The following is a 72,089-nucleotide window of genomic DNA, read 5'->3' as shown; positions in this document are numbered from 1 at the left end:
AAAAAAAAATTACTAATGGCGCACCGTGGATGTGGTGCGCCATTAGTATTTGCACACTAATGGCGCACCAACACATGGTGCGCCATTAGTATTTAGTAATGGCGCACCACATGTACAGTGCGCCATTAGTGTCCATATTGGCTATAGCTGTTTTTGTAGTAGTGAGCGTCCCTGTTCCAAAGATATTAAGTGTGATTACGATAATAGAGGACTACTGATGAAACAATAAACACACAAATAGAAGCTGGTCACCTTTGCAGTCTCTCTTAAGACTAACTAGTTGGAGAAGATTAGGCTCAGAGTTGGATGAGAAGGATAGAGCAAAACCAATCTCCCTTTGTGCAGTCGCACTGAAATGTAGAGACGTTGCCCGTGTGACATTTTAGTACAATTGAACAAAACACTCTTAAGAAAAAAGTGATTTGTGCAGTTCACCAAAAGGTCGCAATAGCAACGAGTAGAAAGGAAACAATTACTGGCCAATAACAATTGATGACACATGCGACGACAAAAAAGAAGCATATTCCTTGTCCTAAGGGAAGATAACAACACGGTTGTGTTTGTCTAAAACGGTGTGAGGACGAGAATGCAATATGGAAAGTACGCCGGACGAGCTACGTTTTGGGAAAATAACTATGGAAGATCCACATGCAGCGACGTGGGAAGACGGGCAGTGGAGCAAGGCCGGAGGGGATACCTGGAGGTCGTCGGGATGTAACTAGGTGAGCGGCTGCGGGCGGAGTCTGCGAGCAGGTGGCGTAGGCCCTGCCGCGTCGGAGCTTGGTCAGAGAGAACGGCGTGTACCGCAGATCGGGACGTGCTGCCTCGGCGCCGTCAAACAGAGAAACGATGCACTTCCTCCCTTTCCCCCGGCGGACTGGATGCGGCCGGATCAGTGACCAACGGTGAGAGAGAGAGAGAGAGGCCACCGCACTCCCATTCCCCCGGCGGACGGGATGCAGCCGGATCAGTGACCAACGGTGAGAGAGAGAGGCCACCGCACTCCCTTTCCCCCGGCGGACGGGATGCGGCCGGATTAGTGACCAACGGTGAGAGAGAGAGAGGCCACCACAGCCTTGTGTGAGATACTCTGAAGAGCGACAAACCAGGCAGGCAGGCTCCATTATATATAGTGAGCGGACTACCTTTTTCTCCATAAAATCGTTTTATATTCTGTGTACGTGCCATTGAGCGCTATAACTTTATTTAAAAATAACGCGGCAATGCGTCAAGTCGAACTTCGTTGCGTGCACGCGTGGTACACGACCTCCCTAGGTAAACAACCGCTACAGGCGTTCAAATTAGCACGTGGGTTGCCATTTCGTAAAGAAATGAGCTCCACCATGTACCCGCGCGGGTGTGGCTGGGCACGAAGCGTGAGTACGTGCACGGTGCACCTATTCTCTTCTTGTATACGTACACCACCTACGTGGGGTTGTGTGAGAGAGATACAAACCTAGAGAGATATAGTGTGTGGGTTCTTGAGAGTTTTTGGGCGGGGGGGGGGGGGTCAATCAAAAAATGTAACATATGCAATGTGTGTGAAATAGAGTCCTGGATATAACATATATATAGAGGGGGCGATCCACGAGAAGAGAGTGGAGGTATCATCGGCCTGAGGTGTCCATAGAATCGTAGAGAGGGATGATGTGTGTGTGTGCGCGCGCGGTCGATAAAGAGTGCCATCGAATTTGTGTGTGCCCACGTCAAAAGATATAGAGTAGCTGGCCTACTGGAACGTGAGATGGGACATGTGCAGTTTGTCTCCGTGGCATGGATACCTACCTGCAGCGCTCGACTATCGGTGTGTTGTGGGGGAAGAGGGAGGCCCAATTAACTATAGAGGTACAATGGCTGGTATATGTGTGGAGGAGGAGAGAGGCCTACCTCATGTATTAAGGAGATCGATCTGCCTCATGTATTAAGGGAGATCGATCGGCATCCATGCATATGTGCAGGAGAGGAATAAGGTTGGGAGAGAGACAGAGCTAGAGTGTTGGAGGGGGTGGTAGTGGAGTTGCTTGTAACAAATGGTGGGATAGGCTTGCTAGACAAACGGAGGGCACGCCCGCAATATCAATAAGAGAGGAGATGGCTGCTTGTTGTCTGTGCACGTGCGTGTGAGAGATGGGTCAGAAGGCATGCACTAATGATGAGAGGGGACGATGTGTCTATGGTAAGCAGACGTAACTACATAGGAAGATCAATCGCCCTTTGTTAGAGAAAGGAGAGACATAACTTGTGAGGTACGTCGATCGATGGGGGGTAGTTAAAGTCAATCTAGGTATATGTTGGGAGATCGATCGGTATACATGCATGTGTGTGTTAGAAGCAAATGAGGCACGAGGAGAAGGATAGAGAGAGAGGGATGCATGTAGGAGGTGGTACGAGAGGCATACTATATCGAGGGGGGAGGAGTGTGCGAGTACGAGAACGATGAAAAGAGTGGTGGGAGTGAGGCCTGGACGGTGACAAGAGAAGAGGGGAAGCTTGTGTTTGTGCTAGGCACACCTGGCTAGAGAGGCATATCGATCGATGTGTGCCGTAAAGAAGGAGCTGGGGGCCTACACACACCCTGGGTGAACGACCTAAAGTGAAAAGACAAATTTGCGCGATGGAGCTAGAGAATGCTGAGGGAGGGTGAGAGGGATGCGGGCATGTGCATGCACAAGAGAAAGTTAGCGCTAGCTACAATGATAAGAGGGTTGTGTGGGTGTAAAAGATGGATAGAGATCACATATACTTCATTATAAAAAGCGAATTTGGATATTTGAAGAATTTCTCATAGTGTTTCAAACCGACGCATGTGTGAATATATATAACGGTGATACACATGGTGTGGTTATGAACATGTTATACTACATTTAATATATTTTATCTCTACTCTTATAAAAAACGGAGTTGTTGATGATGGTGTGCCTGCCATCCTGCATTATAGGCCGTCCGATTTATATCTGGTGGATAGCAAGGAAACTATGATGGTTGAAGTTGGCAACAATCATGATTGTAGATTCTTATTGAAATAGAGAAACGATTTCAAATTTAGTTCGAATTGCAGCGGTAGTATAGACATTTGGAATGCACTAAAATGTTGGTATGAGTAGGTTACATGCATTATACAGCAAGCGAAAAAATTTAATCGGACATAACATGGATTCATACTCCCTCCTTCCATCTATATAGGGCGTAATGAGATTTTTAAGACCGCCTTTGACTATTGACAAGATTAATAGTACATGACATGCACAATGTGAAAATTATATCATTGAAAGAACCTTTCACAGACGAGTTTAACGGTGTGCTTTGTGTAAGTTGCATGTCACATATCATTGCTCTAATATTGTGTCAAAGTTAGCATCAAAAAACGCATTAGGCACTATATAGATGGAAGGAGGGAGTAGCTTTGAATAGCATTTGTATAGTAAAACGGGGCAAGACTCTCTCCTTGTCTGGTGTGAATAGTTTTATTTTTTTCGTTTTCTTTTTGGTTGAGGGAAGTGCGAATTGATTTGGTACGTACAAGTACAATATTACTACACGTTAGGCTTGTCCCTAAAATTCAACCCGCGTCTTGTTATATCCCGAAAATTCAGATATCGTGCTCCCAAAACTGGCGCCTTCACAACCCACGCCTTGCTATCCCGAAATTACAACGCGCGCGAAAACTCCCTCCAGCTGCCAAATCCCGACAGCGAAATGCCCCTTCTAACCCTGAGCCGACAGGGCCGCTAGTTCAAATCGGTGGGGGGTACTTTTGTAACACACCCTACATTTTGGACAAGCGCGTCCCTAAGTCATGCTTCACCCCCTCCCTTCGCCCCCTTTTCGCCACTCGAAGTGCCAGGCCGCCATAACCTCTCCGCTCCAGCCGCGAAACCCCACCCTCCTCTGTCCGCCACGTCACCGCTGCCCAGCCGGAGCCTCTTCCCCGACGACGTCGTCCACCGCAACAGCTTGATGTCCCTCGTCCACCTCCCCGGCTGAGGATCCGTCGTCCATCTCTCCGTCCCGCCGGTTCATCCGCCCCGTCCTCCACCTCTAGGGAGCTGCTCCGACGATCGCCTCGTCTATCGCGGCTGCTCCATCCCCACAGCGCCGCCTTAACCTGCTCCACCGGAATCGCAGCATCCTCACCGACTACTCGGACGAAGCCGAGGCCTACTCGGCGCCACCAAAGAGGTTGTACACTCATCGCATCGCACCATCTCCTTAACTCGACCTCCCGGCGCCGACGGTGCTCCATCCCGCACCCCCATGGAGCGGCTACCTTGAAGCCGGCGTTGCGGGCGACATCTCCACGGGGGCTCTCCCCCAGTGCGAGGCCCCTTCGGCGGCGGCGTCCATACCAGTCGGATCTGCTGCTGCTGCTCCAGCTCTCGCTCGCTCGCTCGCGCTGCTGCTGCTGCTCCGGCTCTCGCTCGATCGCTCGCTCGCCCAGCTGCTGCTGCTGCTGCTCTCCCCCTCGCTCGTGCTGCTGCTCTGCTCCGATTAAGCCACACTTCAGTCGATTGAATCGACTTTTGGGTCAGTCGATTTTTAGGGGTTGGGGGGGGGGGGGCTCGCCGGAGTTAAGGAAGAACCACCCGCAGCGGGGACGGGGGCTCGCCGGAGAAGTACCCCACTATCTATCTTAGGGTTCAGGGCAGGGGGCCTAGAGGGCTGGCCGGGGCGGCGGTGGCGAGTTGTTTCGGGGCGGCGCTGGGGCCGGCGGTTCGGCCTGTCGTGGCTGGCGGCTCAGGGGGGTGCAGGTTGAAGATGAACTGCAGGCCCTCCCTAAACTACATGTCAAGTGCCTCTCTGCTACCATTGTGTTTAGTTTCGACAGTAGCATTCAGATTCCACAGTAAATTTCAGTTTCGACAGTTAAGTTCAGAGTCAACAGTTTTTACCTCATCTGTTGTAGTCAGGTGGTTTTTGGTGATGTTAATTTTACATCCATTTTACATCATCTATTGGAGATGCTATTAGAATCCCACTTGAGATTGATGATGTCTGTCTTGTGCTGCTTCAGCCTTGACGTCTTACGGCTCACCGGAGCTGCTCCAACGACAGAACGATCCATCACAACAGAGCAGTGCCCTGGACGCCGTCTACAGATTCCTCAGATCTTCCTCCACACCTCCGACAGCCACCTCTGCCTCAACTGCTTCAGCGACCAACCCAATGATGCTGAGGTCGACACGGCTACGGCAAAGAGGTTGTACTCTTGTTGCATCACTTATTACTATACATTCACGTCGATCCATTAGAGCTATTTTGGTTCAACGGAAAAATGTCGATCCACTGGTTGTTACCATCACTCTAAATTTCTGCATGTTCTCCTTACATAATCTCACCATATTTTTTTCGTATGCATGTCAGATATTGTACACAGTCATGCTGAACATGTAGAGAAAAAGAGAAGAGTTTTGCGCGGCAATACAATGTCATGCAGACATCGCTCCATGGTGGGTTCAATGGCAAACCCTCCCCACCCCTCTCCAGATTGTAATCCAGAGGAAGATATCTGTTCTGAGGCGGATTCAGATGCCGCTGACCACTCCTATTTACCCCCAAGGTGTTTGCTCTACCTTCGCATGATGATGTTAGTCATATCATGCATATGTTGCCTTGCAGTGCCTACTTTTGACATCATATATGTCTTCTGCTTAGTTTAGACATGTTCTGTAATGCCAGCTGTTTAGTTTCTATATCATATATGGGAATTATGCAGTCTCATGTCTTTTAGCCAGCCATAATATATGTGAAATGTGCAATGCCATCCTGTTTAACCAGGCATCATATATTTGAATGATATCTTGCCCATCCTTTTCTTCATTACATTTACATTTGTCGACAATGTTTGTACATTAAACTACTCTTCCTATGAATCAGCCATTTGGGTGGGAGATGGAAAAATCTGGAGTGAAAACAAGGCCTTCATTGCAGACAGTGCTACATGTCGAAGCAGATATCTTGTTGGGTCCCGATAGCTCCTCAGTGATGGATTCAGCGTCAGATGACCAGTCCTATTCCCCCACTGAGGTGTATGCTCTAACTTGGCACAGTTATACTGCTCATATCATGCATACGGTGTCTTGCATTGCATAGTTTAGACATCATATACACAATATTCAACACCATGTTCTTAGTTCAGACATCATATCGAATGCCCTCTGTTAGCATATAAATCACATATGTGAATTAAATGATGCGATCCTGATTACTTAGATAACATGTAGGTGAATTATGTCATGCGATCCTGTTTAGTTATTCATCATATCTTTGAATTATGTTATGCTATGCTATCCAGTTTAGATAGACATCATATATGTGAAATTATGTCATGCTATCCATTTTAGTTAAACAATATACATGTCAACTATTTCATGCCCTCTTTTTTCCACACTATCTATTGCATCTGTCTCTCATACAATGTCTGTACATTCAACTATGTTTCCTGTTTATCAGCCATTTGAATTGGAGCGGGTGATGCCAGTATCTAGCGGACTAAAAACACGGTCTTCAAATAAAACAGTGCTACCTCTTGGTGGAGATAGCACCCCAGTTGTACATGCACAAGAACCAGCCCTACCACACATAACCCAAACTCTCGCAGATTGTACCCCTACTGCGATGGACAGAGAACCAGCTTCACCCAATCTAACCCCAACCCCAGCCGATAGTAACCAGTTCCTGTTGACACAGCACCATCTCCACCACAGAGCTCCCAAACAAGAGCAGTTAGTAAGGCAGCTCCAGTGCCCAAAGGGCCAGTACTATCACGGCGAACCCCAACTCCACCAGTTAGTACGCCTATTCCTGTGGAGGAAGCACAACCAGCTAGTCGTAGTTTAGCATCTATCGCATTTAATGTTGTTAAATCGTATGTGCGTATCTTCCCATCTTGGAAATATTATACTGAAGATGAAGGAAAATGCCAGTTGCAGGTGTTTGTCCAGGAGTTATGTGTAAGTAATGTTATTCATGGCAATTACTTTGCTTCGTCCCATACATCCTACCTCCATGATGGTTATAATACAGCAAATTTTCCCATTTTTCTCTATAGAGAAGGACCGATTTGGAAACTCAGGATGAGGTAACCTGTGCTAATACCTCTGCTATCTTCAAGAATGTTTGGTGGCAGTATCGGAATTACCTGAAGAAAACGTACTTCACCGGTAAAGAAACGCATCAAATTCCCTTACGTTCTCCTGAGACACATTTACTGGACGATGACTGGGAACTCCTTATTCTGTACTGGTCCCGAACAAAGAATGTGGTAAGGTCTATGAGCTCATTTTCTATTTTTTTAGTATTATATTCTTGCGTCTTACTGTACTCTGTTCATGTAGAACAAGTACCTAAACCTGAAGAACAAATGTTCTAATTTAAGATTCCATTGCTATCATAGTTCAAAAAAGCGCTAGGCGTTAATTGTGCGTTTTGCCACCGCCTTGCGCTTTACTGACCAAAGCACATGCTTATGCGCAGTTATGCATAGATTATGCGTAGTTATGCGCAATGCGTTTTGCCAACGCCTAGAGCCTAGGTGCGCTTAAGCGCGCCTTTTTTAACTGATTGCTTTGCTCTTGTATCACTGTATTTACTCATACAAACTTATTTTTAAATTGAAGGATCCAATCAAAACACCAATGGCACAGCAGGTATGTCCACGCATGTTTCTTTAACAGGTTTGGTCTGATCAATATCTCTGTTGATTTCAATTTCAATTGTGTATACAGTTGACTTTCATATCATGCACATTACTAGCATCACAACAGAGCCAATAGTGTTGTTGTACATGTAGACCCGTGGTACCCATCTGAAATCTTGTTGTGCCGTGTAGTTTCCCACGCTTTGTATTCTTTCACTGCTGCTTTGTCTTGAACTGATATGATTTGAACCGTGTCTCTATTTTGATTTGGCAAGACAATGCAGTGACCATAGGACATAGATATATGTTTGTTTGATGCTTTTATTATGTACTAGTACTTGGCAATAGAAGACTTGGTAGTTTAATCATGTCCACCTTACTAATGAACTGGTTCACCGAAATGAGTTTCATATACTAGTACATGCTAAACTTGTTATGTGTCTGCTTGCTTCTTCTTTTAGAATGCTGACAGAATATTGGGGAAGAGTGCCTTATTAAGCAATGGTAAAGGAAGTAATGCAGATAAGGTTCAGGATAGTGACACATCCTTGTTGGTCTCCAACAAAGATGATAAAACAGCTAAGGAAGACTATCTTGAAGACAGCGAGACAACCCCAAAGTCCTGTCTTGGTTTAGTGTCTGAGTTACTGGCCACTACCGCTTGCACAAGCAATTCAAACTCACTGTCTGAATCAGTTCGGTTTCTTGAGTCTCAACTACAAGCTGAAAGACATCGATCAGCTGTGCTGCGACAAGAAGCGAAAGGACTGCGGAAGTCCCTGGAGCATTCAAATGCATACTTTCTGGTGCAACAGCAAGCGTTGGAGGATTTTAGCGCCAAACAGGACAAAGCTAATCAGCTTGCTAAGCTTATTGCCAGCATGGTGGATACCCAGGATAACGTTTCTTGAGCTCTTCTGAAGTTGTTTCAGTTATGCTCTTGTTTTGCTGCCGCGTTTATTTGCACTGGTGGCCAATTTTGACGGCCAGTGTATGTAATGTGCTGCTTTGTTCCCTATATTTGCACTGGTGGCGAACTTTGATGCCCAGTGGATGTAATATAGGCTAGCGTTAATTGCTTGCTTATTTATTTCCTTATTTTCTTGTTTAGTTGTTTGCTTGTAGTCACTGCAGTTCTTTTTCTATTTTTTCTAGTGGCCAGAATAGCCTATTTTTGGTAACTAGGCCAAAATAATCGTGGCAACACACGGACTGTTGTAACCATGGGCCTCCTGCAGGCCGTATGATCCATGGGCCTTCGTCCGGCCGTAGGATCCATCGGCCTTCTATACGGGCCTTAGGGTCCATGGGCCTTCTATGGGTCGTAGGGTCCATGGGCCTTCTATGGGTCTACGATCCATGGGCCTTCTACGGGCCGTACTATCCATGGGCCTCATACGGGCCGTAGGATCCATGGGCCTTCTACGGGGCGTATCATCATTTCGCCAATCATGGGCCGTACTATTCGTTGACCATAACGGACCGTTAATAGGTTGTATTTGATAACTCTATGAAAACAGCCCAACGGGTTTTTTTGACATGAAAACGGCCCAACGTATTAACGGTCCGCAAACGGGACGACTGTAACGACGGGCTGAATTTGGCCCACAAGCAGAAAATGACAGTAACAGGTCGTATGTAACCGAATGCTGCAAATGAGCCCAAGAATCAATGGGCCCTGAGAAGGCCGAAAGATAACTTGGGCTGGAAACGGCCCAATGGAATAACGGGCCGTTAATGGGTATAAAGTGATACACTGTTCATTACGGGCCAGTTTCACCACGGGCCATTAATGGGCCAAGAGTTACAAAGGTCCTCATATGGGCCGAAAGAAGTCATGGGCCACACATGGGCCAGAAGTTAAAACGGGCTGAATCATATTGGACGGCCCATATGACGCTACTGGGCCTAATTCGGATAGGGCGTAACTGGCCCTGGGTTAGCGGGTTGTAAATGGGCTATATGCGAACAGGCCGTTAACAGGCTTTCCGTGGGCCGGCCCGCCACCTTTTGACCAAGTTAAACGGGCCAGCCTTTTCACAGGAATGGGCCTCTGTTGGGCCGTGCCATGTGTCGCTGTATCATAGGCGCCTTCGGTCCAATGAGCGGATGACATCTGTCCCAACGGTGAGCCGACACGTGTTTCCTCTAGCCAATGATGATTTTACACGTGGAAAATCCCCATTGGTCGGGGCTGTTAACGGGTTATCGGATCCAAAACCTGACCACATAGCTTAACGGCGTTCCGTTACGGTGGATGCCACGTGTCGGTCACCCTTGACGAAAGCACTTCTGTGACGCGCGATTTATCGTCATGGAAGTGGACACTTCCGTGATGATAATTTTGGTAATGTCATGGAACACTTCTACGACAGCACAGGTATGACTATCTTGATTCTGTCATAAATTTGTCATGGATGTACATGCATGACAAAAAACGCGACCTACTGTGACAAACACGTATCATCACGGAAGTGTATTTTTTTGCAGTGGGTATTCCTTTTCTGCAAAACTCTAAAATAGGCAAAAAAGACAGAAACTGGCACTAGGCCTCCGGTTAATAGTTTAGTCCAAGAAATAATATAAAAGAGCATATTAAAGCCCATTAAACATCCAAAATAGATAATATAATAGCAGGGAACAATAAAAAATTATAGATATGTTGGAGACGTATCACCGCACGGCAAATGCTACTACAACAAAGGGTACGGGTTGATAAGCTAGAAAAGGTAAGATTTGCTGATAGAATGTTGCATCACATTTCATGGACGGGATCCTTCTAGTTGGAAGAGCACAGAGCCATGGTGCGCTCTCTGATGGGTTGTTTTACCTTGGAAGAACCTTCGTGGGTGCCCTCTCCTCGTGATCGTGGTCAGATGAGATCTGACTTGGCAATTGAGGATCCCAAGCCGCCGCCGTAGAACCTGTCCTTCAGAAATGACAAAATGGGCTCGATGGCATATAAAGCTCGCAAATCCTTAACCGCTTGGTGGAGGAGATCAGCGGCAGGGCCGTCGAAGAGATCGACGGTGGTTGAACCAGAGGGGTTGGGGATGGACCACTTAACCTGTGACATGGCCCGCGTTAAGACATCGGTGTGGACGAGCTTGATGTCGTAGCCAGCTTTCCCGAGATACAGTAATACGCTAGCCCGCTGACATGAAGACTTCGGCATGGCAACATAGTCAATGTCTTCGCCGGCTTCCGGGGCAACGTGTTGCTCCGGGATTGACAGGTCGAGGCGAACGGCGGCCACCTCGCCAACGTCCGCCGGAGAGGCCATGATAAACCTCTTCTTGACCGAACGCTCGTCGGGCTCCCCGGGATACGTGGTCGAGCTTAGGCTGTGACATTCTGGAGCAGGGGATGTGGATCTGGCGGGGAGGGACACCGCAGACCTCATCTAAAAATTTAGGGGAGTGGGGCGATGGTATGGGAATCGCTGGGTAACCTGAACTTTATTATCTAACCAGCTAGGAGGAACGGGCAGACCGGCAGGGGTTGGCGGCGGCGCCAACGGCGGCCGTGAGCTAGGGTTCGAGGGGGGAGGGGGCGGGTGGGGGACTATGGAGGGGGTGGTGTTTGAGGATACGCCGCGGCTATTGAAAATTTTGGTAATGGTGGGTGGAGATGGTGATGGACGAGGGAGGGTGACCGTTCAAATGCCTCGGCTACTGCAATTTTACTATAAGGTCGGTGCTGGAGGAGTGTGGGCAACCGTTGAAGCACGACGGCTACTAAAATTTGGGTAAAGGAATTGATGCGGGGCGGGAGTGCCCTAGATCGCGCATGGTCCAATAACAATATGCGTGTATGACAATAAAGAAAAGTGGTGCGGATCTGTCGGAGTAAATGGCCACGGGTAGCCAAACCGACTCCCCCTGGCTCGTCGAAAAATTACCAGGCCATTCAAGCCTTCAAGCATACAAAGCATAGGGACGCCTTCCCCAGCCGGCCATCCCCTAGGCCGACTCCCAGAAGGCGACCCAATCTCAGAAACCTCCCCCAAGAAAGATACGAGATAGCCGACTCCAGGGATCCGGCCCCAAGAGGACCGACTCCCAGAAGCCGGCCATGGAGAAAGCCGACTCCCGGAAGCCAGCCATGAAGAAAGTCGGCTCCCAGAAGCCGGCCAATACTGCACCCACAAAGACTGCACCCACAAAGACTGTACCCACATAACGGTGATAGGATGGGGCGCGGCCACAGTACAGCCCACTACCCCCGAATCCTGGAACAGGTATGGCCACAGGGCGCCGTACGGGCCAGCCATCCCCCATCCGGCGCGGCACTGTAGCCATGTTGGCCTCGATGTCACCCACGACAGGTGCCAGTACGGCCCGTGGGCGGCGGGCCCCTTTGCCAGAGAGACATCTGAAGACGGCCCGGCCTCCTCTAGTCGGCCAGGGATGTGGCCGGCTCCCAATAGCCGGCAACCTCCCTCCCTCGAGGCATGCACCCCATTGAGGAGACAAGACGAGGTAAGGCTACAGTGAGAGCTCGCAAGGCGGCAACACTGTAGCCACGCTTACCTCGACAAAGCCCTCGTCATCAGAGGCGAGGCAACAGTAGCCAGCCGCCGACAAAGCCCCCAAGCGGTGGGGCCGGCGTGCTGGCCAAGAAGCCGGCAGCCGGCGGGACCCACCAGTCGGTGGGCCCCAATGATCGGCGGAGAAGCCGGCGAGCATAGACACTGACGGCTGGGACCCGCGCCCAGCCGGATTACCATTGTACCCCTGGGGGGTAGGCCTATATAAACCCCCGGGACACCCATGCAAAGGGTTGATCCCATAGAGTTTTCACACACCATATAGAGAGAAGAGGAGAGCTAGCCCTCCCCTTCTTCTTCCTCTAGCCAGACAGCTCAAGGAGCACTTGTAGCTACTTGTATTGATCTAGTGATCATGCGGAGACCCCGCAGAGGAGGACTAGGGGTGTTATATCCACGGAGAGACCCGAACCTGGGTAAGATTCGCCGGCGTGCATGTCTTCGCCTCATCCCGTTTCCAGGCACCGACGACGTCTTACTGGCTCCCACAATGATAAGCCACCCGTTGGCATATGTCGCACCTACCACCCGACATTTGGCGCCCACTGTGGGGCCAGGTGCACCGTCATCCGGAGACCTGTTCTGGACGGGAACCCTCTTTCTCCCCCGCGAGCGCAGCCAGCCTGCTGCACCCGATGGCGCTTGCCCCGACGGGCTGCAAGGCGTTGACGATGCCTGCGCAGCGAGCTGCCTCGCCGATCTTCTTGGCGAGACTCGCATCTCCGACGAGCCCGCGTCCGATGCGGGCACGGACTACCCCGAGAGTCGCCTCGTCAGCCTCCTCGACCAACTTCACGTCTCCAGCGAGCTTGCTGTAGACTTGGAGTCGGTCGGCTCCACCGACCCGATGCTTGTCGACTCCGACACGGCATCGCTCGACGCCTACCCCACCGACGTGGTAGTCTTCAACGACCCTCTCCCTCGAGCTGACAGCGGCGGCAGCATTGTCACTGAGGTGCTGGTCATCAGCCACGTCGCCGACTCGGGCGAGAACGCCCACGACGCCCTACAAGCGGCGATGCATGGCTTGTCCGTCCCCATCCCGGCCGACGCCGACGTCGGGACCCTGGAGGCACGCCGCCTGGCCCTCATCGCGGAGGGCTAGAAGATAGCCTGCATGAGACGCCTCACCAAGGCCCACCAGCGCGAAGTCAACCGCGCCGCCTTCGGTACGCCGCCTCAGGGCGGGCCGAGCCGAGCCGGCTTCGTCAAAAAGCGCGGCGCGGCCATCGCCAGCATGCTGGGGGCAGACCGCCCCGTCTACGCCACCTCGCTCGAAAATCTGCGAGCCGCTCAGGCGGCCGCTGAAGAGCTAAATGGGCTGGGGCCTGATGAGCTCCCCTACATGACAAGGCGCATCCAGTAGCTGATCGACGCGGCCGTAGAACGGCATGAAGCTGGCGCCCGCGCTGAGAGTCCTCCCCCACGCCGAGAGCACGCTGCGACATCCCGGTCGCCGAGTGCGAGCGGCGCCCGCACAAGAAAAGACAAGGAGCCGGCTGCTAGCCGCAGCCAGACTGGGATCACCATCGAGCGCGACGCGGAAGGCCGCCCTCGAGTAGTGGAATGCCAAGGCAATCCGCCTCCTCCCCCGCCTCGAGGGGGGAGATATCCCACCCTGCCGCCTGTCACGCATCCGACTCTTGGTGGTCGACTAGGCCATCCCGAAGGAGTCGGCGAGAACGACGCCTGCCACTAGATCGAGCGCCTAGCTCGATCCCTGGCGCTAGAAGAAGAAGATGATGTCGGCCGGCCATGCTTTGGCCCCCGCATCCACGACGAGCCCTTCCCCAAAGGGCTCTCGCTCCCTAGAGACACGCCCAAGTACAACGGCTCTGTGAAGCCGAAAGATTGGCTCATCGACTACTCCACCGCTGTCAGCATAGCGAACGGCAATAGGCGCGTAGCCGTGAAGTACATCCCTCTCATGCTGCAAGGCAGAGCACGCACCTGGCTCAACAGCCTCAAGCCCTACAGCGTCAACAGCTGGCTGGACTTCATGGAAGACTTCGTCCGCAACTTCACCAGCACGTACAAGCGGCCTCCCAAGCCCCGCCAGCTCTCCCTGTGCGTCCAAGGGACCAACGAGTCGACCCGTGACTACCTCACGCGGTGGGCCGAGCTCCGCAACTCCTGCGAGGGGGTGCACGAGGTTCAAGCCATCGAATACTTCACCGTCGGGTGCCGAGAGGGCACCCTCCTCAAGCACCGACTCCTCTGCGACGAGCCAGCTACCCTCGACGAGCTGCTGGTTATTGCAGACAAGTACGCCATAGCCGACTCCTCGATGAAGACCGAGCTCCGAGTGGACGCCTCTGGGAAGGTGCTCGCTCCGGCTCCTAAGACACCGGCTGGCGACTCCAATCGGCGCCCCTACCAAAACGGCCACAAGCTCAAGGCCCCAATGCCGCCTTCCACCAGTCGGCAGGTGGCCACCAGTGGCGTAGCCAGCCCAATACACCAGGGTGGTCCATTAATAAAAATATTAACATAAGTTATTTATTTTTTAAAAAAATATTTATTTTACTACATTATATACAAGCTATGGGGAAATTCCAGGGTGGTCCATGGACCACCCTGGCCACCCCCTAGCTACGCCACTGGTGGCCACAGTCGACGATGAACAGCCCGAAGAACGGCCCGCTCCCAAGAAGAAGGGCGGCAGGCCAGCTTGGCAGCCGGCCTTCTCCTACGAGCAGACTCTCGATGCCCCCTGCAAGTTCCACAGCGGCGCAAAGCCGTCCAACCACACAACCCGAAAGTGCCACTGGCTCACACGGATCTCCAAGGGCGAGGGGCTGGTGCCGCCTCCGCCTCCCGGCCCACCGCCTCCAGCCCCCCAGCAGCCGGCTGCTCGACCAACAGTCGGAGCCATTCAAGATGAGTTCCCTGATGAGCACGCCGCCTACGTCGTCTTCACGAGCCAAGTCGAAGACAAGCGCAGCTGGCGCCGACAACACCAAGAGGTCAACGCAGTCGCCTCCAGCAACCCCGAGTTCATGCATTGGTCCGAAAGACCTATCAACTGGAGCCAGGCCGATCACCCAGAGGTGATGCCGTCCCCTGGCTCCTACGCATTGGTGTTGGTGTTGGGGAACGTAGTAATTAAAAAAAAATCCTACGCACACGCAAGATCATGGTGATGCATAGCAACGAGAGGGGAGAGTGTTGTCCACGTACCCTCGTAGACCGACAGCGGAAGCGTTATCACAACGCGGTTGATGTAGTCGTACGTCTTCACGATCCGACCGATCAAGTACCGAATGTACGACACCTCCAAGTTCTACACACGTTCAGCTCGATGACGTCCCTCGAACTCCGATCCAGCCGAGTGTTGAGGGAGATTTTCGTCAGCACGATGGCGTGGTGACGATGATGATGTTCCACCAACGCAGGGCTTCGCCTAAGCTCCGCAACGGTATTATCGAGGTGTAATATGGTGGAGGGGGGCACCGCACACGGCTAAAATATCGTATATCAAGTGTGTAGAGAGGTGCCCCCCTGCCCCCGTATATAAAGGAGCAAGGGGGAGGCCGGCTGCCTATGGGCACGCCTAGTAGGAGTAGGACTCCCCTTTCCTAGTCCTACTAGGAAAAGAAGGGGGAAGGAAAGAGAGGGAGAGGGAGAGGGAAAGGGGGCTGCGCCCCCTCTCCTAGTCCAACTAGGACTCCTCCTAGGAGGGGGCGCGCCACCTCCTGGCTGCTGCCCTCTCTCTCCCCTCAAGGCCCACTAAGGCCCAATACTTCCCCGGGGGTGCCGGTAACCCTCCGGCACTCCGGTTTAATCCGAAACTTCTCCGGAACACTTCCGGTGTCCGAATATAGTCGTCCAATATATCAATCTTTATGTCTCAACCATTTCGAGACTCCTCGTCATGTCTGTGATCACATCCGGGACTCCGAACAACCTTCGGTACATCAAAACATATAAACTCATAATATAACTGTCATCGTAACTTTAAGCGTGCGGACCCTTCGGGTTCGAGAACTATGTAGACATGACCGAGACACCTCTCCGGTCAATAACCAATAGCGGGACCGGATGCCCATATTGGCTCCCACATATTCTACGAAGATCTTTATCGGTCAGACCGCATAACAACATACGTTGTTCCCTTTGTCATCGGTATGTTACTTGCCCGAGATTCGATCGTCGGTATCTCGATACCTAGTTCAATCTCGTTACCGGCAAGTCTCTTTACTCGTTCCGTAATACATCATCCCGCAACTAACTCATTAGTCACAATGCTTGCAAGGCTTATAGTGATGTGCATTACCGAGTGGGCCCAGAGATACCTCTCCGACAATCGGAGTGACAAATCCTAATCTCGAAATACGCCAACCCAACAAGTACCTTTGGAGACACCTGTAGAGCACCTTTATAATCACCCATTTACGTTGTGACGTTTGGTAGCACACAAAGTGTTCCTCCGGTAAACGGGAGTTGCATAATCTCATAGTTATAGGAACATGTATAAGTCATGAAGAAAGCAATAGCAACATACTAAACGATCGGGTGCTAAGCTAACGGATTGGGTCATGTCAATCACGTCATTCTCCTAATGAGGTGATCCCGTTAATCAAATGACAACTCATGTCTATGGCTAGGAAACATAACCATCTTTGATTAACGAGCTAGTCAAGTAGAGGCATACTAGTGACACTCTGTTTGTCTATGTATTCACACATGTATTATGTTTCCGGTTAATACAATTCTAGCATGAATAATAAACATTTATCATGATATAAGGAAATAAATAATACTTTATTATTGCCTCTAGGGCATATTTCCTTCAGTCTCCCACTTGCACTAGAGTCAATAATCTAGATTACACAGTAATGATTCTCACACCCATGGAGTCTTGGTGCTGATCATGTTTTGCTCGTGGAAGAGGCTTAGTCAGCGGGTCTGCAACATTCAGATCCGTATGTATCTTGCAAATTTCTATGTCTCCCACCTGGACTAAATCCCGGATGGAATTGAAGCGTCTTCTGATGTGCTTGGTCCTCTTGTGAAATCTGGATTCCTTTGCTAAGGCAATTGCACCAGTATTGTCACAAAAGATTTTCATTGGTCCCGATGTACTAGGTATGACACCTAGATCGGATATGAACTCCTTCATCCAGACTCCTTCATTTGCTGCTTCCGAAGCAGCTATGTATTCCGCTTCACACGTAGATCCCGCCACGACACTTTGCTTAGAACTGCACCAACTGACAGCTCCACCGTTCAATGTAAATACGTATCCGGTTTGCGATTTCGAATCGTCCGGATCAGTGTCAAAGCTTGCATCAACGTAACCTCTTACGATGAGCTCTTTGTCACCTCCATAAACGAGAAACATATCCTTAGTCCTTTTCAGGTATTTCAGGATGTTCTTGACCGCTGTCCAGTGATCCACTCCTGGATTACTTTGGTACCTCCCTGCTAAACTTATAGCAAGGGACACATCAGGTCTGGTACACAGCATTGCATACATGATAGAGCCTATGGCTGAAGCATAGGGAACATCTTTCATCTTCTCTCTATCTTCTGCAGTGGTCGGGCATTGAGTCTTACTCAATCTCACACCTTGTAGTACAGGCAAGAACCCTTTCTTTGCTTGATCCATTTTGAACTTCTTCAAAACTTTGTCAAGGTATGTGCTTTGTGAAAGTCCAATTAAGCGTCTTGATCTATCTCTATAGATCTTTATGCCTAATATATATGCAGCTTCACCGAGGTCTTTCATTGAAAAACTCTTATTCAAGTATCCCTTTATGCTATCCATAAATTCTATATCATTTCCAATCAGTAATATGTCATCCACATATAATATCAGAAATGCTATCGAGCTCCCACTCACTTTCTTGTAAATACAGGCTTCTCCAAAAGTCTGTATAAAACCAAATGCTTTGATCACACTATCAAAGCGTTTATTCCAACTCCGAGAGGTTTGCATCAGTCCATAAATGGATCGCTGGAGCTTGCACACTTTGCTAGCTCCCTTTGGATCGACAAAACCTTCCGGTTGCATCATATACAACTCTTCTTCCAGAAATCCATTCAGGAATGCAGTTTTGACATCTATTTGCCAAATTTCATAATCATAAAATGCGGCAATTGCTAACATGATTCGGACAGACTTAAGCATCGCTACGGGTGAGAAGGTCTCATCGTAGTCAATCCCTTGAACTTGTCGAAAACCTTTCGCAACAAGTCGAGCTTTATAGACAGTAACATTACCATCAGCGTCAGTCTTCTTCTTGAAGATCCATTTGTTTTCAATGGCTTGCCGACCATCGGGCAAGTCAACCAAAGTCCATACTTTGTTCTCATACATGGATCCCATCTCGGATTTCATGGCTTCAAGCCATTTTGCGGAATCTGGGCTCACCATCGCTTCTTCATAGTTCGTAGGTTCGCCATGGTCTACTAACATAACCTCCAGAACAGGATTACCGTACCACTCTGGTGCGGATCTTGATCTAGTTGACCTACGAAGTTCAGTAATAACTTGATCTGAAGTTTCATGATCATTATCATTAACTTCCTCACTAATTGGTGTAGGTGTCGCAGAAACTGATTTCTGCGATGATCTACTTTCCAATAAGGGAGCAGGTACAGTTACCTCATCAAGTTCTACTTTCCTCCCACTCACATCTTTCGAGAGAAACTCCTTCTCTAGAAAGGATCCATTCTTAGCAACGAATATCTTGCCTTCGGATCTGTGATAGAAGGTGTACCCAACAGTCTCCTTTGGGTATCCTATGAAGACACATTTCTTCGATTTAGGTTCGAGCTTATCAGGTTGAAGTTCCTTCACATAAGCATCGCAACCCCAAACTTTAAGATACGATAACTTCGGTTTCTTGCCAAACCATAGTTCAAAAGGCGTCGTCTCAACGGATTTCGATGGTGTCCTATTTAGAGTGAATGCAGCCATCTCTAAAGCATAACCCCAAAACGATAGCGGTAAATCAGTAAGAGACATCATAGATCGCACCATATCTAATAAAGTACCGATTACGACGTTCGGACACACCATTACGCTGTGGTGTTCCGGGTGGCGTGAGTTGCGAAACTATTCCGCATTGTTTCAAATGTAGGCCAAACTCGTAACTCAAATATTCTCCTCCACGATCAGATCGTAGGAATTTTATTTTCTTGTTACGATGATTTTCAACTTCACTCTGAAATTCTTTGAACTTTTCAAATGTTTCAGACTTATGTTTCATTAAGTAGATATACCCATATCTGCTCAAATCATCCGTGAAGGTGAGAAAATAACGATATCCGCCACGAGCCTCAATATTCATCGGACCACATACATCTGTATGTATGATTTCCAACAAATCTGTTGCTCTCTCCATAGTTCCGGAGAACGGTGTTTTGGTCATCTTGCCCATGACGCACGGTTCGCAAGTACCAAGTGATTCAAAATCAAGTGATTCCAAAATTCCATCAGTATGGAGTTTCTTCATGCGCTTTACACCGATATGACCCAAACGGCAGTGCCACAAATAAGTTGCACTGTCATTATTAACTCTGCATCTTCTGGCTTCGACATTATGAATATGTGTATCACTACTATCGAGATTCATTAAAAATAGACCACTCTTGAAGGGTGCATTACCATAAAAGATATTATTCATATAAATAGAACAACCATTATTCTCTGATTTAAATGAATAACCGTCTCGCATTAAACAAGATCCAGATATAGTGTTCATGCTCAACGCTGGCACCAAATAACAATTATTTAGGTCTAAAACTAATCCCGAAGGTAGATGTAGAGGTAGCGTGCCGACGGCGATCACATCGACTTTGGAACCATTTCCCACGCGCATCGTCACCTCATCCTTAGCCAATCTTCGCTTAATCCGTAGCCCCTGTTTCGAGTTGCAAATATTAGCAACAAAATCAGTATCAAATACCCAGGTGCTACTGCGAGTATTAGTAAGGTACACATCAATAACATGTATATCACATATACCTTTGTTAACCTTGGCATCCTTCTTATCCACCAAATACTTGGGGCAGTTCCGCTTCCAGTGACCAGTGTGCTTACAGTAGAAGCACTCAGTTTCAGGCTTAGGTCCAGATTTGGATTTCTTCTCCTGAACAGCAACTTGCTTGCTGTCCTTCTTGAAGTTCCTTTTCTTCTTCCCTTTGCCCTTTTTCTTGAAACTAGTGGTTTTACTGACCATCAACACTTGATGCTCCTTTTTGATTTCTACCTCTGCTGCCTTTAGCATTGCGAAGAGCTCGGGAATTGTCTTATCCATCCCTTGCATGTTATAGTTCATCACGAAGCTCTTGTAGCTTGGTGGCAGTGATTGAAGAATTCTGTCAATGACGCAATCATCCGAAGTTGAACTCCCAGTTGAATCAAGTGATTATTATACCCAGACATTCTGAGTATATGCTCACTGACAGAACTATTCTCTTCCATCTTGCAGCTATAGAACTTATTGGAGACTTCATATCTCTCAATCCGGGCATTTGCTTGAAATATTAACTTCAACTCCTGGAACATCTCATATGCTCCATGACGTTCAAAACGTCGTTGAAGGCCCGGTTCTAAGCCGTAAAGCATGGCACACTGAACTATTGAGTAGTCATCAGCTTTGCTCTGCCAGACGTTCATAACTTCTGGCGTAGCTCTTGCAGGAGGCCTGGCACCTAGCTGTGCTTCCAGGACGTAATTCTTCTGTGCAGCAATGAGGATAATCCTCAAGTTACGGACCCAGTCCGTGTAATTGCTACCATCATCTTTCAACTTAGCTTTCTCAAGGAACGCATTAAAATTCAACGGAACAACAGCACGGGCCATTTATCTACAATTAACATAGACAAGCAAGATACTATCAGGTACTAAGTTCATGATAAATTTAAGTTCAATTAATCATATTACTTAAGAACTCCCACTTAGATAGATATCCCTCTAATCATCTAAGTGATTACGTGATCCAAATCAACTAAACCATGTCCGATCATCACGTGAGATGGAGTAGTTTCAATGGTGAACATCACTATGTTGATCATATCTACTATATGATTCACGCTCGACCTTTCGGTCTCTGTGTTCCGAGGCCATATCTGCATATGCTAGGCTCGTCAAGTTTAACCTGAGTATTCCGCGTGTGCAACTGTTTTGCACCCGTTGTATTTGAACGTAGAGCCTATCACACCCGATCATCACGTGGTGTCTTAGCACAAAGAAATTTCGCAACGGTGCATACTCAGGGAGAACACTTTTATCTTGAAATTTTAGTGAGAGATCATCTTATAATGCTACCGTCAATCAAAGCAAGATAAGATGCATAAAGGATTAACATCACATGCAATCAATATAAGTGATATGATATGGCCATCATCATCTTGTGCTTGTGATCTCCATCTCCGAAGCACCGTGCTTGTGATCTCCATCTTCGAAGCACCGTTATGATCACCATCGTTACCGGCGCACCGTGTTCGTGATCTCCATCTCTGAAGCACCGTGTTCGTGATCTCCATCTCTGAAGCACCGTGTTCGTGATCTCCATCTCCGAAGCACCGTCATGATCACCATCATCACCGGCGCAACACCTTGATCTCCATCGTAGTATCGTTGTCGTCTCGCCAACTCATTGCTTTTACGACTATCGCTACCGCTTAGTGATAAAGTAGAACTATTACATGGCGATTGCATCTCATACAATAAAGCGACAACCATATGGCTCCTGCCAGTTGCCGATAACTCGGTTACAATACATGATCATCTCATACAACAAATTATATTACCTCATGTCTTGACCATATCACATCACAACATGCCCTGCAAAAACAAGTTAGACATCCTCTACTTTGTTGTTGCAAGTTTTACGTGGCTGCTATGGGCTTAGCAAGAACCGTTCTTACCTACGCATCAAAACCACAACGATAGTTTGTCAAGTTGGTGCTGTTTTGACCTTCGCAAGGACCGGGCGTAGCCACACTCGTTTCAACTAAAGTGAGAGAGACAGACACCCGCCAGTCACCTTTAAGCAGCGAGTGCTCCGAACGGTGAAACCAGTCTCGCGTAAGCGTACGCGTAATGTCGGTCCGGGCCGCTTCATCTCACAATACCGCTGAACCAAAGTATGACATGCTGGTAAGCAGTATGACTTATATCGTCCACAACTCACTTGTGTTCTACTCGTGCATAGCATCAACGCATAAAACCAGGCTCGGATGCCACTGTTGGGGAACATAGTAATTTCAAAAAAAATCCTACGCACATGCAAGATCATGGTGATGCATAGCAACGAGAGGGGAGAGTGTTGTCCACGTACCCTCGTAGACCGACAGCAGAAGCGTTATCACAACGCGGTTGATGTAGTCGTACGTCTTCACGATCCGACCGATCAAGTACCGAACGTACGGCACCTCCAAGTTCTACACACGTTCAGCTCGATGACGTCCCTCGAACTCCGATCCAGCCGAGTGTTGAGGGAGAGTTTCGTCAGCACGACGGCGTGGTGACGATGATGATGTTCCACCGACGCAGGGCTTCGCCTAAGCTCCGCAAAGGTATTATCGAGGTGTAATATGGTGGAGGGGGCACCGCATACGGCTAAAATATCATATATCAAGTGTGTAGAGAGGTGCCCCCTGCCCCTGTATATAAAGGAGCAAGGGGGAGGCCGGCTGCCTATGGGCGCGCCAAGGAGAGGGGGGGAGTCCTCCTCCTAGTAGGAGTAGGACTCCCCTTTCCTAGTCCTACTAGGAAAAGAAGGGGGGAAGGAAAGAGAGGGAGAGGGAGAGGGAAAGGGGGCTGCGCCCCCCTCTCCTAGTCCAACTAGGACTCCTCCTGGGAGGGGGCGTGCCACCTCCTGGCTGCTGCCCTCTCTCTCCCCTCAAGGCCCACTAAGGCCCAATACTTCCCCGGGGGGTTCCGGTAAACCTCCGGCACTCCGGTTTAATCCGAAACTTCTCCGGAACACTTCCGATGTCCGAATATAGTCGTCCAATATATCAATCTTTATGTCTCGACCATTTCGAGACTCCTCGTCATGTCCGTGATCACATCCGGGACTCCGAACAACCTTCGGTACATCAAAACATATAAACTCATAATATAACTATCATCGTAACTTTAAGCGTGTGGACCCTTCGGGTTCGAGAACTATGTAGACATGACCGAAACACCTCTCCAGTCAATAACCAATAGCGGGACCTAGATGCCCATATTGTCTCCCACATATTCTAGAAGATCTTTATCGGTCAGACCGCATAACAACATACGTTATTCCCTTTGTCATCGGTATGTTACTAGCCCGAGATTCGATCATCGGTATCTCGATACCTAGTTCAATCTAGTTACTGGCAAGTCTCTTTACTCGTTCCGTAATACATCATCCCGCAACTAACTCATTAGTCACAATGCTTGCAAGGCTTATGGTGATGTGCATTACCGAGTGGGCCCAGAGATACCTCTCCGACAATCGGAGTGACAAATCCTAATCTCGAAATACGCCAACCCAACAAGTACCTTTGGAGACACCTGTAGAGCACCTTTATAATCACCCATTTACGTTGTGAGGTTTGGTAGCACACAAAGTGTTCCTCCGGTAAACGGGAGTTGCATAATCTCATACTTATAGGAACATGTATAAGTCATGAAGAAAGCAATAGCAACATACTAAACGATCGGGTGCTAAGCTAACGGATTGGGCCATGTCAATCACGTCATTCTCCTAATGAGGTGATCCAGTTAATCAAATGACAACTCATGTCTATGGCTAGGAAACATAACCATCTTTGATTAACGAGCTAGTCAAGTAGAGGCATACTAGTGACACTCTGTTTGTCTATGTATTCACACATGTATTATGTTTCCGGTTAATACAATTCTAGCATGAATAATAAACATTTATCATGATATACGGAAATAAATAATACTTTATTATTGCCTCTAGGGCATATTTCCTTCAGTTGGATGTCACCCTCGCAACGGAGAGGCGGGCTGCCCAATTCTCCTGCGTTCTGATTGATGGCGGAAGCAGTATCAACATACTGTACCGCGACACCATGGAGAAGTTGAACCTCAAGGCGAAGCAGCTCATGCCGAGCCGGACCGTTTTCCATGGCATCGTACCCGGCCTCTCCTGTTCCCCGATCGGCAAGATCAAGATGGATGTTCTCTTCGGAGACAAGGATCACTTTCGCCGAGAAGCAATCTGGTTCGAGGTAGTGGATCTGGAAAGCCCTTACCATGCCTTGCTTGGCCGACCTGCTCTGGCCATGTTCATGGCTGTGCCCCACTACGCCTACCAGAAGATGAAGATGCCGAGCTCGAAGGGGATCATCACTGTGGCCGGCGACTACAAGAAGTCCATCGAGTGCGCTATAGCCAGCAGCCGACTAGCCGAGTCCCTCGTAGTGGCAGAAGAGAGGAAGATGCTGGATCGAGTTGTGGCCATGGCCGGCAAGCAGCCGGCCTTGTCCCCCAACCCCAAGGAGAATGATGCGCAGGGCTCCTTCCAGCCGGCCAAGGAGACGAAGATGGTACCTCTGGACCCGGAGAACCCGTAGAGGTTCGCAGTCATCGGTGCAAACCTGGACAGTAAATAGGAATGCGAGCTCGTCGACTTCCTCCGTGAGAATCGAGACATCTTTGCATGGTCCACCGCAACAGCTTGACGTTCCTCGTCCACCTCCCCGGATGTGGATCCGTCGTCCATCTCGCCGTCCCGCCGGTTCAGCCGCCCCGTCCTCCACCTCCAGGGAGCTGCTCCGACGATCGCCTCGTCTATCGCGGCTCCTCCATCCCCACAGCGCCGCCTTAACCTGCTCCACCCGAACCGCAGCATCCTCAACGACTCCTCGGACGAAGCTGAGGCCTACTCGGCGCCACCAAAGAGGTTGTACACTCATCGCATCGCACCATCTCCTTAACTCGATCTCCCGGCGCCGACGGTGCTCCATCCCGCACGCCCATGGAGCGGCTACCTTGAAGCCGGCGCCGCGGGCGACATCTCCACGGCGGCTCTCCCCCAGTGCGAGGCCCCTTTGGTGGCGGCGTCCATACCAGCCGGATCTGCTGCTGCTGCTCCGGCTCTCGCTTGCTTGCTCGCGCTGCTGCTGCTCTGGCTCTCGCTCGATCGCTCGCTGGCCCAGCTGTTGCTGCTGCTCTCCCCCTCGCTCGTGCTGCTGCTCTGCTCCGATTAAGCCACACTTCAGTCGATTGAATTGACTTTTGGGTCAGTCGATTTTCAGGGGTTGGGGGGCTCGCCGGAGTTAAGGGAGAACCACCCGCAGCGGGGACGGGGGCTCGCCGGAGAGCTACCCCACTATCTATCTTAGGGTTCAGGGTGGGGGGCGGGAGGCCTAGAGGGCTGGCCGGGGCGGCGGTGGCGAGTTGTTTCGGGGCAGCGAGGCGGCGCTGGGGCCGGCAGTTCGGCCGGTGGTGGCTGGCGGCTCAGGGGGGTGCAGGTTGAAGATGAACTGCAGGCCCTCCCTAAACTACATGTAAAGTGCCTCTCTGCTACCATTGTGTTCAGTTTCGACAGTAGCATTCAGATTCCACGGTAAATTACAGTTTTGACAATTAAGTTCAGAGTCAACAGTTTTTACCTCATCTGTTGTAGTCAGGTGGTTTTTGGTGATGTTAATTTTACATCCATTTTACGTCATCTATTGGAGATGCTATTAGAATCCCACTTGAGATTGACGATGTCTGCCTTGTGCTGCTTCAGCCTTGACGTCTTACGGCTTCCCGGAGCTGCTCCAACGACAGAATGATCCATCACAACAGAGCAGTGCACTGAACGCCGTCTACAGATTCCTCAGATCTTCCTCCACACCTCCGACAGCCACCTTTGCCTCAACTGCTACAGCGACCAACCCAATGATGCTGAGGTCGACACGGCTACGGCAAAGAGGTTGTACTCTTGTTGCATCACTTATTACTATACATTCACGTCGATCCATTAGGGCTATTTTGGTACAACGGAAAAACATCGATCCACTGGTTGTTACCATCACTCTAAATTTCTGCATGCTCTCCTTACATAATCTCACCATATTTTTTTCATATGCATGTCAGATATTGTACACAGTCATGCTGAACATGTAGAGAAAAAGAGAAGAGTTTTGCATGGCAATACAATGTCATGCAGACATCGCTCCATGGTGGGTTCAATGGCAAACCCTCCCCACCCCTCTCCAGATTGTAATCCAGAGGAAGATATCTGTTCTGAGGCGGATTCAGACGCCGCTGACCACTCCTATTTACCCCCCAAGGTGTTTGCTCTACCTTGGCATGATGATTTTAGTCATATCATGCATATGTTGCCTTGCAGTGCCTACTTTTGACATCATATATGTCGTCTGCTTAGTTTAGACATGTTATGTAATGCCACCTATTTAGTTTCTATATCATATATGGGAATTATGCAGTCTCATGTCTTTTAGCCAGCCATAATATATGTGAAATGTGCAATGCCATCCTGTTTAACCAGGCATCATATATTTGAATGATATCTTGCCCATCCTTTTCTTCATTACATTTCCATTTGTCGACAATGTTTGTACATTAAACTACTCTTCCTGTGAATAAGCCATTTGGGTGGGAGATGGAAAAATCTGGAGTGAAAACAAGGCCTTCATAGCAGACAGTGCTACCTGTCGAAGCAGATCTCTTGTTGGGTCCCGATAGCTCCTCAGTGATGGATTCAGAGACAGATGACCAGTCCTATTCCCCCACTGAGGTGTATGCTCTAACTTGGCACGGTTATACTGCTCATATCATGCATACGGTGTCTTGCATTGCATAGTTTAGACATCATATACACAATATTCAACACCATGTTCTTAGTTCAGACATCATATCGAATGCCCTCTGTTTAGCATATAAATCACATATGTGAATTAAATGATGCGATCCTGATTACTTAGATAACATGTAGGTGAATTATGTCATGCGATCCTGTTTAGTTATTCATCATATCTTTGAATTATGTTATGCTATGCTATCTAGTTTAGATAGACATCATATATGTGAAATTATGTCATGCTATCTGTTTTAGTTAAACAATAGACATGTCAACTATTTCATGCCCTGTTTTTTCCACACTATCTATTGCATCTGTCTCTCATACAATGTCTGTACATTCAACTATGTTTCCTGTTTATCAGCCATTTGAATTGGAGCGGGTGATGCCAGTATCTAGCGGACTAAAAACACGGTCTTCAAATAAAACAGTGCTACCTCTTGGTGGAGATAGCACCCCGGTTGTACATGCACAAGAACCAGCCCTACCACACATATCCCAAACTCTCGCAGATTGTACCCCTACTGCAATGGACAGAGAACCAGCTTCACCCAATCTAACCCCAACCCCAGCCGATAGTAACCCAGTTCCTGTTGACACAACACCATCTCCACCATAGAGCTCCCAAACAAGAGCAGTTAGTAAGGCAGCTCCAGTGCCCGAAGGGCCAGTACTATCACGGCGAACCCCAACTCCACCAGTTAGTACGCCTATTCCTGTGGAGGAAGCACAACCAGCTAGTCGTAGTTTAGCATCTATCGCATTTGATGTTGTTAAATCGTATGTGCGTATCTTCCCATCTTGGAAATATTATACTGAAGATGAAGGAAAATGCCAGTTGCAGGTGTTTGACGAGGAGTTATGTGTAAGTAATGTTATTCATGGCAATTACTTTGCTTCGTCCCATACATCCTACCTCCATGATGGTTATAATACAACAAATTTTCCCATTTTTCTCTATAGAGAAGGACCGATTTGGAAACTCAGGATGAGGTAACCTATGCTAAGACCTCTGCTATCTTCAAGAATGCTTCGTGGCAGTATCGGAATTACCTGAAAAAAACATACTTCACCGGCAAAGAAACTCATCAAATTCCCTTACGTTCTCCTGAGACACATTTACTGGACGATGACTGGGAACGCCTTATTCTGTACTGGTCCCGAACAAAGAATGTGGTAAGGTCTATGGGCTCATTTTCTATTTTTTAGTATTATATTCTTGCGTCTTACTGTACTCTGTTCATGTAGAACAAGTGCCTAAACCTGAAGAACAATTGTTCTAATTTAAGATTCCATTGCTATCATAGTTCGAAAAAGCGCTAGGCGTTAATTGTGCGTTTTGCCACCGCCTTGCGCTTTACTGACCAAAGCGCATGCTTATGCGTAGTTATGCGCAATGCGTTTTGCCAACGCCTAGAGCCTAGGCGCGCTTAAGCGCTCGCTTAGGCGCGCCTTTTTTAACTGATTGCTTTGCTCTTGTATCACTGTATTTACTCATACAAACTTATTTTGAAATTGAAGGATCCAATCAAAACTCCAATGGCACAGCAGGTATGTTCATGCATGTTTCTTTAACAGGTTTGCTCTGATCAATAGCTCTGTTGATTTCAATTTCAATTGTGTATACAGTTGACTTTCATATCATGCACATTACTAGCATCACAACAGAGCCAATAGTGTTGTTGTACATGTAGACCCGTGGTACCCATCTGAAATCTTGTTGTGCCGTGTAGTTTCCCACGCTTTGTATTCTTTCACTGCTGCTTTGTCTTGAACTGATATGATTTGAACCGTGTCTCTATTTTGATTTGGCAAGACAATGCAGTGACCATAGGACATAGATATATGTTTGTTTGATGCTTTTATTATGTACTAGTACTTGGCAATAGAAGACTTGGTAGTTTAATCCTGTCCACCTTACTAATGAACTGGTTCACCGAAATGAGTTTCATATACTAATACATGCTAAACTTGTTATGTGTCTGCTTGTTTCTTCTTTTAGAATGCTCACAGGATATTGGGGAAGAGTGCCTTATTAAGCAATGGTAAAGGAAGTAATGCATATAAGGTTCAGGATAGTGACACATCCTTGTTTGTCTCCAACAAAGCTGATAAAACAGCTAAGGAAGACTATCTTGAAGACAGCGAGACAACCCCAAAGTCCTGTCTTGGTTTAGTGTTTGAGTTACTGGCCACTAGCGCTTGCACAAGCTATTCAAACTCATTGTCTGAATCAGTTCGGTTTCTTGAGTCTCAACTACAAGCTGAAAGACATCGATCAGCTCTGCTGCGACAAGAAGCGGAAGGACTGCGGAAGTCCCTGGAGCATTCAAATGCATACTTTCTGGTGCAACAGCAAGCGTTGGAGGATTTTAGCGCCAAACAGGACAAAGCTAATCAGCTTGCTAAGCTTATTGCCAGCATGGTGGATACCCAGGATAACGTTTCTTGAGATCTTCTGAAGTTGTTTCAGTTATGCTCTTGTTTTGCTGCCGCGTTTTTTCGCACTGGTGGCCAATTTTGACGGCTAGTGTATGTAATGTGCTGCTTTGTTCCCTATATTTGCACTGGTGGCGAACTTTGATGCCCAGTGGATGTAATATAGGCTAGCGTTAATTGCTTGCTTATTTATTTCCTTATTTTCTTGTTTAGTTGTTTGCTTGTAGTCACTGCAGTTCTTTTTTTTCTAGTGGCCAGAATAGCCTATTTTTGGTAACTAGGCCAAAATAATCGTGGCAACACACGGACTGTTGTAACCATGGGCCTCCTGCAGGCCGTATGATCCATGGGCCTTCGTCCGGCCGTAGGATCCATCGGCCTTCTATACGGGCCTTAGGGTCCATGGGCCTTCTACGGGCCTACGGTCCATGGGCCTTCTATGGGTCTACGATCCATGGGCCTTCTACGGGCCGTACTATCCATGGGCCTCATACGGGCCGTAGGATCCATGGGCCTTCTACGGGGCGTATCATCATTTCGCCAATCATGGGCCGTACTATTCGTTGACCATAACGGACCGTTAATAGGTTGTATTTGATAACTCTATGAAAACAGCCCAACGGGTTTTTTTGACATGAAAACGGCCCAACGTATTAACGGTCCGCAAACGGGACGACTGTAACGACGGGCTGAATTTGGCCCACAAGCAGAAAATGACAGTAACAGGTCGTATGTAACCGAATGCTGCAAATGAGCCCAAGAATCAATGGGCCCTGAGAAGGCCGAAAGATAACTTGGGCTGTAAATGGCCCAATGGAATAACGGGCCGTTAATGGGTATAAAGTGATACACTGTTCATTACGGGCCAGTTTCACCACGGGCCGTTAATGGGCCAAGAGTTACAAAGGTCCTCATATGGGCCGAAAGAAGTCATGGGCCACACATGGGCCGGAAGTTAAAACGGGCTGAATCATATTGGATGGCCCATATGACGCTACTGGGCCTAATTCGGATAGGGCGTAACGGGCCCTGGGTTAGCGGGCTGTAAATGGGCTATATGCGAATAGGCCGTTAACAGGCTTTCCGTGGGCCGGCCCGCCACCTTTTGACCAAGTTAAACAGGCCGGCCTTTTCACAGGAATGGGCCTCTGTTGGGCCGTGCCACGTGTCGTTGTATCATAGGCGCCTTCGGTCCAATGAGCGGATGACATCTGTCCCAACGGTGAGCCGACACGTGTTTCCTCCAGCCAATGATGATTTTACACATGGAAAATCCCCATTGGTCGGGGCTGTTAACGGGTTATCGGATCCAAAACCCGACCCGATAGCTTAACGGCGTTCCGTTACGGTGGATGCCACATGTCGGTCACCCTTGATGAAAGCACTTCTGTGACGCGCGATTTATCGTCATGGAAGTGGACACTTCTGTGATGATAATTTTGGTAATGTCATGGAACACTTCTACAACAGCACAGGTATGACTATCTTGATTCTGTCATAAATTTGTCATGGATGTACATGCATGAAAAAAAATGCGACCTACTGTGACAAACACGTATCATCACGGAAGTGTATTTTTTGTATTGGTATTCCTTTTCTGCAAAACTCTAAAATAGGCAAAAAAACAGAAACTGGCACTGGGCCTCCGGTTAATAGGTTAGTCCCAAAAATAATATAAAAGAGCATATTAAAGCCCATTAAACATCCAAAATAGATAATATAATAGCATGGAACAATAAAAAATTATAGATACGTTGGAGATGTATCACCGCACGGCAAATGCTACTACAACAAAGGGTACGGGTTGACAAGCTAGAAAAGGTAAGATTTGCTGATAGAATGTTGCCTCACATTTCATGGACGGGATCCTTCTGGTTGGAAGAGCACAGACCCATGGTGTGCTCTCTGATTTCACAGATGGGTTGTTTTACCTTGGAAGAACCTTCGTGGGTGCCCTCTCCTCGTGATCGTGGTCAGATGAGATCTGACTTGGCAATTGAGGATCCCAAGCCACCGCCGTAGAACCTGTCCTTCAGAAATGACAAAATGGGCTCGATGGTGTATAAAGCTCGCAAATACTTAACCGCTTGGTGGAGGAGATCAGCGGCAGGGCCATCGAAGAGATCGACGGTGGTTGAACCAGAGGGGTTGGGGATGGACCACTTAACCTGTGACATGGCCCGCGTTAAGACATCGGTGTGGACGAGCTTGATGTCGTAGCCAGCTTTCCCGAGATACAGTAATACGCTAGCCCGCTGACATGAAGCCTTCGGCATGGCAACATAGTCAATGTCTTCGCCGGCTTCCGGGGCAACGTGTTGCTCCGGGATCGACAGGTCGGGGCGAACGGTGGCCACCTCGCCAACGTCCGCCGGAGAGGCCATGATAAACCTCTTCTTGACCGAACGCTCGTCTGGCTCCCCGGGATACGTGGTCGAGCTTAGGCTGTGACATTCTAGAGCAGGGGATGTGGATCTGGCGGGGAGGGACACCGCATACCTCATCTAAAACCTCAGGGGAGTGGGGATGGTATGGGAATCGCTGGGTAACCTGAACTTTATTATCTAACCAGGTAGGAGGAACGGGCAGACCAGCAGGGGTTGGCGGCGGCGCCGGTGGCGGCCGTGAGCTAGGGTTCGAGGGGGAGGGGGTGGTGTTTGAGGATACGCCGCGGCTATTGAAAATTTTGGTAATGGTGGGTGGAGATGGTGATGGACGACGGAGGGTGACCGTTTAAATGCCTCGGCTACTACAATTTTACTATAAGGTCGGTTCTGGAGGAGTGTGGGCAACGGTTGAAGTATGGCGGCTACTAAAATTTGGGTAAAGGAATTGATGCGGGGCGGGAGTGCCCTAGATCGCGCACGGTCCAATAACAATATGCATGTATGACAATAAGGAAAAGTGGTGCGGATCCGCCGATTTTTGCAATGTTCAAGACGGGTAGTTTGTTTTTTATATTTCTAGCTAGCTGGTCTATCGCACACGGTTTGTCCTAATTTCCATATAAACATACCCGCCTTTAGCTCGCACAGGTGCTTGTTTTACAGCGCACTTGCATCGCACACGGTTAAGCCAGTACCTCCACCCTTCGCTCGCGCTTGCACGACCGTGGTCATTTCAGCACACTTGCATCGCACACGGTTGAGCCAGTACCTCCACCTTAATTTGCTCGCGCTTGCGCGGTCGTGGTGATTTCAGCGCACTTGCATCACAGACGATTGAGCCAGTACCTCCAGCTTAATTTGCTCGCACTTGCGCAGGCGTGGTGATTCACATCGCACTTGTATCGCACACGGTTAAGATATTATACCCCGTGTCCGTTGAGCGTCATCAGAGTCTTTGCATCAAAAAATAATGTTAGAGAGGGTCAAAAGACAGCCACACCAGCATGTGGCCGAAATATATGAGTGAAAAGGGTGGTATGTGATGTACAAAATTCCAATGCACAACTTTGACCGCGCGGGCCCACGGTTGGGCACATCGTTGAAGATCGATGAGAGGGGCCAGAAGTCAAGAACCACCTGGAAGTGGCCAAATATATGTACGAATATTGGGGATGTTTAAAACTTTACATACACAACGCATAACTTTGGTGGCAGCTGCCTCGCAAACCCGAAAGCACCCTAACAACCACCTAGCTAGGATATATATAATGACATAATGTCGTACCTAGCTAGGATGCTTGGCCCACCTCCTCCCACTTCCTTTCAGCGGGGCGGATGCACGTAATGATCGATACTTTGGTCATACATGCATGTCGCCATGACCTACCATAAGACGGACCAATGAATCTATCGTTTGGTCAAATGACAGTTGTTGTTGTCGATAAACCGCTTGGGCCAATAGATTGAACCATCATAAAAATCGCATGAGAGGGACCACAAAACCAGCACCTCTTGCATGCGGCCCAAAATGATGTACGTTGGGAAGGGGTGATGTGTGTTTTCAATATAGAATAATGTACAATTTAGATGTGGTGCCTACCTCTCGATACAGACAACAACCATGAAGGCAAGGTAGTTAAGGACGAGATACGCATGGTTTGATGTAGGTCGAACCCAGCAATCTGAGCATGTGGGAGGAAATCCTGATAACGCATGAGCTCGAGCTTTGGTTGAGCAACATGTGACGGTGACCGGCTCTAACACGAACTAGAAGGAATCCATTCATGGCCAACACATAATACCCCTCATTATCGGTCAAAGGGATGATATATATACACTCGGGGAGCTCACAGATATGTGTGTCATCACAAAAAACCGCAGAAGGGAGACGTGGTCGATCAGAAGACCCCGTATACACTACATGCGGCCCAAAAAATATGTATGGGTACGGTGGTGTGTGATGTGTTTAAATCCCAAATGCACAACTTTGATGGGCCACCAACTACATTACAAACCTAACACCGTACCCGACTCGAAGCCTGGTTCAATACATATGATGTCAGTTTCCCAACTTCGAGGCGGTGGGGGGGGGGGTCGTCCCACGCATACGCTCAAACTTTATTTGGTCTAGCATGGGGCACATCTATATATATACACACACACCTATATAGTGTGTGAATAACTTTGAAATTTGGTCGTTGGATGGCACTACTGGCCATTGGATATCATCTACATTCCACCAGATTCAGCCACATGCATGTACAATCTAGAAGACTCCATGGTTGAACTTAAGCATAATGCACAAACCTCAAAACACAAGCACTTCTCCTTTATTCTCTATAATCTTCCATATCTTAATTGCCCAAACCTTTTTCTTTCTAAATGAATTGTCACTTTTTGTTTTTACCTTTAGAATGCACAATTCCATGAATCTTGAAATAGATTTTTTATAAAACTAATTGATTTTGGATGAGATGAACTATAAGAATTAAACGAACATCTACATCATGCATATATGACTCAAAGCTTACATGCTATAGTGTTGTATTTATTCATAATTTGGTTACCAAATCTGATGCATGCAATGCACGAGTACCTTACTACTAGCAATAGGAAACCATCATGGTCAAACCCTTCTCGTTGCTAGGTCAAAGGGATAGATTGTGTGGGGCTCCCTAATTTTCGGTAAAGGATAGTATATATACCTCGGCGAGCGCACAGATATGTGTCGCGTCTATAAGCCGCACAAGGGAGACATGCTCCAGAAGAACACCCTACCCCCTATACCCTGCATGCAACCTGAAAAAGGTTTATATAATCGCCATATAGGTCAAGTCAATCATTCTTTAATTTTTTAGAGGAAAAAATAACCCATAAAAACATAGTAGGTTTATATAATAGCGCGCGCACGACTATGTTTATACGATCCATGGGGTTGGGTTCTGGCCAATCAGAACGCATGACTCAGATCGTGCGCGCAGCAGGGGGGATATCATACGGAAACCAACATTCGATGGAAACCGGTGAAAACCACGAGAAAAAGATGTTTTGAAGTTTGATACGTCTCCAACGTATCTATAATTTATGAAGTATTCATGCTATTATATTATCAACCTTGGATGTTTTATATGCATTTATATGCTATTTTATATGATTTTTGGGACAAACCTATTAACCTAGTGCCCAGCGCTAGTTTCTGTTTTTTTCCTTGTTTTTGAGTTTTACATAAAAGGAATATCAAACGGAGTCCAATTGACGTGCCAATTTTTGAAGATTTTTTATGGACCAAAAGAAGACCCCGGAGTAAAAGAGTTGGGCCAGGAGAGTCCTGGGGCGTCCACGAGGGTGGGGGCGCGCCCACCCACCCCCCAACCCCAGGCGCGTGGGCCTGCCTCGTGGACGCCTCGGGCACCTCCTTGACATGAGACCGATGCCAAAAATTCCTATAAATACAGAAACCTCGGAAAATTAACCTAGATCGAAAGTTCCGCCACCGCAAGCCTCTATAGCCACGAGAAATCAATCTAGGCCCTCTCCGGCACCCTGCCGGAGAGGCCATCATCGCCATGCAGGCCAAGGACCAGAGGGAGAACCTTTCCCCATCCAGGGGGAGGCCATGGAGGAGGAAGCACAAGGAGGAGAACCTCTCCTCCTCTCTCTTGGTGGCACCGGAGTGCCGTCGAGAGGGGAATCATCGCCGCGGTGATCGTCTTCATCAACATCACCACCATCATCACCATCCTCATCTCTTTTATGCGGTACACTCTCCCGCACCCCGCTGTAATCCCTACTTGAACATGGTGCTTTATTGCACATATTATGATCCAATGATGTGTTGCCATCCTATGATGTTTTGAGTAGATATCTTTTGTCTTTGGGTTGATTGATGATCTAGATTGGTATTAGTTGAATGTTTTACTTTGATGCTATCCTATGGTGCCCTCCGTGTCACGCAAGCGTGAGGGGTTCCCGCTGTAGGGTGTTGCAATACGTTCATGATTCGCTTATAGTGGGTTGGTGAGTGACTGAAACACAAACCCGAGTAAGGGGGTTGTTGCGTATGGGAATAAAGAGGACTTGATGCTTTAATGCTATGATTGGGTTTTACCTTAATGATCTTTAGTAGTTGTGGATGCTTGCTAGAGTTCCAATCATAAGTGCATATGATCCAAGTAGAGAAAGTATGTTAGCTTATGCATCTCCCTCATATGAAACTGCAATAGCGATCACGGGTCTTGTCAACGGTTGCCTAGGACAATTCCGCACACCGATCCACCGATCCACCATTATTCCACACTCGCCATTTATAATATTTCGTAATATATTCTAACTTTATGATAACAGCACCTACTTTCATATTTTAGCTCTACAAAGTTATCCACTTCATACCCACAACATAGTTTTATTTCTCATTGCTAGTTGGAAGCAAACGTTGGGTGTACGTAGAGTCGTATCAGTGGCAGATAGGGCTTGAGAGAATATTGATCTTACCTGTAGCTCCTTGTGGGTTCGACACTCCATACTTATCATTTCCACCTTTGGAAATTGCTACGATGATTCCTTGCACTTGGGGATTATCAAAGTTTCAAAAAATTGAAAAAATGCGGGATGTTAATAGGATGATGTTTTATTGCCACACAAAATTTTAAGTTGAAACACATTACGAGATGTGAGCTATGAAAAAGACAAAATCAGTGTTGAATAGTGCCGAATAGTAATGTCACTATTCAGGGCTGAATTTGTCTTTTTCATAGCTCACATCTTGTAATGTTTTTCAACTTGAAATTTTGTGTCGCAATAAAACATCACCTTCTTAACATCCCACATTTTTTTCAGATTTTAATGAAACTTTAAAATATGGTTTCCACGAAGTTCTCATTGAATATCGGCTTTCGTGAGTGAACCCTGTGCTATTTGAAAACATTTTGTGAGAACAATCTCGATTTTTAAATCCCCGTAAATCCAAAACTAAGCCAAAAATCGTGAAACCTCTCATGGTGTCATGACATGGCACTTATATGTCGAGGAATTTTTTCATCCATTGTGGCGCAAGTTTATTACAAGCCTCTTACAAACTGGAGCTTCTCTCAAAGAAGCCTCGTGGTTCAGATAGGGAAACGTGTCCCCCTTGTGGGCGAAACGTCATCACTGCCTCTTTTCGCCTTGTATTTTCTTCTACGGGCAACTTGGAATGACAGGATATCCATGCTGAAATTTAAACTTATTCAAGGTTTGTTTGGCCTTTTTATGCACTAATTGAGTTTCCTAGGCATTTAATGTCCATAATTCAAATCTGAACTACAAATACATGTTCCAGTTCACCAAAATGGCTAGAAAAATTATACATGTGTCTTTGGGTGCATGTTTAGGTCCCATGCTAGGAATGGGACTGAATTAAAACCGTACCGGTGTCATGGCTCATCCTCAAACATTTTAATCTTGGTTTTTAAGTCCCCATAAATCCTAAACTCACAAGAAAGACATCAAAGGTGGCATGGTGTCACGTCATGGCACATATATGTCGTGGTAAAAGCATTGTCCAATTTGGGCCAAGCTTTATTACAAACCTCTTACAAAAACCGGAGCTTCTCTCAAAGAAGCCTCGTGGTTCCGATAGGGAAACGTGTTCCCCTTGTGGGCAAAACGTAATCACTGCCTCTTTTCGCCTTGTATTTTCTGCCACGGGCAACATGGAACGACATGATATCTGTGCTGAAATTTAAACTTATTCAGGGTTCGTTTGGCCTTTTTATACACTAATTGAGTTTCCTAGGCATTTAATGTCCATAATTCAAATATGAACTAAAAATACATGCTCCAGTTCACCAAAATGGCTAGAAAAATTATACATGTGTCCTTGGGTGCATGTTTAGGTCTCATGCCAGGAATGGGAACGAATTACAACCGTACCGGTGTCCTGGCTCGTCCTCAAACATTTCGAATCTCGGTTTTTAAGTCCCCATAAATCCTAAACTCATCAGAAAGTCATCAAAGGTGGCATGGTTTCACGTCATGGCACATATATGTCGTGGTAAAAACATTGCCAATTTGGGCCAAGCTTTATTACAAACCACTTACTAACCGGAGCCTGTCGCAAGAACCCTCGTGGTTTTGATAGGGAAACGTGTCCCCTTGTGGGCCAAACAATAATCACTCCCTCTTCTAGCCACGTATTTTCTTCTACACGCGACACGGAACAACTGGAGATTAGTGCTGAACTTTGAAATTAATCAGGGTTCGTTTGACCTTTTTTATTCACTAATTGAGTTTTCTAGGGATTTAATGTCCATAATTCAAATCCGAACTACAAATACATGCTCCAGTGCACCAAAATGGCTAGAAAAAATGTACATGTTTCCTTGGGCTGCATGTTTAGGTCCCATGGAACGAATGGGAACGAATTCAACCGTCTCGCCATCCTGGCTTGGCCACAAACATTGTGAATCTCGGTTTTTAAATCTCTGTAAATCCAAAACTCACCAGGAAATCATGAAACTTGGCATGGTGTCACTACATGGTACATATAATTGTCCAATTTGGGCGAAGCTATATTACAAGCCATTTACAAACCGGAGCATGTCGCAACCGTCATGGTTCCGGTAGGGAAACATGCCCCTCTTGTGGGTGAAACGATAATCGCTGCCTCTTCTTGCCTTGAACTTTGTTTTCTACAGGCAACATAGAATAACAGGAGCGTCGGGCTGAAATATGAAACTGTTCAGGGTTCGTTTGGCCATTGTATATATATTACTAATTACTAAGTTTTCTATGCATTTAATGTAGTCCATAATTCAAATTTGAACTACAACCACATGCTCCAGTGAAGCAAAATGGGTGGGAAATCATACATGTGTCATTGGGTGCATGTTTAGGTCTCATTTAAGGAATGGGCATGAATTACAAACTTGTCGTCGTCCTGAAACATTAAGAATCTCGGTTTTTAAATCCCAGTAAATCAAAAAGTCACCCAAAAAATATGAAACTTGGCATGGTTTCATGACATGGCACATATATGCCGTGGTAAAAACATCGTCCAGTTTGAGAAGAGGCGCACACATTATTAGCCAACGAAGTCCTTTTTGAAACAAAAGGCGGACATGTTAATATCGCAAACGGTTGTATTATATTAACCGTGTCAAAATTTAACCATACTCGGTGGCGTGCGTGAAGATGTTTGATTAGATGGGACGAGCGTGAGAAGTCCGCCGTGCAGGCTCGACGGGACGCGTGCGAGCAGTCCGCCGCGCAGGCTCGACGGGACGCGTGCATCCTGTCCACCTCGCAGGCTCGACGAGACACATGTGAGCAGCAAGGCCGCCCATGCTCACCGGGAAGCACTACAAAAAAAGACACATCCGTGACATTTTGGGCCGAACAATTTTTTTCTGTCATGCTTATGACACTTCTATGATGATAATTGTGACAAAACCCGGTATCATCATAGATGTGGTGGGCTCCTACTTCTATGACAAAAAATCATGACAGAAAATGGGCTTTTCGTCCTGGGCGGGCCGGAGACGTAGCTACATGACATTCTTTGGGCCGTCCATGACAGAGCAAACCATGGTAGAAGCGTGGGCGAGGAAAATATCGGGGGAGTTCCCAGTTACGGTGGGTGGTCGGGGGCCGAGCGATGCGCGTTTCTCTCGTACGTACGCACGTGTGTGCGAGACGTTGCGCTGTAACTGAACCCGAGCGAGGCGTTGGGCTCTAACTGAACCCAAGCGATTGCACTGCAGGCTACGTGTTACTGAACCCAAGCGATCGATCGACGGCTGTTAACTGAATCCAATCGAGCGATTCCTTCTCTACTGCTGCTAACTGAAGCCGATCGATGCTGCCTCTGGATGAACAGTGAGCGTAGTTGGTGGGTTTGGATGAATAGTTCCCGGTGGGGGTTGGATGAACAGGAACCCGTGGTAGTAGAGGCCATTGCCGCTCAATGAACAGTACCCCGATCAATCGAGCCGGTGGATGAACAGGACCCCGTGGACGGCTGGATGAACAGTACCAGTGGAGGGCTGGATGAATAGTACCCCGTGGAGGGGTGGTTGAACAGGACCACGTGGAGAGGGCTGGTTGAACAATAGTCGGTGGAGGAGCGGTGGAGGCTGGATGAGCAGGAGCCCGTGGATGAACAGTCGCAGGTGGAGGCTGGAGGAGGTCGACGGTGGATGAATAGTAGCCCGTGGAGGCTGGAGGAGGTGGAAGGTGGAGATGAACAGGATCCCGTGGAGTCCCGTTTTGCGGTACGCCACACCCCTCGTGATGAACAGGACCCCCGTTTCGACCGTAGTGCTCCAACACAAGTCCGTTTCCTCCGTTTTGTGGTACGCCACACCCCTCCCGATCAACAGGACCCCGTCTCCACCGTAGGAGGTCCAACAGAAGTCCGTTTCCTCCGTTTTGCGGTACGCCAGACCCCTCCCGATGAACAGGATCCCGTTTCCACCATGGCTGGTCGAACACAAGGCCGTTTCCTCCGTTCTGCGGTACGCCAGGCCTCGTTTCCATCGGCTGTTCCGTCCAAGTCGGTTGGCTCCCGATGAACAGCACGTGTTCCGTTGCCTCCCAATGAACATGACGCATTCCGTTGCCTCCCCATGAACACGACGACGACGCAGTTTGTCCGTTCCAACCCAGCCACAGCCATGTACACAAGCCCTGGCCGTACGTATGCGCGACTAGGCGTTCAAGACCCCGCCCGTATGTATGTACGTGGCCGTATTTACTTCTTGCACCCTGGCCGCTGTACGTACGTGTACATGCTACGTGCGCGCCTCTAATAACACACGTGCGAGCCTCTACTACCACACGTGCCCTTCCTTACACGGCCACGGTTCATCGCTGCAGCCTACAGACAGACCGATCGACTAGTATGTACGTACACGTTCGCGACCAGAATGACAACGCTACGTACGCTTCGACTGGGTGGGTCCCAACTGTCAGGCACTTCCTTGCGTGCGAAGATGTAGCTGGTGGGTCCCAGCAGTCAGGGCAGCGAATCAATTTTTTTTGCCCGTAATATGGACGCACTTCCTTGCGTGCGAAGATGAGCTGGTGGGTCCCAGCAGTCAGGGGGAAACGTTTTTTTGTGAAATACGGTGGCCCATCCAGTGGGTCCCTGCTGTCAGGTGGAGGAATCATTATTTTCCGCGTAATAAGGAGGCACTTCCTTGCTGCGGCCGTGGACCCAGCTGTCAGCCTCTCCACGTACAGTACTCTTTCAATGGAAGTCGTTCCTTGACCACGTTGACCACGCCGCGCCGAGAGCACCAGGGCGGTCGACGACGGCGAGGCCTTGGAAGGGGACGACGCGGAGCCGGGGAAGACGCGGCAGTAGATGCCCATGCGGAGAGGAGTACGACGGTTCACTGGTTCGGCTTTGGTGTGAGGCTGCCGTCGCCGCAGAATAACAGGGGGTGTGGGTGAGTGGAGGGATGGCCTGGCTAGCGGTGGGAGTAGTAGGGCGATCAGGCCTCCGCGGCAGCAGAGACGGCCACGGGAGGCAGGAGCAGGCGGCACGACCGGCGCTGCTTTGGGCAGCTGGAGCGACAAGACCAGAGGTTGAAGAAGCACTACGGCCGTTGGATGGACATTGTACGGTCACTGGAGCTAGAATCGTTCATATTCACTAAGTTGACAAAGCCCTCCGTCCCAGTCATCTTAGTAGGCCCACAAGTCAGCCTCCCACAATGGTGGGTCCCAGCTAGCAGGGGGAGTATTCATTTTTTTGTGCGTAATAAGGAGGCACTTCCTTGTGTGTGAAGATATAGCTGGTGGGTCCGAGCTGACAGCGGGGGGAACATTTCTTTTCAAGAAATACAGAGGCCCTTCCGGTGGGTCCCAGCTGTCAGGTGGAGGAATCATTATTTTGTACGTAATAAGGAGGCATTTCCTTGTGTGGACCCCTACTATCAGCCTCTTCCGATGGCTGTTGTTTGTTGACCATGTTGACCTCGCCGCGCCGAGAGCACAAACGCGATGGACGAGGGCGAGGCCCGGGAAGAGAACGACCCGGAGCCGGCGAAGACACCCCAGCGGATGCCCACGCTGAGGGGTGTACGAGCGCTGACTGGTCGGCTGCGGGGTGAGGCTGACGTCGCCGAAAAATCATAGGATGTGCGGGTGTGTAGAGGGATGGCCTGGCGACAGCACAGCCAGCCACGGGAGGAGGGAGCAGGCAGTCCCGCCGGCGCTGGTTTGGGCGTCTGGAGCAGGAAGATCAGAGATTGAAGAAGCACGGCGGCCGTTGGATGGACATCCAACAGCCACTGCTCTGTGTTGACTAAGTTGACAAAGCCTTGCGTACGCGTAAAAAAAAATTAGGACAGCGTCATCGTCAACCTAGTAGGCCCAAAAATTAGCCTGCAAATCTGTGGAAAACAACATACAGCCCATTAGCCATTATTTTCAATAATTTACAGCCCATTTGCTAATTCTTAAGGATGTTTGAAGCCCATATTCTTTTTATTAGCATTACAGACCATATATTCTGGGCACTGCTAACAAATTCAATGAAATTTTTCATATTTCGGTGGGGTCCGAACTCTTTTAATCACGAAATTTCAAGTCGCGTTAAAAATAATTTAAAAAATTATATCAGAATAAAATTCAAAAATCAATTCTTCGCAAAAAGATGAATGAAATTTAAAATCTTAACTAGCAAAATACCCGTGCGTTGCACGGAACATGAAGATGTATTTGTATGAGTAGCTTATCTTGTGGGAGAAAAGACGATCTTTTAATGTAATTCCTAGTTGGCTTTGGTTTTTATAAGAGTAGAGAAATCCAAAAAAAATGATATTTTAATGTAATTGCCGGTTGGCTTTGGTTTAAAATTTTACAAACCATTTCTTACAACTTATAGCCCATTTTCTGGGGAAGCCCAGTTCTTACTAGTTTACACCCCTCCCTCTCGTCTTGAAAGATTTGCTGCCCAGCAGGGCTGAGAAAAGCAAGTAGGCCTCGGTTTTGGTGTTCTCCAAAAAAAAGAACCGGGCTAGCCATTTTCAGAAAGAAAAAAGATATCAACTGGGCTCGTCATGTGCTTAAATAAAAGCGTAAGCGTGGACTAGACGGGCCACAGCCCCCCACAGCGCAGTTGAGCTCCGTCTCTGAAACTAAAAAAAACTTGGCGAGCTGCTGGGTCCCTGGTGTTATTCGCTCGTTGTGCAATTTTAACAAATCCGCCGCCGCGCCGGCCTATGCATCGCCGGTGTGAGATGAGACGTCGATGACTTGTCCTCGCGACATGCTGCCGTTGGTGGACTCCGCGTCCCCCTTGCTGAAGTCGACCGCATCCTTGTCCTCGTCCTCGTCCTCGTCGTCGGCGCCGCCCTCAAGGTTGTAGTACTATAGTAGTGGCTGCGCTAGAGCTCGCGTTGGTACTCCACCGCCGATTCCTCGATGGACAGACTCTTCTCTACCTCGACCTCGGCCACGCGCAACTCCTCCTCCCGGAGCTCCTCGATCTCCGCCGCCTCCTGCATCTCCAGCTCCCGCTCGGCGACCTCATGAGGAAGCAGGTGCTCCATGGCCACCGCCGCCTTTTCAGACGTGGGTTGCATTATGGAGTCTGAAGTGGCCTGGAATATCTTGGCGTGGATGGCCTCAACATGGGCCAGGGCGACATCGGCAGCACGGACTGCAGCTCGAGCGCTCTCGGTGTCTCCAGCCGCCGTCGCAGCAGTAGCTGCAGCCGTCTCGGCTGCCGCGGCTGCCCTGTCTGCTGCCGCAGATGCCTTCTCGGCGGAAGCGGCCGCGCTCAATGCGGATGCGGCGGCACTCTCGGCGTAGGCAGCCGCGCTCTCGGCGCAGGCGGCGGCGCTCGAGGGGGGGGCGCGGCCATTGTACGGGCGTTCACGAAGCGTTTCCACGGGGTCATCTTTGCAAGAAGGGGGTGCGGGAATGGGGATTGGGATTTGTAGATTCGTGGGTTGCCGGCACTAGAGCAGACGAGCCGGCAAAGCTTAAGGAGGGAGACTTAAATAGACCCAAATATTTTCATCGCAAACGGTTCCTAGAAAACAACTGTGTGTGATGTTGTACATATTTTTTATTAGCTGTGAAAGACGATTTTGGAGTAAAGTGGCAACGGATGGTGTTTTAAATGAACGAGAGATTTTGTAGTACTAATACAACGGTCATGTCAAATTTTGGAAAATTTCAGGGATCATTTGACCTTTTAAGACATTTAAGGGATTTTCTAGTTGTGAGGAATTAGGAGGAAGTATGTTTTTGGCTTGGAATAATGAGGCACCTGCTTGCGTAATGCAATGACCCTGGTGAGTCCCTACTGTCAGCCTCTCCACGTACAACCATCTCCTGATTCATCTTGGTTGTTGACCATGTTGACAATGCCAGACGGAGGCGGGCACAGCTAGCGAACCAAGGTGGAGAACGACGGCAAGGCCTCGGACGGGAAGGAACAGCAGCCGTGGAAGATGCGGCAGTGTAGTGGCAAGTGGAAGGGAGTACGAGGTTAACAACATGCAACTCAAGCTTACGAATGGTACAAAAGCCGAAGGATTAATTGTTCATCAAATTTTTAGACAAAACCCAGATTGAACATGGCAGTAACATCTAACCCAACCACTCTTTTTTGCAGTCACAAACAAATGGATCGGTCTGATCCATAAAATGAACATCCTATGCATTAAAATTTATTGCACGATGACTACAACTTGTTGTAAATAGAAGCCGAGCACGTTTAGAAGCCCATTTGTCCACCTGAAACTTATTTTTTTGCTCTTCAACGTGTCCGTCCATGAGAAATCTCTTGCGGTAAAACTTAAGCCTCAGGGACAATAGTAACCTCGCATTCAACAGGAAGAATGTGACAAAGCTTCTGTTTGCCTGGTTGGATGCATATCCTTCCATCGTTATTGTCCTCAAACGAATGTCATGAGAACTGAGAAAATCCTAGTGCTTATTACGCCACCGATTCGTTATACGTTTTTGTCCATGTGCTTGCAGTACCTAAATAGACATGAAGATTTGAAAATAGTTAAGGTCTGAAAAGGGTATGTCGAAAGAGCAACAGCTGAATGGTTAATTCTAGTACTATATATACAGTCTTTCAATGTGCATGAAATCATCACCTCCATATATAAATTGTCCAGAGACCGAAAGCATCGCAGCAAGCCAATAATTATGTTCAGATCATAACTATACATTCCGATATATAAGATCTTGACAGAATCCAGCAGCATTGATAGGCTATCCATGGACAAACTCATCATTGAGCATATAACATAATATTAGTACCCAAAGTGTACTCCAAGATGATATAAAACTTATGCGCACAAATGAAAAATGCAGCTTATGATTACAAATGTGTAGATGATAATATACGGTACCTGTAAAAGTGAGGAGCCAAACACCAACTTCTTGTGATCATTAAATGGATCACGAATTACACCCAAGGTCTCGAGTTTGGGCGCAGAGAAGACAGTTATTTGCGAAGGTTTATAACAATTATCAAGGAGCAACCTTTCAAGTGAAGGGGCATCTTCGATGATGAGCTTCTGTCCTTCAAAACAAATTCCAATGCTTTTAAGGTGAGGTGACTTTATTTGGAGACAACTGATAGGGATTTCTATTCCCAAAACAATTAGCAAGCGCTCCAGGGCAGGCAACTGGAGTGGATGATGCTGTGTAGTAAGGCCTCCGACAGATAAACCACCACAAGCGGAAGTCTTTTTAGTAGTGGGAGTCAAAGCATTTGTACCAGATCGTCCGGTAGATGGGACCGGGCGAAGGTGGCGGTGTGGAGAGAGGAGTGTACGATTGAAAGTATGTCTAGAGGGGGGTGATTAGACTACTTGACCAAATAAAAAACTAGCCTTTTCCCAATTTTAAGTCTTGGCAGATTTTAACAACTTAGCACAAGTCAAGTAATCAACCTACACATGCAATTCTAAGAGTATAGCAGCGGAATGTAAAACAATTGCATATGAAGGTAAAGGGAGGAGTTTAAGGAAGCAAATGCAATGTAGACACGAAGATTTTTGGCGTGGTTCTAATAAGTGGTGCTATCGTACATCCACGTTGATGGAGACTTCAACCCACGAAGGGTAACGGTTGCGTGAGTCCACGGAGGGCTCCACCCACGAAGGGTCCACGAAGAAGCAACCTTGTCTATCCCACCATGGCCATTGCCCACGAAGGACTTGCCTCACTAGGGTAGATCTTCACGAAGTAGGCGGTCTCCTTGCCCGTACAAACTCCTTGGACTTAATAAAACACACCCTTCCAAGTGCCAGATATAACCCGGTGATCGCTCTCTAACAGGGTGACGAGGAGGGGATCGCCGGGTAGGATTATGCTATGCGACGCTACTTGGAGGACTTCAATCTACTCTCTTCTACATGCTGCAAGATGGAGATGGCCAGAAGCGTAATCTTCGACAGGATTAGCTATCCCCCTCTTATTCTGGCATTCCGCAGTTCAGTCCTCTGATATGGCCCTTTACACATATACCCATGCATATGTAGTGTAGCTCCTTGCTTGCGAGTACTTTGGATGAGTACTCACGGTTGCTTCTCTCCCTCTTTCCCCCTTTCCTTCCTATCTGGTTGTCGCAACCAGATGTTGGAGTCCAGGAGCCAGACGCCACCGTCGACGACGACACCTACGACACTAGAGGTGCCTACTACTACGTGCAGCCCGCTGACGACGACCAGGAGTAGTTAGGAGGATCCCAGGCAGGAGGCCTACGCCTCGTTCGATCTGTATCCCAGTTTGTGCTAGCCTTCTTAAGGCAAACTTGTTTAACTTATGTCTGTACTCAGATATTGTTGCTTCCACTGACTCGTCTGTGATCGAGCACTTGTATTCGAGCCCTCGAGGCCCCTGGCTTGTATTATGATGCTTGTATGACTTATTTATGTTGTAGAGTTGTGTTGTGATATCTTCCCGTGAGTCCCTGACCTTGATCGTACACATTTGCGTGCATGATTAGTGTACGGTCAAATCGGGGGCGTCACAAGTTGGTATCAGAGCCGACTGCCTGTAGGAATCCCCCTTTCCACACTCCTTGGCCGAATTCGAGTCTAGACATTACAAAACTTTTACTAACATGGCTGTGTGTCTTACGGGCCCACGTCGCCATTGGGTGGTACTAGGATCTTTTACTCCTCGACCTTTACTCTGGGACTCTGAACTCTCTTCTACTCGGGTTAAACGAATTTACTAACTCTAACACTAGGATCCCGTGACCGCATTCACCCCAAAGTTGGATAAGCCATAGTTGTTTCTTAGAATAGTATTTTGAACAATTCACACACTGTCATTTGACTCCTTTGAAACGTCTTTGCTTTCAGATGGAACCCACGAGGCAGATCGTGCGCCACACGACGGCCATTGGTGCCTCGGGATCACCTGCTGTGCTAGCTGACATGATGACCTATCTGGGTTATCGCTGGCACCCTGAGTACACCGTCTACGAGGAGTACCAGGACTTTAACCAGGAGCAGTACCGTGCCATCGTCCACCTCTACTCTCGGGAGTATGACTCCACTACTGTGCTGCACACCGCACATGGTGTTGGTGTGACCATCGATATGGCTGTCCACGATGCTGCCTATGCTGCTCTGACACGTCTTCGTGGAGAGTATCGGGAGTTGGACACCTCCCCTTTCAGGCATATTGCTATCGCATCTGATATTGGTGCGGAGGGATACTATACTGCTGCCTACTCCACTGTCACCCGAGAGCCCTTCTACCATCAGAACCTGGTTCTGCATGCTGATGGGCTGGATCGAGCTAACCGAGCTCTTCGCCACGAGATGTACACCACCCGTCAGCACCTTTACCGTGCTCTGACGTTGCTGCACCCCTTTGTCCGATCTGGACAGCTACCGCGTACTGCGATCTACCCAGCCAGGACCGTGATGCCCCACGGTGTCGGTTGGCCAGAGGTGGGAGGCTACTCTCCCGCACTTGGTCCTCTTCTGCCACCTGAGCGTCGGGCTCTACACCTGAGTATCCGCGGCCCCCAGTTTGCTGACGTGGAGGGCTATCCGTTGCCTCACTACCAGCTGTCGGGCTACGATTACCTCCACAGTACCTCTTGGGACTGATGTAGTCTTGCTTAGTTAGTATTAGTTGCATTCGCCGCGAGCCTGTGTGCCGCCTATGATGTTTTAGTCTATGTACTGAACTCTGTGTACTGAACTCTATGCATGACCCGTTTTGTAAGTTATGCCGACTACTATGTAGTAGCTATCGTGCTCCTTTCATTATGCATGTTTCATCATGAATGATCCTTGTCTTTGCAAATTTCTCAATGATGAACCCCTGTTATATATTAGCAGGATGGTTAGACCAGGTGGTCGTGGTAGTGGTGGCAATGCCCCACCACCACCTGAGTACATGGCTGGTATGATCCAACAGTTTGAACTGAACCGCCAATTCATGGAAAATATGATGGCTCAGTTTCCTCGCCCCAATATGAACCAGCAGCCAGCCCAAGTGACTCTTCAAGATTTCATACGCCTCAACCCAACCATCTACCGCAGCTCAACTCAACCTCTGGATGCTGATGACTGGCTCCGTGACATCACCTATGAGATGGAGTCTGCTGATGTAGCCCCTGCCAGCTATGTCACCTTTGCTTCCTTCTTCTTGAAGGGACCCGCAGCTCAATGGTGGGACAGCCACAGGCGTACTCTGCCAGCTGGAACAATCATCACATGGCCAGACTTCCAAGCAGCTTTCCGTGCCCGCTTCATTCCTCAGGGAGTCATGGACCGGAAGAAGCGTGAGTTCCGCAACCTCACCCAAGGCAACAAAACTGTTGAAGCTTATCAACGGGAGTTTCTGGACTTGTCTCGCTATGCTGAGGAGGACATTGCAACTGATGCACGCAGACAGGAGAAGTTCCGTGATGGGCTCCAAGCTGACATCAAGCTCGCACTTCTAGTGCATGACTTTGCTGATTTCGCCACCTTGGTGAACAAGGCCATCAATGTCGAAACTGGTCTGCAGGAATACCAGAGCTCTCACAGGCGCAACCGTGACACGGGCTCATCTTCGGGCTTGCCCTCACAGAAGCGTAAGATATGGATCCCGAACAGCATGTACCGTCCAAATGCATCTGCCCCAAGGCAGACCTATGCTGCACCTCGTCTGCCTCCACCACCATCTAGGCAGTCAAGACTTCCAGCTCCACCATCCCAAGCTCCTGTTCCCACTCCCAATAATGGTCTGTGCTACAAGTGTGGACAACCAGGTCACCGTGCTAGGGACTGCAATCAGAATCAGAATCAACTTGCCCTTCCAGCAACGGGCCGTGGTAACAACCAGCCCCGCAACAACAATGCTAAGTCTTATGGTCGTGCTCATGCCAACCACGTTGATCTCAACGAAGCTCAACACCAGCCTGCTACTGTGATGGGTACACTCCTCGTAAATTCAGTACCAGCATCCGTTTTATTTGATACAGGTGCATCGCATTCATTCATGTCAGAAGATTTTGCATACAAGCACGACGTTAAATGTGAGGAGATGAACACCTCTGTATTGGTCAAAACCCCCGTGGGACAGTGTCAAACCTCCCTGGTTGGCATCGACGTCCCCGTGGAAATCGAAGGGCTGGAATTCTATGCCTCTCCCATTATCCTGAAGTCGTCTAACATCGACCTCATTTTGGGGATGGATTGGTTGAAAGCGCATACTGCTTCTATAGTTTGCGCCACTAAGACCGTCCATCTACTTCACCCTTCAGATGAAATAGTTGCTTACCAAGCTCATCTGGAGCAAAATGCCGAGGCAAGGCTCTATCCATTGAATGCATTGAACGCTGCACCACTCGAGGGCATTGAAAACATTCCTGTCGTGCGTGAATTCCTCGACGTCTTTCCTGAAGAACTTCCAGGGATTCCCCCTGCTAGAGCTGTCGAATTCATCATCGACTTGAAACCAGGCACCACTCCTATAGCCAAGCGACCCTACAAAATGCCGCCGCATGAACTCCTTGAGCTTAAGGAGGAAATCGACAAATCTCTTCGCAAAGGATTCATTCACCCAAGTTGTTCTCCTTGGGGAGCACCTTCTCTCTTTGTCAAGAAGAAGGATGGGACTAACCGATTGGTTCAAGACTACCGTCCTATAAACCAAGCTACCATTCAGAATAAATACCCTCTTCCTCGGATCAATGATCTGTATGATCAACTGGCGGGTTCGTCAGTGTTCTCTAAGCTCGACTTGAGGTTGGGTTACCACCAGATCCGTGTTCGCGAAGAGGATATCCCAAAGACCGCCTTCGTGACTCGATATGGTTCATACGAGTACACCGTCATGTCTTTCGGTTTAACCAATGCTCCAGCCACCTTCTCTCGTCTGATGAACTATATATTCATGGATTACCTCGACAAGTTCGTCGTGGTTTATCTGGATGATATCCTGGTATTTTCCAAGAACGAAGAAGAACATGCTGAACATCTTCGACTTGTGCTGGAAAAGCTACGAGAACATCAACTATATGCCAAGTTCTCCAAATGTGAATTCTGGCTACCGGAAGTAACCTATCTTGGGCATGTCATCTCTAAGGATGGTATTGCCGTCAACCCTGAACGAGTCCAGGCTATCCTTGATTGGACTCCTCCCAAGAACGTTAAGCAAGTCAGAAGTTTTCTCGTTCTCGCCAGCTATTGCCGTCGATTTGTCGAGAACTTCTCTAAGATCGCCAGGCCTCTGACTAACCTGTTGCATAAGGGCGTCAAGTTCCAATGGACAGACAAATGTCAGGAAAGTTTCCAGGCACTCAAAGACAAGTTGACTTCTGCCCCAGTTCTAGCTCCACCTGATACTAAGAAGGACTTCGTCATTTACTGCGACGCTTCCCGTCAAGGATTAGGCTGTGTCCTAATGCAAGACCGCAAAGTGATTGCTTATGCCTCTCGGCAATTGCGCCCTCACGAAGAGAACTACCCAGTTCACGACCTCGAACTTGCTGCTGTCATTCATGCGCTGAAGCAGTGGCGACATTACCTTCTCGGTAATCGTTGCGAGATCTTCACTGACCACCAAAGTCTGAAGTATCTGTTTACTCAGCCAGACCTGAACCTCCGTCAGCAGAGATGGATGGAGCTTGTTGCAGACTTTGACTTGGGTATTTCCTATACGCCAGGCAAGGCTAATGTAATGGCTGATGCCTTGAGCCGCAAGTCTTACTGCAACCACCTCCAGGTTCACAAAGTTCAGCCCTCGCTTGTTGAAGAATTCAGGAAGCTGAACCTCCATATTGTTCCTCCGGGTGCACTCGCTCCCCCTCCTAAGGAGTTTGGCAAGGTGAACCTCCACGTTGTTACCCAGGGTTCCCTCAATACCCTAGTTGCTAAACCAGATCTCGTGGATAGCATCAAAAGGCTACAGAAGTATGACTCTGAAGCCCACAAGATTAAGCGCTACCTCGCAGAAGGAAAGCCCTCATTCTTCACCATTGCTGAAGATGGCACCTTATACTTCAAGGGCCGCCTAGTGGTGCCATGTGCAGAGAAAAACCTGGATATGACACAGGAAGTTATGAAAGAAGCTCATGATACGCCTCTATGTATCCACCCTGGTAGTACAAAGATGTACCAAGACATCCGTCAGAGATTCTGGTGGTCTAATATGAAGCAAGACATTGCTCGTTATGTTGCTGAGTGTGACGTTTGCCGTCGTATCAAAGCAGAACATCAAAGGCCTGCTGGAACTCTGCAACCTATCTCTATTCCTGAATGGAAATGGGACCATGTTGAGATGGACTTCGTCACTGGATTTCCCAAATCACAGAAAGGTAATGATGCTATTCTTGTCGTCATTGACCGGCTTTCCAAAGTTGCACATTTCCTGGCGGTCAAAGAAACGATCACTGCTACCAGTTAGCAACGCTCTATATGTCCAGGATTGTTTCACTCCACGGTATTCCATTGGTTATCAGCTCAGACCGTGGTAGCTTATTCACTTCAAGATTCTGGGCAAGTTTCCAAGAAGCTATGGGAACTCATCTGTCATTCAGTACTGCATTTCATCCTCAGTCGCAGGGCCAAGTTGAACGCGTCAACCAAGTTCTCGAAGACATGCTTCGAGCTTGTGTTATTTCCTTCGGCAAGAAATGGGAGGAATCTCTCCCGTATGCTGAGTTCTCTTATAATAATAGCTATCAAGCTAGTCTGAAGATGGCCCCCTTCGAAGTGTTATATGGACGAAAGTGCCGAACCCCTCTGAACTGGTCAGAAACTGGGGAACGTCCACTCTTCGGTCCAGATATTATCCAAGATGCCGAAGAACAAGTCCGCATTATCCGTGAGAATCTCAAGACTGCTCAGTCACGTCAGAAGAGTCAGTATGACCGTCATCATAAAGACATGGTCTATCAACCTGGCGAAAAGGCTTATCTTCGAGTCACACCTATGAAGGGTGCTCACCGCTTCGGGATCAAGGGCAAGCTAGCTCCTTGATATATTGGCCCATTCACTCTTCTCGAAAGGGGTGGAAAAGTGGCATACCAACTGGAGCTACCACCGAACCTTTCTCAGGTTCACGATGTGTTCCATGTGTCACAGCTCCGCCGTTGCTTCAAGGACCCAATCCGAGCTGTGGATCATGAAGTGCTCGAATTGCAGCAAGACCTCTCCTATAAGGAGCATCCGGTCCGCATTCTCGACCAAGCTGAACGCTGCACACGTCAGAAGGCGATCAAGTTTCTCAAAGTCCAGTGGTCGCACCATTCTGAAGATGTGGCCACTTGGAAACGAGAGGATCGTCTGCGTGAAGAATACCCCGCACTGTTTCCTTCTACCTCCTAAATCTCGGGACGAGATTTCTTGTAGTGGAGGAGATTTGTAACGCCCGGATAATTAAGCTACAGTAATCCCACGCTAATGATGCCACATCACCACGGTTACTGTTGTTAACCTCGCGATGATTCGAAACCGTTTCAAAATTCAAATTTAAATTAATGCCGACAGAAAAAGTTTTTCAAAAATTGAAACAAAATGTTCGGTGGGTGCCAAATATTACAAGGGTAATTATACTAAAGAAAACATATTTTTATGAAATGCCTAAATGCTTTTAAATGAATTAAAACAGAAAAGAAAATAAATAAAAAGAAAAGAAAATGCAACAGAGAAAAAAAAGGAGGAACCCCCTCCCCCACTGGACCCTGGCCCAGCTGGGCCGACCCCCGGGCCCAGCCGGCCGGCCCACCCCCTCTCACCTTATCCACTCCTCCCCCCCCCTCTCCACCGACAGCCTCCACTCCCCCCCCCCGAAAAATCCCCCTCCTCTGCCTCCCCCGATCTGGATCGGGAGGAGACCCCCGCCGAACCCCGTCGCCGCCCGGAGCTCGCCCTCGCCGGAGCGCTGCCCCGCCGCCTGCACCCCGCCACCACGCCGCCGTCGTCCTCGTCTACCTCCCCGAGCCCCGCTGCCCTGGACCCTACCCCCGCGGTGAGGCCCGGCCTCCACCTCCCCTCTCTCCCGCGCCTCACGCCCGCTCCGGCCACCGCCTTGCCACGCCGCTCGTGCCGCCCCGCAGCCTTGCTCGCGTGCTGCCCCGCGCCCGCATGGCCACTCACCAGCCCGGCCGCGCCACCCCGTCACGCCCCTGCTGCCTGCACCCCCGCCACACCTCCCTGCTCCGCCGCTCGCCGCACTGGCTCCGCCACGCTACTGCTGCCCCGCCGTACGCGCGCGGACGACGCCGCCCCTGCCTACGGCTGCTACTTCCGTGGCCGCCGCTGCCCGTCCCCTGCCGCGGCTCTGCTCCGGCCAAGCCGCCGCACGCCGCCACTCGTCGCGCGCCCGCCGGCGCCCCACCGCCCCTGCACCGCCTCTGGCCTCGTCCGGCGACCGCCCGCTTCGCTATGGCCTCGCCCCTCTGCACCACCTCCGGCGGCTGGCCCCGCACCCCCGCGGCCTCGCCCCGCTCCGGCCATGGCCGGCGCCGTGCCCCGCCGTGGCCGCCAGCGCCCACGCCCGCGTGCCCCTGGGCGTGCGCCCGAATGGGGCGCGCTCGTAACCCGCACCCGCATCGCCCCCTGGGCCACTGCCCGGTGGGCCTCGCCCCCCCTGAGCCACTGCCCCTGGGCCCGAACCCCGTGGGCCTATGACAAACGGGGCCCAGCCCCAGAACGAATAAAAGAAAAAGAAAAAAAATAAAATAATAATAATAATAAATAAAATGATAAAATAATTATAATTATAATTATAATAAATAAATAAAAATAAAATTAATACTAAAACAAATAATAAAAATAAATGTAATTAATTAATTAATTAAGTTAATTAATCCTGTTTAAATTAATATAATTAATTAGTTAATTTAATTAAACAGTAATTTTTAGCTAAACCCTAATTAACTAAACAGAGAATGACAGGTGGGTCCCACTGGACCCACATGTCAGTTTGACTTAGTCAACCCCAGTTGACTGCTGATGTCAGCATGACATCATGCTGATGTCATAAATCCATTTTCGAATTAATTTAAATAATTAATTAAATTCCAGAAATTAATAAAATCTTTACTAAATCGTATCTTTTAATCTGTAACTCGGATTAAAATATTTTCAACATGAAAGTTGCTCAGAACAACGAGACGAATCCGGATACGCAGTCCGTTCGTCCACCACCCCTCCCTAACCTATCGAACTCGCAACTTTCCCCCTCCGGTCCATCTGTCCAAAAACGCAAAACATCGGGAATACTTTCCCAGATGTTCCCCCCTTCGCCGGTACCACCTACTGTCGCGTTAGGACACACCTAGTACCGCTCGTTGCCATGTCACGCATCGTCATGCTTATGTTTGCATTGTATTTACTGTTTCTTCCCCCACTTCTCTCCGGTAGACTACGAGACCGACACTGCTGCTCCCCAGTTCGACTACGGAGTTGACGACCCCTCCTACTTGCCAGAGCAACCAGGCAAGCCCCCCCCCTTGATCACCAGATATCGCCTATTCTTCTCTATACTGCTTGCATTAGAGTAGTGTAGCATGTTACTGCTTTCCGATATCCTATCCTGATGCATAGCCTATCCTTGCTACTACTGTTGTTACCTTTACTTACAATCCTACATGCTTAGTATAGGATACTAGTTTTCCATCAGTGGCCCTACATTCTTGTCCGTCTGCTGTGCTATACTATCGGGTCGTGATCACCTGGGTGGTGATCACGGGTATATACTTATATACTATATACATGACACATGTGATGACTAAAGTCGGGTCGGCTCATAGGAGTACCCGCAAGTGGATCTTTGAGGCGGAGCGACAGGGCAGGTTGAGACCGCCTAGGTGAGAGGTGGGCCTGGCCCTGGTCGGCGTTCGCGGTTACTTAACACGCTTATCGAGATCTTGGTATTTGATCTGAGTCTGGCCATTTGGTCTATACGCACTAACCATCTACGTGGGAGTAGTTATGGGTATCCCGACGTCGTGGTATCAGCTGAAGCTCTTTTGACGTCAGCGACTGAGTGGCGCGTGCCGCATTGGACCGTAAGCTCGCGCTTGTATTAAGGGGGCTAGGTCTGCTTCCGGCCACGTACGCAACGTGCAGGTGTGCATAGGGCGATGGGCCCAGACCCCTGCGCGCATAGGTTTAGACCGGCGTGCTGACCTCTCTGTTGAGCCTAGGTGGGGCTGCGACGTGTTGATCTTACGAGGCCGGGCATGACCCAGAAAAGTGTGTCCGGCCAAATGGGATCGAGTGTGTTGGGTTATGTGGTGCACCCCTGCAGGGAAGTTTATCTATTCGAATAGCCGTGTCCCTCGATAAAAGGACGACCCGGAGTTGTACCTTGACCTTATGACAACTAGAACTGGATACTTAATAAAACACACCCTTCCAAGTGCCAGATATAACCCGGTGATCGCTCTCTAACAGGGTGACGAGGAGGGGATCGCCGGGTAGGATTATGCTATGCGACGCTACTTGGAGGACTTCAATCTACTCTCTTCTACATGCTGCAAGATGGAGATGGCCAGAAGCGTAATCTTCGACAGGATTAGCTATCCCCCTCTTATTCTGGCATTCTGCAGTTCAGTCCTCTGATATGGCCCTTTACACATATACCCATGCATATGTAGTGTAGCTCCTTGCTTGCGAGTACTTTGGATGAGTACTCACGGTTGCTTCTCTCCCTCTTTTCCCCCTTTCCTTTCTATCTGGTTGTCGCAACCAGATGTTGGAGTCTAGGAGCCAGACGCCACCGTCGACGACGACACCTACGACACTGGAGGTTCCTACTACTACGTGCAGCCCGCTGACGACGACCAGGAGTAGTTAGGAGGATCCCAGTCAGGAGGCCTGCGCCTCGTTCGATCTGTATCCCAGTTTGTGCTAGCCTTCTTAAGGAAAACTTGTTTAACTTATGTCTGTACTCAGATATTGTTGCTTCCGCTGACTCGTCTGTGATCGAGCACTTGTATTCGAGCCCTCGAGGCCCCTGGCTTGTATTATGATGCTTGTATGACTTATTTATGTTGTAGAGTTGTGTTGTGATATCTTCCCGTCAGTCCCTGATCTTGATCGTACACATTTGCGTGCATGATTAGTGTACGGTCAAATCGGGGGCGTCACAGTTCAACTCCACAATATTGACGGAGGCTCCCAAGTGACACCTAACCAATCTAGGAGACACCACTCTCCAAAAGGTAATAGACGGTGTGTTGATGATGAACTCCTTGCTCTTGTGCTTCAAATGATAGTCTCCCCAACACTCAACTCTCTCTCATAGGATTGGATTTGGTGGAAAGATGATTTGAGTGGAAAGAAACTTGGGAAGGCTAGAGATCAAGATTTATGTGGTTGGAATGGAATATCTTGACCTCAACACAAGTGTAGGTGGTTCTCTCTCAGAAAATGTATGTTGGAAGTGTAGGCATGTTCTGATGGCTCTCTCCACGAATGAAGAGTGGGTGGAGGGGTATATATAGCCTCCACACAAAATCTAACCATTACACACAATTTACCAAACTCGGTGGGACTGAATCAGAAAACACGGTCAGACCGATTTGTTCATAATGTGACTATTAGGCATTTTGGTGGGACCGACATGTCAACTCGGTGGGACCGATTTCATTAGGGTTAGGGCATAACATAATCTCGGTGAGACCGATTACACAAACTCGATGGGACCGATTTTGGTAATAAGCAAACAAAGAGTTTGTCAGGCAAACTCGGTGGGACCGATTCGCTCATTTCAGTTGGACCGAAACGTTACGAAGGGGAAACAGGGAGTTTGCATTGCGAAGTCGGTGGGACCGATCGCTCATCTCGGTTAGACCGAAACATTACGAAGGGAAATAGAGAGTTTGCAATCCCATCTCGGTGAGACCGAGATCCCTATCGGTGAGACCAAAGTGACTAGGGTTTGTGGCAATAGCTATGTCAACAGAACTCGGTGGCGCGGGATAGAAAGTTTCGGTAGGGCCGAGTTTGACTTTTGGTTTGGGACATATGTGGATATGAGAAAGTGGTTGAGGATTTTGGAGCATATCACTAAGCATTTTGAGCAAGAACCTCATTAAGCAACACCTCATCCCCTTTTAATAGTATTGGCTTTTCCTATGGACTCGATGTGATCTTGGATCACTAAAAGTAAAATGTAGAGTCTTGAGCTTGAGCCAACATGTGTCCTTAGCATTTTGAGGGGTCCACATTCCTAATCCCTACCATGCCAATCATTGAGCTTTCCTGAAATATTTATCTTGAGATAGCATTAGCTCAATGAGCTATATGTTGTTAGTAATTACCAAAACCACCCAGGGATAGTTGCACTTTCAATATCCCCCTTTTTGGTAATTGATGACAACATATAGATCAAAGCTTCGACAAACGATAATAAGATTGAAATACATCGTCGCTTTTAGAAGTATGTGATAAGCAAGAGCTCCCCCTAAATTTGTGCATTATTTAAAATTTGCTTTTGAATGCAAATGCACAATCGATTAGGATCATGGGTCACTCTTCCATGTCACATACATCTTGGTGGAGCGCTCGAAATGATAAACATTAAAAACATGCACTCATCACCAAATAAAGTGAATGATCATATAGAGATATAAAAGATAGTATCATCCAAGCAAGCATTAAAGTAGCATGTATGATCAATCACATGATCACGCAAGTATCTCACACAGGCACACAGTAAAAAGTTCAACCAAAATCAAAGAAGCAAAACACTCTCTCAAAGCCTATGATCTATACATATTTCTCCCACTTTGGCAACAAGTTAAAAAAAGTTCAAATATGCATAGTGCTATGCGTCTCTTAGGCTTGGTCTTCGGGAGGTGTTGTTGAGAGAACTCCAAGGATGAAGGCATCAGTTGATGTAGTTGGAGCTTGTGGAGTGGCTATTGGAGGAGGCACTGGAGATGTGGCTGCTGGTGCTGATGTTGTTGCTCTCGTATCTGGCACTGGCACTACAGCAGACCTCTGACCTCTAGGCACTCACTAAAATGCATCAGTAGTTGCCTTCCCTCTCTTCTCTTCTGCTTCTTCCTGAAGCTGCTCAACTGCTGTTTGAATCTCAGTTACCTTCAGATCAAGATCATAACATTCGGTTTCTATGATCCTCTCCAAGCTCTCCTGGTTTTGAGCCAGGGTGGCCAAGCCCTTCTCAATCCTCAGTGTAGACTGGATCAGATATGCAAGTTGATCTTGCTTGCTCTTCAGGAAAATGTGAGATGCCTCTTCAACACTTGGCATCTTGGCAGCTTTCTCAACCTTTGCTTTGGCTCTCTTCTCCTGTGCTTGAGCTGATGATGGTTCCTCCTCATTCATCACTATAGTGTTGTCTTCAAATCAGGATATAAGGGTAGATGCTCCTTATCCAACAGATATGTTCCTGTGCCCATCTTGGAGTTGATGAGCTCTTGAATGTGTGGAGCATAACCACAGCTTCTCTTCTGGTCAGCAGCAGTCCACTTGATTGTCTCTACAGTCAGACTCATGACCTTGAACTTCCGAGGGACATCAAAAAGCTGTGGCAGGTTGATAGAATGCCCTCTGATCATCTTGTGATCTCCTGACTTGGGTAGCAGAGTGTGCCTAAGGATTGTGTTGATGGTAGGCAGACTAGACAACAAGTAATGTACTGATCCAAGCTTGTGAGTCTCCAAAGCTTTATCTGGGATCTCCTTGTATATGTTTGCAATAGTGTTGTGGTCCTTCTTCTTCGTGGCATACACATCCAAGTCATCTTCATGTTCTTCTGGGGCATTTATCAGCTTGGCCCATTCTTCAACAGTGGACTGGTTGTCGGTGTCAAAACTAGCAGATCTCGGGTAGGGGGTCCCAAGCTATGTGTCATGGATCGATGGGTAACAGGAGACAGGGGACCCGATGTTTACCCAGGTTCGGGCCCTCTCTATCGAGGTAATACCCTACTTCCTGCTTGATTGATCTTGATGAATATAGGGTTACAAGAGTTGATCTACCTCGAGATCATATGTTGTGGTCTAAGACCTAAAGGTATGATGAGTAATGTCATAATAATCTATCGACTAGCCTGGCCTTGGCTTATATAATGCACCAGAGGCCTAGGATAAGAAGAGTCCTAGCCGAATACATTGGTGGAGACGAGTCCTTGTCTTGATCACCAAGTCTTGTGGAATACTCCTTGTATGCGGCATGGGCTGCCCGAAGTGGCCCATGAGCGAACCGCCATGGGGGTCCTCGGCCCGATCCACCTAGTCGGGAGACGATGTGGTGAGTACCCCCTAGTCCAGGACACCGTCAGTAGCCCCCTGAACCGGTCTTCAAGTTGGGGACACTCCTCGATCCTTCCGAACTGTTCTTCATCTTTGGTCGTCGGTCTTGAAAACTGGTTCAACAAATCTTCTCATCTTCTTGAGGATCACTGAAGTAAATCCAAATGGATTACACGTCGGGTATCCGAGGACCCCCTTTAAGTTATCGGCCTTTATCAATGCCTTGTTATTTTTATGCCACACCTCGGGTTTGAAGTTGTTCCCGGGCGGCAGTGTCCTCTTGCGTCCGGGCTCCAACGCCGGACTGTATTCGAGGTATGTTTTGCAGCCGAGCACCAACGCCGAACCGCTTCCGAGCTCCAACGCCGGAATGTATCCAAGCTCCAACGCCGGACTGTATCCGAAGAGTATTGTTACAGCCGATCTCCAACGCCGAACTGCATCCAAGCTCCAGTGCCGGACTGTATCCGAGCTCCAACGCCGGACTATATCCTAGGTGTCATAGATCACCTTTGTTCAAAAAAGTTGAAGGAGTTTAGCCGAGCTTAATGCCGGAAATGCCCTCTATGGAGACAGCCACAGGTGCCCGAGCTTTATGCCGGACTGCTTCCGAGGTGGTGCACCACCCCGACTGCGGGCCGATTTTTCGTTAATATTTTTTATTGGTGCAATTTATTCTCTGCTGAGATATATAGCCAGTAGCCCTCAAGGTGTGTATCAGTCAAAAACCCGAGATGCACCTGAAGCATGACATAAGACCGCTGATCCCAGTAGCCCTTGAGACTCAGGTTGATTCGCAAAATCGGCCTGAGGATCAACTCCTAGCTCTGCAGAATACTTCGGGACACAAAAAGCGGTGTGCAAAGTCCTCGAGACTCAGGTTGGGTGCGGCCGACCAACCTGAGGATCATAATCTCCTCGAAAACTATATTGCACTTAAATTTTCTACATTGGATTGCCAATGCAGTAGCCCCCAAGACACTGGTCGGGTGGCAACACCAGATCAGGGGATCGATGTGCCCCTTTAATATTTATAAATAATGAGCGTGAAGCCCAGTAGCCCCCCGAGCCTTAATGTGGGCACGGGTGGCCGAATTATGGATCGATATCCGCAGTAAAATCATAAATTATGTGTAATGATTCTATGTATCCAAGTACTTGACATCATTAGTGCTCAGATCCGCATTGTCCAAAACTTTGTTGACCGACCATCGGCTTCAACCTCCTCGGCCAACAGCCGAGGAGTGTTTGTCCTACTTTATAAAGCCTTTATGAGGGCAAAGATTTACGACAAACAAGGCAATCTGGCCATACAGTTTTATAAACAAATGTATGCGGAGAGAAATGTTATACGAAGAAATATCCTCCAAAGAAAATATTTCCGCTATCGGTTCCTTTCTTTGGGTTTTCATGCTGACCATGATCATGAAACCTCATCTCCGATCAATGTGGGAGGAAAATATTGAGGATTTAGTTCGGGGAAAGTTCCCGAACTCTATGGTATTAATAAACCAAAATTTTCACTTCCGTTGTTGCCGACCAATTATATGCTTTAAGATCGCTAGCTTTCGGCTTCACCCAGTCTGAGCTACTAACTCGGATGACCCGGTAGTAACAATCATAGAGGTGCTCCCTTTACCGCCTAGCCGAACAATCGGGAACGTAGGGGTAAGCACAGGAGCCAGGCAACCCAGCTTGGCCAAAATCTTAAGTCAAATTGATGCATATTTATGGCTTTATAACGATGATTGCGGAAGGAAGCCCTCATATATTAAATACAAACGCCGATGATATGTTTATTTTGACTCCGTTGCGACCGTTTATCAGTTGAAAGTGGCCCATCGTCGGCTTCCACCCCCTTGTAGATGCGACACAGGGTGTTTTCGCAATAACAAAACAACCCTTAGCCAACGTCTCGGTGCCCGAAGACGGTTGTGTTAGAGGAAACGTGGCAATCAGATATGCGGGCTTTATAACTTTCACTTAGTCATAGGAGCCTTAAACTGGGGAAGCTAGCTACGAGCCCCCGGTTAGTGTTCGACGATGGCCGAGGTCAGGCCGTAAACACTTCGGCCAATGATATGAACGGCACGTCATTTAACATAGTCATCGGATCGCTGACCAGTTTACGCTTATTGTGACAGTCAGTTTTCGGCTTTCTCCACTGAGGTGCTTAACCATGCGAGCTGGAAGCACAATTGCAGTGGTTCTCCCTTGCACACCTAGCCGAACAAACCGGAACATAGGAGGCAAGCACAGGAACCAGGCAACCCAATTATTGACTGAAGACAATTCGAAACCAATGCATATATAGCAATATCCGAAAATGTTTTTGCCGAATCTCTAGAGGTGTCCGGCGTTGCACTGCGAGACTTATGCTGGAAACACACAAATAGTTTAAAAGTGCCATAGGCTTGGAAAACCAAAAAACTTCAGTAAAAACTGGACGTCTGAACTAGATCAAGTGTTCGGTGCCAAATCAAAAATTGGTCTTAAAAAAAAGGTGCTTCTGTCGTGCTTTAACATCACACATCCTATCTCAAGACTTCAAGCGGGTCAGCCTACGGCTTCAACCTCCTATCACGAAGGTGGAGTATTTCTCGATAGGCCAGTTTAGCAAACTAAACTCTAGCGGTTTTGAGAAAGAAATTAGGCTCCTCGGCTATTGACCACACACTCGCGTCGAAAAAAGGAGTGATAAAAAAATACTTTGCAACGACTCAGAAGAAGAACACCTATTATAAACAGCTCAGACAAATTTAAGAGCCCCCTAGTGACTTGGGTAAAAGATTTTTATGTATAATGATTGTATGTACCGAAGTACTTATATCATATCTATGTTCACCCGAACTTTAAACGCGTCTTAACCGACCGTCGGCTTCTCCCTCTTCGGTCAAGGGCCGAAAAGTGTTATGTACTCCACCTGTCGAGAATATCGATGGTGTTTCCGATAACCAGGCAATCAGGCCATAAGGCTGTAACAGACAAAGCGCGCTCAGGTAACTTATGCTATATTGCCGACGAAGTGTAAGAAGCATCTTCGAAGAAAATAGTACCCCCACCGATACCTTTCTTCGGTTGCTCATTGTTACTATGAGACTTGTGCAATAGACTTTTTGTACTCATGAGTTCTGTTGTGTGCCGACCATGATTGAAAACAATAAGAGCACTAGCTTTCGGCTTCACCCAGTCTGAGGTCCGAGCTCGGATGACCCGATCGTGACAATCGCAGAGGTGCTCCCTTTACTCCCTAGCCGAACAATCGGGAACGTAGGGGTAAACACAGGAGCAAGCCAACCCAGCTTGCGGAACACTTAAGTCAATATGGTGCATTTTGTGGCGTAATACACGAACAAGGAACGAAGCCATACAAGTATAATCACATGCAAGAGGAAAGGCTTCATAAAGGAAGCCCCCAAGCAAACGGGGTATTTGAGTTTGTGTGTCACAAACAAGTTTTTGCCAAAAAGTATAATGCTTGGTCAAACCGAACAAAATTTAAAACTGAAAAAAAATTAGCATGAAAGCAACTTAGCTGGTTAATGTGCTCGATGTTGATGCATGGCCCGAGCTTGCGGCGGGACAATGTCCCAGCCCCCAAGCCGGTCTTGAGGTGGCGGAGCAAAGAGCTCGGCACTCCGAAGTGGCGACATAGCACGGCCAATGCAGGCCGACAGTGTGACGCCGAAGTCCCCGGCGTGGGTTAATGAAGTGATGAAGAAGCCCCCGGTCCAGCCGAGGTGACATGGTATGTCGGTACGCCGAGGTGACGGTGTTGCCCATCCCAGATCATTTACCTGTGCACAGAAAATAGTGCAACAATAGGAATAATAATAAAAAATTCTTATATAATTAAAAATTTATGCAAAGTGAGTAAAGAAATATGGCCAGTGTGCCGAACACTCGATGAGGTAGAGTTCTCTCAACGATGCCGAAGTCCCCGAGGCAACCGAACATGTCGGTATGGCAATTCAACCAACAAGGTGATCACGCGAGCCAATTTATGCCGATTGGGACGATGACGTCGGCTTGCGGAAGTGACCGCGTGATGCAGTCGAAGTCGATCACCTACACACATAAATAGTGCGGTCCAAAAAGAACAATATAAATATATATAAAATCCTTCCATAATTGCTTTTCGCAAAAATAATCTATTCAAAGAGATGTGGCCTGGCGCCGAAGTCAATGTCGATGCAGGGCGTCGGCGTGACGCGGTGAAGGCGTGGCAAAGCCTGAATTCACAAGCCGGTCTGAGTTCCGGATGCGGCGTTTGTCGAACGGTATACGGAAACAGACCAAACCACCACGCGACTGTTGTTACTGCGGACACCCATTGACAGACCTGTGTACAGATGATGGAACAAACGAGAGTAATAATTCCTCAAGAAAAATAAACCCAGGCAAGAAAATTACTAGGATTAATAGCACCTGGTTTATCTGTTGTAGCAATATGAAGAAAGGTTACTCCCAAAATTGGGACTTGACCCGCACACCCATTGCATGATGGGCGATGAAGCGACGGCATGGCGATGCTGACAAAGGTTGGCTCGCCGAGGCAAAGCCCCCGGTCCAGCTAACATGACGAAGCTGGTCGGCTGGTGACGCCGAAGTCTCCGGAGTAGGTTGATGAAGAGATGGCGAAGCCCCCGGTCTAGCCGAGATGACGGAGCGGGTCAGTAAGGAGACGTTGCAGCTGCCATGTCAGCCGAGGTGTTGAAGCAGTTCGGCGTGATGGACATCGGCTTGAAGAAGTAGCAGTGCGGCCATGTCGATGCTGGTCATAACTTGTGACGCGGTCAATGCCAGATTGATGAAGTGACCGAGCAGCGATGTCGGCGCGCCTGACCCGTGCAATCCGTGGGGCGATGGTGTTGGTGATGATTTAGCCTTCGCGATGCCAAACTCTTGTCTGGCTTGCCAAGCTGATGATTCGATAAGGTTAGGCTCGGCTTGATGAAGCGACGATCTGTCTAGTGCAGGTCGGCTGACGTGGAGCAATGTTACCGGACTGGTTTCACACCAGCGTGATGGTGAAGAGTACCTCCGAAAAGGAGCAAAATTTTTGAGCATGTGTTCGGAAACAAAACACAATACCCTACAAAGAGATTCTTCCAAAAGGTTGTCCAAGATGCCGTCCATGAAGAAAGATGAACTCAGGTTGGATTCGTATTCGCGCAGAAAACAGATCCGAAAAGTGATGCACTAATCGGAAGGTTCCCGGAGTTTGGACAGTCGGATCGAGCTAAAATTTGGAGGGGTGGTAGATATAGGAATTCCGCAACCAATCAATGGTTGGATCTTCCAAAGGACGCCCGAGCTAGATGCTGGACACCGCGCTCCAAAATCGTCCAGATTCCTGTCCAGATTTGACAGGGCTCCGGTATATTGTAGATTGCCGGAGATTCCTCCATCGGAACTCGACGAAATTTTACAGGGTTGTGATAGACTCAATTCCGCACAATTCCACCAAAGGAATCTTCATAGCGATGCTCGAGGAGGTGGTGGCAGCGGATACAAGTTCGCTGTCCGGAAAAATAGCACAGTCGCTCGAGGGCAATGTTGACGTTGAGTCCCCGAGCTCCAAGGGTGATTCCTCCATGATCATGATAAGAGATCAGAGTCGATGTTGATGAAGGCCCTCATCCGAACATGACGACCGGAGGCCGGACACAGTCCTCGGTCAAGCCAAGGTGACCAGTCTAACCGACGTCGCAGTTGATCTGCGGGCGAGCCATTGATCCTTTGCCGATCACACAGCGGAACTCTCAATGAAAGCACCATTGTCGGTGTCAAAACCAGCAGATCTCGGGTAGGGGGTCCCAAGCTATGTTTCATGGATCGATGGGTAACAGGAGACAGGGGACACGATGTTTACCCAGGTTCGGGCCCTCTCTATCGAGGTAATACCCTACTTCCTGCTTGATTGATCTTGATGAATATAGGGTTACAAGAGTTGATCTACCTCGAGATCATATGTTGTGGTCTAAGACCTAAAGGTATGATGAGTAATGTCATAATAATCTATCGACTAGCCTGGCCTTGGCTTATATAATGCACCAGAGGCCTAGGATAAGAAGAGTCCTAGCCGAATACGTTGGTGGAGAGGAGTCCTTGTCTTGATTACCAAGTCATGTGGAATACTCCTTGTATGCGGCATGGGCTGCCCGAAGTGGCCCATGAGCGAACCGCCATGGGGGTCCTCGGCCCGATCCACCTAGTCGGGAGACGATGTGGTGAGTACCCCCTAGTCCAGGACACCATCACTGGTACCTAGTACCTTCTGACATCCAAACTATCCTCCCATGTGGATAGAAGTGAGCAGTGGAGTAAAACTGCATAATCAGGTCATCATTCCATTTTGTGAGCTTCTTCCCAACAAATTTGTCAACTCCACATGCTTTGAAGCTATCATAAACTCCTAGAAAGTGATCTTCTTCCTCCTTGATGTATTCCCAATCAACCGATCTTATGTCACATACAATTGGCTTCTTGTCAAGCAAAATTGTTTCATAGAAGTCTTATTGTTCCTTTGTATGAAACCTGTAGTCAACTGCAGCTTTCCTCCTCACGGCATAAGGATCAGACTGTCTCCATAATCTCAGTCCAGCATCCTTTTTGATGTGCAGGTCCTCAGCCACTGGATGAGCATCATTGTGGTCTGGCATCTTGGGTTTCAATTTCCTCAAAACAAGAGAATCATCATCCTCTTCTTCAGCTTGCGGCACTGGGGCCTTATTCTTCTGTTCAGCAGGAATACTTCTGGTGTTCCTCTTGGGCTTAGGAGGTTTCTGAGCTTGAGCTTTGGGAGCAGACTTGGGCTTTGATGGAGCAGCCCCTGCCTTTATAGCATCTCCCATAAGCTTTTGAGCTTTGGGTGCTGGTGCAGCATCCTCTTCTTCTTCTTCATCTTCAGAGGGATCTCTCATCATAGAGGGCTTGCCAATGACTCTGGCAATGGTCTTCTTGACCCTCTGCTTCCTCTTCTTGCCTTCTCCACCTTCTTTGTGTTCAAGAGTGAACTCCAGTGTCTCTTGAGTGGAGGCTCTAGCCATAGACATAGGAATTCTCTTTGCTGGTGCCTTCTTATTCATCCCTGGCTTAACTGCAGCAGTTGTACCATACTTCTTTTTCAGCACCTTCTTCTTGGAGCTTACTTCCTCCTTAGTAGCCACATAGTCTTCATCCTCTGAATCTGAGGTTCTCTTCTTCCTGGATTTGGTGGCTGCCTTTGGCAAGTTACTTGGAGTGCTCCTGTTGCCATCATCAGAAGTGCTCGAGGGATCTGAACCCTCACTCAGCTGCACATGTTCCTCGGACTTGTTCTTACTGTCACTCTGATCAGACATCTTTGCAAACTTACTCACAGCAGACCCTGTGAATAGATGTAGATGAGGTAGAGTGGATGAGCATCACAAAGTGCAGAGATTTTGCAAAGTAGATGACTTAAAATTTAGTTTTAGTTCTCCACAAAAAGCCTTTCGGAGCTACTAATTTGTAAACTCGGTGATACCAAAGCAATTTTTGGAGCCTAAACATGTGAACTCGGTCAGACCGAGTCACAGTTTGGTGGCACCAAGACAGCTAGGGTTTCACAGAGAATCGAACTCGGTCACACCGATTTGCAGTTTTCGGTCAGACCAAAAATCGCAAGTGCTATGGCCTAAGCCAAATCGGTGAGACCGATTTCTACAACTCGGTCGGTCCGAGATGAGTTCGGCGGAGATCTAACCCTAAATTTTCAAATCAAATCTAACCTAAAGGATGTTTTCAGTGGATAGAGTGTCTGCATACGTGGTGAGGATCATGACAAAACAATGTGCTATGAATCAGAGGCAAAAGAATAGAACAAGAGGTCGAACCCATACCCTAGTTCGGCAGGAGTTTTCTACGGCGACAACGGCGGAGCAGATTTCCGCTGACGGCGATGGAAACCAGTGGCAGGAGGTCGCTGGCGGCGAGGAGACGATCCGGAGACCCGAGGAGGCAGAGCAGGACACACGCGCGGGCTGAGGAGTTTGAAGAAATTTCCAAAATCTCACCCGTGGGTATATATATCCCGACCCTGTCGGTGTGACCGAGTGGAACAACTCGGTGGCACCGAGATGCAGAATCGCAAGCGGTTACTGCAACTCGGTGTGACCGAAAAGTTCAAATCGGTTGCACCGAGATTGAAAACCTAAATCAACTTCGTGAACTCGGTGTGACCGAAGTGGATGGCTCGGTGATATCGAAATGCACAAAGAGGTTTTGGAAGTTTAAGTCTATGACGAATCGGGGACTCCGAGTGCTCCTCACACAAAGTGGTTCGAATCTGACTTGATCAAACTTTGTGATGTAGCATGAATAGAGTTTGAGACGAGAAAAGCATAGATAGCTAGAGGGGGTCCTTAGGCATTCTTGTCCATCCATTTGGCAAAAGAGAAAAAGCCAAACAATCAAAGCAACAAATGGATGTCCTTGAATGAGTAAAATATGCATCCAACATGCTCACACAATAAGATGACAAATGAAATATGTGACAAAGCATGCACAATCACTCTAGCATCTATCAAGCAATTTGGCGATGACTAGGTCCCCTATATATGAGTATATTGACTTAGGAGTGAAATGAGAACATTTGATCATAGGTCATACTCATCGTTTAGGCACAAGTGGGGTTACCACTTTTACATAAAGCATTGTTGTGTTCACATCGTTAGAGTTGCTTTAGCTCAATTGATTAGAGTAAAGCTCCCCCTAGATGTGATATCCCCCCTTAGAGGGATGAACTAACCTTGGGTTTTGTCGATGATGACTTCATGTAGGTGTTGAAGATGTAGATGCTCTATGTTGATGTAGATCATTCGGAGCAATCCATTGGAGTGAGTTGCACTTTCAATACCTACACGGGTTAGTCCCACAAGGAACAAACAAGGATATCCATAAACATAGAGTGATGTTCTCATAGGATGATGTCCATGAAAGCATTAGGTTACCTTGTCCCTTGTCTTACCAACAAGAGGGTTTGTGACTCCTTGAACTAGTGCAAGATATGGAAGTTGTTTGCACTTGTCCTCGTCAAAATCATATGAGTGAAGTATGTTGGCGGAGTCACCCTCAAGAACTCTCTAGTTCCTCTTCTTCGGGATCCACACCATCTTGATGGGAATCCTTGGAGTTGTAGTATTACTTGATGAAGTAGAACTTGATGTATTCTTGGGAACCCACTTGACCAATGCCCTTAGGGGCTTCTTCAAATGCATCAATCTCCTCTTGAAGCTTGTCCTTGCCCTTTTGCGTGTGGTCTAGTGGTGGAAGATCATCTTGAGCTTGCGTTCCTTGGAAAGAAGTAGGATCATACTTCTCTTGTGGAGGAACAAACTTCGTCTTGGGGCATTGATCTTCTTCCCATTCAACTCCATTGGCATTGAACTTTCGTTCAAAACCAACACCTTGATTCTTCCGGTGTCTTCCTTGCTTGCGTACAATCTCCTCAAATTGCTTACTTCTGGCAAGGCTCTTGTAAACACCTTTCTCTATAATTCCCTTCAATAAGCTATTTTCTTGCTCCAGTGTAACTTGGCTAAGAGAATCATTAGTGGAATCAAGAGAACTACTAGAAGCAACAACATTGGTTTTAGCATGATTATTGTTACTACTTGATGAAGAATCTTTCTTACTCTTGTTGCTAGATTTAACTTGTGGCATGTAAGTAGACAAGAGTAAATGCTTGGCAATGTAAGAAGAACTTTTCTTGCGAAGATCATCATTGATTCACTACAAAAAAATACACTTCCGTGACGATACGTGTTTGTCACAGTAGGTCGCGTTTTCTGTCATGCATGTACATCCATGACGATTTTATGATAGAATCAAGATAGTCATACATGTGCTGTTGTAGAAGTGTTCCATGACATTACCAAAATTATCATCACGGAAGTGTCCACTTCCATGATGATAAATCGCGCGTCACAGAAGTGCTTTCGTCAAGGGTGACCGACACGTGGCATCCACCGTAACGGAATGTCGTTAAGCTATCGGGTCGGGTTTTGGATCCGATAACCCGTTAACAGCCCCGACCAATGGGGATTTTCCATGTGTAAAATCATCATTGGCTGGAGGAAACACGTGTCGGCTCATCGCTGGGACAGATGTCATCCACTCATTGGACAGAAGGCGCCTATGATACGTCGACACGTGGCACGGCCCAACAGAGGCCCATTCCTGTGAAAAGGCCGGCCCGTTTGACTTGGTCAAAAGGTGGCGGGCCGGCCCATGGAAAGCCTGTTAACGGCCTGTTCGCATATAGCCCATTTACAGCCCGCTAACCCAAGGCCCGTTACGCCCTATTCGAATTAGGCCCAGTAGCGTCATCTGGGCCATCCAATATGATTCCAGCCCGTTTTCACTTCTGGCCCATGTATGGCCCATGACGTCTTTCGGCCCATATGAGGCCCTATGTAACTCTTGGCCTATTAACGGCCCGTGGTGAAACTGGCCCGTAATGAACAGTGTATCACTTTACACCCATTAACGGCCCGTGGTGAAACTGGCCCGTAATGAACAGTGTATCACTTTATACCCATTAACGGCCCGTTATTCCGTTGGGCCGTTTCCAGCCCATGTTATCTTTCGGCCTTCTCAGAGCCCATTTATTCTTGGGCTATTTTCCAGCATTCGTTTACTTACGGCCCGTTACTGTCATTTTCTGCTTGTGGGCCAAATTCAGCCCGTGGTTACAGTCGGCCCGTTTGTGGTCCGTTAATACGTTGGGCCGTTTTCATAGCGTCATCAAATACGGCCTATTAACGATGGCCCGTTATGGTCGGCCCATGAACGGACGATTCCAACTCTAGCCCGTTTACGGCCAGAATGCGGTCTGTTTGGCCCATGTTTGGCCAATCGATCATACGGCCCGTATAAGGCCCATTGATGATACGGCCCGTAGAAGGCCCATTGTTTCTACGGCCCGTAGAAGGCCCATTGTTTCTACGGCCCGTAGAAGGCCCACTGTTTCTACGGCCCGTAGAAGGCCCACTGTTTCTACGGCCCGTAGGAGGCCCAGTGTCACTACAGTAAATATTAGCCCATGGTTATTGTGGCCTAGTTTTAAAAAATAGGTTATTGCAGCCACTAGCAAACCGCAGAAAAAGAACTGCACTGACTACAAGCAAACAAATAAACAAGACAACAAGGAAATAAATAAGCAAGCAACTTACACTAGGCTATCACGGCTATTACACATATTACATCCACTGGGCATCAAAGTTCGCCACCAGTGCAAATATAGGGAACACAGCAGCATATAAACGCCGCAGCAAAACAAGTCCAGAACTGAAACCACTTCAGAAGAGCTCAAGAAACAATATCCTGGGTACCCATAATGCTGGCAAGATGCTTAGCAAGCTTATTAACTTTCTCTTGTTTGGCGCTTAAGTCCTCCAGCGCTTGCTGTTGCACCAGAAAGTATGCATCTGAATTCTGCAGGGACTTCCTCAGTCCTTCGGCTTCCTGTCGCATAACATCTGATCGATGTCTTTCAACTTGAAGTTGAGACTCAAGAAGCCGAACTGATTCAGGCAACGAGTTCGAAGAGCTGGTGCCAGCAGTGGTAGCCAGTAACTCGAACACTACATCAAGACAGGACTTTGGGGTTGTCTCAGTGTCTTCAATATAGTTTTTATCAGCTTTCTTGGAGACCAACAGGGATGTCTCACTATCTTGAACCTTATCTGCATTACTTCCTTTACCATTGCATAACAGGGTACTCTTCTCCAATATTTTATCCGCGTTCTAAAAGAGAAACAAACAAACACATCTCAGGTTTACAATGTAGTATATGAAACTCATTTTGGTAAACCAGTTCAGTAGTAAGGTGGACAGGATAACAGCATGAAACAAACATATATCTATGTAGTATGGTCACTGTATGGTCTATATCATTCTAGTTTATGTTGCCAAATCAAGATAGATACAGTTCGAATCATATCTATTTAAGACAAAGCAGCATAGACAGAATATAAGTGTGGGAAACTACACAGCAATAACAACACTTGTAATGTGCATGGCATGAGAACATAACTGTTTATTCAATTGAAACTGAAATCAACATAGAGCAAGTTACAACAGCAAACAGCCAAACACGTTGAAGAAACAGGTTTAAAACATACCTGTTGCGCCATTGGAGTTTCAATTGCATCCTTCAAATTTGAAATTAGTTGGTATCAGTAAATACAGTGATGCAAGAGCAAAGTAGTATGAACCATAGCTACGGAACCTGACCTGAGAACAATTCTTCTTCTGCTTTAAGCGTTGACTTCGGGTTCGGAGTGGTGGTCCTCGTGATTTGGGCACTGCAGTTGCCTTACTAACTGCTCGTGTTTGGGTGCTCTGTGGTGGAGACGGTGCTGTGTCAACGGGAACTGGGTGTCTATCTGCTGGGGTTGGGGTTAGAAGGGGTGTAGCTGGTTCTCTGTCCAACTGGGTAGGGGTACAATCTGCATGAGTGTGGGTTATGTGTGGTGGGGCTGGTTCTTGGGCAAGTACAACCGTGGTTCTATCTGCATCGACAGGTAGCACGATCTTTTCTGAAGACCGTGTTTTTACTCCCACAGATACT

This window comes from Triticum aestivum, chromosome 3D (genome assembly GCF_018294505.1).
Source record: "Triticum aestivum cultivar Chinese Spring chromosome 3D, IWGSC CS RefSeq v2.1, whole genome shotgun sequence".
NCBI lineage: Eukaryota > Viridiplantae > Streptophyta > Magnoliopsida > Poales > Poaceae > Triticum > Triticum aestivum.
The sequence above is the reverse complement of the archived record's forward strand: the minus strand, read 5'-3'. Positions refer to the sequence as shown.